The sequence below is a fragment of the Tiliqua scincoides genome, chromosome 2 (genome assembly GCF_035046505.1).
Source record: "Tiliqua scincoides isolate rTilSci1 chromosome 2, rTilSci1.hap2, whole genome shotgun sequence".
NCBI classification, from domain to species: Eukaryota; Metazoa; Chordata; class Lepidosauria; order Squamata; family Scincidae; genus Tiliqua; species Tiliqua scincoides.
The window spans coordinates 138,562,928-138,635,016 of record NC_089822.1 but is presented as its reverse complement, the minus strand read 5'-3'; the positions used below and the strand labels follow the sequence as shown (position 1 = coordinate 138,635,016).

At 45.1% G+C, this 72,089-nt stretch overlaps 1 long non-coding RNA gene and 1 pseudogene across 2 annotated transcripts; both read right to left on the bottom strand.

Moving 5' to 3' along the window:
• Positions 1–14,190: 14,190 nt before the first annotated feature.
• LOC136641661 (uncharacterized) lies at positions 14,191–57,055 on the bottom strand. 2 transcript variants are annotated; one of them, XR_010793900.1, is made up of 4 exons: positions 57,003–57,055; positions 55,564–55,720; positions 24,929–25,012; positions 14,191–16,031 (listed from the first exon to the last, which is right to left on the bottom strand). It is a non-coding gene; the product is annotated as an uncharacterized lncRNA (long non-coding RNA). The 2 variants fall into 2 exon arrangements; XR_010793901.1 differs by having other exon boundaries at positions 24,929–25,009.
• Positions 50,023–50,143, bottom strand: LOC136643474 (5S ribosomal RNA; annotated as a pseudogene).
• Positions 57,056–72,089: the final 15,034 nt, after the last annotated feature.

The following is a 72,089-nucleotide window of genomic DNA, read 5'->3' as shown; positions in this document are numbered from 1 at the left end:
TTCTTTCACTCACATGATACTTTTCTTATAAAAAATAGACTTGTTTATATGTGACTTGTTTATATGTGAATGGCTAGAAGCATGTTTAGTTTGGTCCAATTAAAAACAGGGCCACTTCACACTTCTTAGATATACTTACAAACACAATTGGTTGCAAGTCCCTACTAAGTGTACCCCAAGAACACCTTTTCCACAGTCCACCACAGGAAGCTGCCTTACTGATGAAATAATCCTAAGGTGCCTCTGCATCTGCAGAGTGTACACTCTGCCGGCGCACTCTGTTGCAATACTGCACTAAAGTACTTTGTGACAATTGATGGCTCTAGTGGGAAGACCTGAGCCAGACTGCAAGCACCAATGGAAGGAACACTGCATGCTGGAGCAGGTAAGGCCTACACTGGGCAGCAGGGGGCAGGGAAAGGTGGTGACAGGGACAGATCAGTCCCAGGAGGGGGGGCGGAATTGGTGGTGCTTTCACACCTCATATCCTATCACCCTTCCCATGCCCGATCCGCCAGCACAGATCTGCTTGGACTTGTAGTGGCGATTTAGCAAGCACAGGTCCTAATGGACCTGTTGTGCAGTCCGGGGCTTTCTGTGGGGCAAGGGGACAAATGTTCCCCACTTTGAGGCCTCCAGGCTGCAGGTTTCCTCCCAACAGGCAGTAGCACAAGCCATGCTGGTGCTGCTGCATTGGTGTGAGGCAATTTCGTTAGGATTGGGCAATAAGTCAGACAATTGATTCATCTAGGTTAGCGGTGCCTAAACTCCAGCCCAGAGGCCATTTGTGGCCCTCAGGGACCCCCATTGTTATATAGTGGGTCCATGCAAATAAAGGAAGGCATAGTGATAACAGCTCAGTACTTTTATTCCATCTTCGGAACAGGACCTGGCAATGAATCTGACACAAGGCAAACACACCTGGCTTTTATACCCTTTAGCTCCGCCCAGACTCCCCATGATTGGTGCAGTTGAAACATTCACTAGAGGGCCAATTGGATGGTAGGATTTCGATCCATCACCCGATTGGCCAGCCATAAGTCTGGGCCAATCAGTTATGCAGGATTTTGATCCTGCATAACTTGCATACATAACACCCCTCCCCACCAAAGTACAGTTCAAGGTTAACAAACATAGTCCTCAGAGTGGTGAGGCTGTACCCACATTCGCAAGGTGCGGCGAGGCTTCGGATTCGGAACCTCTGGTTCCTTAGTCCGCTCTGGGGTTGGCACAGCTATGGCAGAGGGATTCCCCATAGGTGCACTGACATCAGGTGGCTCAGATAAGTCCAGGGAGGTCTCTGGTTCCCATAGTAACACATCAGGAGTGATGGCCTCTCTGGACTGTGGCAAGACCTGATGCTGGTTACCAGGGACAGGAATCGGTGTGGTGGGTGCTGAGTCAGCCAGGCGGTGGCGCATCTGGTCCACATGGCGGTGGAGAGTCCTGCTGTCCTGGATGGCAACCTTGTATGAGACAGGACTGGTGACTCTAATGACAGTTGCTGGGATCCATCCTGGGCCATTTGCATAGTTCCGGACATAGACTAGGTCGCTCAGGCTGAACCCACAAATGGACTCTTGTATCTTGGAAGTCAGTGGTCTTTCCAAAGTTCTGTCTGGAGCAGGATGAATGCCGCCAGCATTAAAGTCTAATTTGCTCATACTCTGGACCCCAGTTATCTGGATGCCAAGAGGATCAAACCACACAAGGCCAAGGAGACTGGTGCGATGGCCCTCAATGACCACCAGATCCAGGAGCCCCTCAAAGTGTTTATAACAAACCTGAAACTTACCTGCACCCTGAACGGGGATGTGGTTGCCCTGAAAATCTGTAAGCAAAAGTCCAATCGGCTTGAGACTGGGGCCCTTTCTAGGGCAAAGGCGCTGAAAAGTCTCTGTAGAAATAATAGAGAGAGCTGATCTGGAGTCCACTTCCATTACGCAGAGAGGCCCTTGAATTTCTACAGTCACATGTACCTTTTCCTTGGTTGGCAAATGGCTGTACTGAAGTAGTGTAGAGCGCTTCCTGGCTGACAGACCCCTGAAGAACTTTCTGGCTCCCAGCCCAAGAAGGCTTACTATGACAAACACGGGCAATATGGCCCCTCTTTCCACAGGCCCAACAAGTCACATCACGGAACCGGCAACACCGACATTCATGTGTTCCCCCACAGCTGGCACAAGGGCCCAGGCTGGAGACCTTGCAAGCTTGCCGGGCCCCAGGTCTAGGTGCTTGTGGTTCCTGGCGATCACTGTGTCTCGACATACCTCGATTAATTTGTAGCACCTCCCCTTCTTCCAAACAGTCTAAGGCCGTGTCCTCATGGTGGACTGCCTCGGCTTTCCGAGTTGTGACTGGGCTGCAAGAGGCACGAATCTCCCTTGCTGCTTCTTCTGCTTTTTCCAACACCTGCGCCTCCTTGACAGCCTCTTGAAAGGTCAGCTCGTCCTTTGCGAAGAGCTTCCTCTGAATCCTTTCATCCCGGAGGCTGCATAAGAACCGGTCAAGAAGCATTTCTTCCAGGTCTCAGAATTCACATCTTCGTGCAAGATGACAAAGCGTGGACACATAAGCTGGAACAGACTCACTGGCAGCCTGATCTTGCTTGTAGAAGGCATGGAGGTGTGCAATACGGGACAGCTGGGGCAAGAAGTGATTCTTCAGGTGGGCCACGATGTTCTTATAATTGGTAGCCCTTAATTCTGCTGGTGCCACGAGATTCTGGGCAATTTCAAAAGTGGCAGAGCCACAGACACTGAGCAAGGTGGCCCGCTTTAGGGCAGCATCTTTGACTGTGTTAGCTTCAAGGAAGAACTCAAGACATTCTGCATAAGTGTCCCATAGCTCTGGGGACGCTGGATCAAATTTCTCAATGTGACCTCGGGTGGTCATCATGGCAGCTCAGCAGGCTTATGGAAGCAGGTCCTTCTTTCTTCGTCTGGGGCGACAATTCCCTGGTGATGAATCGGCTCTAAGCGAATCAGCTCTTGGTTCAAGCGTTGTTAAGCATGGAGGAATCAAATCCTACCCTCATCGCCAGTGTTATATAGTGGGTCCATGCAAATAAAGGAAGGCATAGTGATAACAGCTCAATACATTTATTCCATCTTCAGAACAGAACCTAGCAATGAATCTGAATAAATCTGACACAAGGCAAACACACCTGGCTTTTATACCCTTTAGCTCTGCCCAGGCTCCCCATGATTGGTGCAGTTGAAACATTAACTAGAGGGCCAATCAGATGATAGGATTTTGATCCATCACCTGATTGGCCAGCCAGAAGTCTGGGCCAATCAGTTATGCAGGATTTCGATCCTGCATAACTTGCATACATAACACCCATGCTGGCCTGCGGGGAGCCCCCAGTCTCCAATGAAACTCTGGCCCTCTGGAGACTTGTTGGAGCTCACGCTGGCCCAATGCAATTACTCTCAGCGCGAGGTCCAACTGTTTAACCTCTTGAGTGAACTGTGGGCTGAGGGCTCCCTTTGCTGCTTCCTGCCTCATGTCTGTGAAGCAGCAGCTGCAGCAAAGGAAAAGAACTTGCTTTGCGCAAGATCTTTTATAGGCCTTGAGCTATTGTGAGACCTTCATGCATTCAAGTAAGTTCCATCTATAATATATTCATTTATGTAAATTTATTCAAATTTTAAATGTAAATTAATTCTTTTTTTTCCTGGCCCCCAACACAGTGTCAGAAAGATGATGTGGCCCTCTTGCCAAAATGTTTGGGCACCCCTACCTAGAGATACTAGAAGTAGACCCTGGAACTTTCTGCATGCTCTACCACTCAGCTTGGCCTCCTTTTACAAAGCAAAAAATTATGGTAATTGGTTTTAATTGCTGCAGTTGTACATTATGTATGTTTTCAGTTGTTAATAGCCTTGGAAAATTTGATCTGAAAGACAGCATATGCATGTTTTAGATGAAAGAAAACAGTAAGTAAGAAATTCCACATTTTGCAATTTACATTCTTCTCTATAATATATGAAATGGTCCTTAAATTCGGGGAGGCATTACATGAGCAGCTATTATCAGTGCAATATTTACATGAGTCCTACTGATGAGTTTAAAAAAAAAAAAAAAAGATTGAGACCTCTACCTTCAAAACCTACTTCAAAAATAAGGCTTATTTGTGACATCTGTGCACAAGTACTTTCTTCAAGCTGAAGCTTTCAGGATCAGGCCCCTGGACTGTACTGATGGAAAATATTAAGGTGTGCCGGATCTAGCAACAAAGGGTCACAAGAGTGGATAACAATGATGTAATGGGAAGTTTTGTCATCTCCCTTGATCTAGATGAGAGAAGTGTTTGTTTTGGAGCATCCTTCCTATATATCTCTGGGTAAGGCAAAAAGAGTCATTCATTTTTTAATTTGCATACATGAGGCAGAATTCCCACGCCTGCTCCCTCTCCCTGTCTCGGCCTTATAGCATCTCCAAAACATCAGAAAAGAGAACAAGCAACAGTTTGTAGATTTAAGCTGGTCTTGAAAAACTGCAGGCATGTGGAAGGAGGATGTGACTGTGGGAGAGTGATGTGAACTTCTGAGGAAAGGCAAAAATATTGTTTCCTACGAACACTGTGTCAGTGAAGGGGGAGGGCTCAATTCTTTTTTCTTTGGAATAAAGTCCAAATTCACATGACCAGAGTGGCATTGGAGCAGATGTGAGCTGAGTTGTGCCCACGGTGAATGTGAAGGTTAATGTTTTACCAGGACACCACTTGTAACTCAACATAAACAGCAGTGGCATACCCAGGTCTTCTGGCACCCAGGGCAACGCCTGATGTCATGACGCCACACAGCATCATAATGTCATTAGTGTGCTCGCGTTGGAGTGTGAGCATGTGCTGGGCAATTTCACCCGACAGGCTGCTGAGAGGTGCATGTGCTTCAACTGAGTCCCAATGGTGAAGCAGTTGGAGTGCATGCTCTGGCGGCCCCCTTGATGGCACCCATGACATGAACTCTGTTACGCTGCAAGGGTGGTACACCTCTGGTATAGAGTATATACCATGCCATCGTTCAAATGCAGGACTTCTAGTTTGATGTGAAGGGACTGCATGAGTGAAGGAGCTTCTTTGTTCACACAGTCCCTGAATCAAACCAGAAGACCTGCACTTCTGTGTTTGGAGAAAGTGTGCAAGGGGTAAGGTATGGAGGAGGCAGATGATCCACTTTCTGTTTGCCTTTATCAGTGTGGGTTGCATCCGTGGCAGGCTGGAAGAAGGAAGTGGCGGTGGCAGACCCGGGGTAAAGGGCACCCCAAATCTGGCATCCTCTTGCTCCCCCAAAATTTGCTGCTGTTGCAACCTGCATCACTTCACCTAATGGATAGGGCTGCCCCTGAATGGACATTACTGTATACTTATGTCAAGCAGCAGTGCTAAATATGGTTATTACTAATATCATTAACACCGTTTAAATTTTCTAACAGTGTTCGTGCAACTGTTGTCCTCTATGTGCTGTCCAAGAATAAGGCTGCTTTTAGTATATATCACTCTTGCTCTCATATCTCTTTTTCCGAAGTATCTTAAATTCAGTGGCAGGCTGAAGCTATCCAACAAACTCTTCACTTGGTGCCCAGAGAAGAGAAAAAGCAAAAAAGATCAAGCACTCAATTCCCATCTCATCATAATGTATAAAGAAAATGACTGCACAAGTAATATTTCACTTAACCAAATCAGAATGCTTTAAAAAAGAAAAGAACGTAAAATGATCTATATAACATAATGACTACAGACAGATCAATTGCAATTCACATGCATGCTGGATTAATTTGCACGTGTTTCGCATATATAAACATCATACAGGTATATTCTTTATACCTTATTGTTCCAGAAATAAATCCAATTTTTCTCCCCAAAGAATGTGAATGGAATGGGTCTTTGGAGACATCATGGTGAAGTGAATTTATGAGTGCTTCTCTCAACATGTTACAATTCTCTCAACATGTTACAATTTCCTGGCTTGTTTGCCAGGAAAACAATAATGAATAAAAAAGAGATTAAAAAAATTACTTGAATTGCTAGCTTGGGTGTAAGGTGTAGTAATCCCATTACTTCTTCATCTTGTGTGCCAAACTCTGCAGAGAGCCACTAAAATAAAATATTAACATGTCAGCTCAAATTAGACTTAAGTCTGCTCTGAGTACCTTGATTATTTTTTATTCTGGGTCAGAGGGTGTGAGATTCAGCAAAAGGCTCAAAGTATGATGATCAAGGCAGAACTGGGGAAGTTAAATAAACGCAGCCTGGGGGCAAAAGGTCATTCAGCAGCACTGTGGATAGGCTGTGATTGTTAATGACCTCTGGCTACACCACAGTTGTAAAATGTCTCTCATTATGTCAGAAAGAAAGAAAGAAAGAAAGAAAGAAAGAAAGAAAAGGTTGCACTAAAGATGGGCTTGACTTAAAGTGGGAAAGGAAGGAAATTTTGTGTCAAAGATGCAACACTTGGACCCTAGCTAAAGGACTGCCCTATCTGTTAATGCTCTTGACCAGCTAAAAGTCTCTCCTACAGTTTCATTAAACTCTGCCTCAGATTCTTTGCATGAAAGGAGAGGAATCTTTTCAAAACCCAACCTCGTTTCAGAATGAATACAAGCAATCTACTTTGATTTACATCCAGATGTTAAACAAGCAATTTTCAGCCGTTGCTATCTCAGGGCGCATTGACAAGGTACTAAAATTGTCAAGGCACATCATCAGTTTTTTTGACAATTGACAAGGCATTCTATTCTTCCTGTCCCGTCGCATCCCCCAGTGGCCCTACTAACAAATGACCTTCCCCTAAACGTCTGTGGCACAACTGTGGACCCTTCACAGCATACCAATGTGCCACTGCACAGTGGTTGAAAATCATTGCACATAAGAGAAACCTTAATTTGGAGGGAGGGGTGACCAACAAATAGGCTCATTCCTGGAGCCTGAAAAAGCTGGAATTACCCTGAACAGTCAAAACAAGAGACAGGAATCACGATTTAGAAATGTAGGAGTCTTTGTCACCAGTATATCAGGTGACCACTTCTGCCTGTGAGGTGACTTTTGCCTTCTCTTCATGGTAAGATGCTTATGGACGTAGGAGCGATGAAGACAGAGGGAACAAAGGAGATGCTCTACTTCTTTGTAATTTAACCAGGTGGTTATATTCTCTTCTTTTCACTTTCTTTTTCCACTTGTTCAGGCCACGGTAAGCATGGACACTGTTCATGGTTCCGACATTGTTGAAGGCATGCCAGCAAGCTAGACCCTGCTGCTGATGTGCTAGAAGTGGGAGTTTGGCTTGCTGACGCATTCACAGACATTGTGAAACCATGGTGCCTCCCCAGAGATTAGCCAAATCGGGTATATGCCAAATAAGTATTTAGCAATTCATGTCAGGGGTGTGGTGGTATCCATTTAAGAAGCAGTGATAGTTAAAAGAAAATTCCCATCATTTGAAGAAGGTGAGTGAACCGCTAGCTAGGCAGCAGTAGAAGCAACCAGCCCAGAGAGAGGATGTAATAAAGAACTCAGTGCATGCAGTTCATTAGAACAACACACTGAATATATGTACATAAAATAAAATTCTGTTAAAGTTGCATTGATAAATTTAACTGAACTTATATTTGTGTAAGTGAGACCTAACCATGGTGATCCATGCACAGGTTACATTGAGACTGGATTATTCTGCCCTTGATGGTCATTCAGAAACTTCAGTATTACAATGGCAGTTGCCAAGTAGTTTGACTTTACCGTGATGCTGCTATATCAGCTGCATTGGCTGCTGGTCCGTTACCAGGTGAACTTCAAGGTGCTGGTGATTACTTTTAAAGTCCTACATGTTTTGAGTCTGGGGTATGTTACCACGTTGCACTTCATATGTGTATAAGAACATGCATGTTGTGCCAAAACCTGGAACCCATGGATGTCGCACACCCAGCGAAACATCAGATAAAAGAGTTTAAAAAGGTAACTTAAAAAGAGGAGGAGTTCAGAGTAAATGGCCCAAAGGGCACAATCCTAAGACAGAGGTTGAAAAATAGCAGCAGAGGTTGAAAAATAAGAAGCCATAACCATTTAATTCAAAAGAAACAACCTGTCCTTTGAGATGGCAATACTGGACATAACCTGGGGTGCCACTTGTTTTTATTGCATATCGATGAACAGAATAAGGCTGTAAACTGTGATTTTTCATCCCTGTGTCAAAATTGGAGGGAAAGATGGGAAGAAAATGAATTATCAGGCCAAGAAGAAGAAATTTAAAAATACACAACAATAAACACTGTAATACAGCTAAAATAAAACTTGATTATTCAGGAGCCAAAAGTTGTGGCTCAGGCTGGGAGAGAGAGGGAACAGGAGAGAAGGAGGGCACAGAGATGCATTCTGGAAGGAGAGGATTCAAGGACGTTAGCTGTATACAAACTGAAAAGGAGAAACAAACAGAGCTGGGAACAAAATTAAGTGAGGGAAAACATTTTGCATTCACACACATTCAGTCCAGCACTATGTCAGAATAATGGAAGAGGGGCGAACCTAAATAGAGAACTGTCAAAAGAAGAGGATGGAGAGAAGGTTCCTCAGGGAAAGCAGAGTTTTAAAAGGAAAATATACAGATTGGTTTGTTCACCCAGAAGACTGCAGTTTCAGGGGGCTGCCCCTCAAACGGACTAGCTGTCACTAGCAGCACCATCCTATGCATGTTTAGTCAGAAATCAGTCCCATTGTGGTCAATGGGGCTTACCCCCAGGAATAAGTGTATAGCAGTGGTTCTCACACATTTAGCACTGGAACCCACTTTTTAGAGTGAGAATCTGTCAGGACCCACCGGAAGTGATGTCATGACTGGAAGTGACATAATCAAGCAGGAAAATTTTTAACAATCCTAAGCTGAAATCCTACCCACACTTACCCAGGAGTAAGTACAATTTACTATCATTGTTAAAAGAACATACATAGTAGCTTGTTAAAAGTACAGGTCTGTAACATTTCCCCAAATGCAGTCGCATACCATGGTAGCATCAAGTCTAATATACTAAAAATAAAATATTGAAATGAATGGGGACCCACCTGAAATGGGCTTGCGACCCACCTAGTGGGTCCCAATCCACAGTTTGAGAAACACTGGTGTATAGGATTGAACTGTAAACTGTGACTATACAAGAGGAGGAGCAGTCACACATATACAAGAAAACAGGGTATGACAGGATGAAAATGACCAAGTTCTAGTGAAGAAAGAAAAAGCTAAGGCAATTGATATCTTTTCCCAGTGTGTGCTGAATCAAACGTTTACTGATGTATAAGCAGTTTTTGCTTTTAAAGCGGAGTTTTCACAGTCTCTCCTGGGCCCCAGATGTCCAAGAAAATGGGCGCAAAATCTGAATTTTTGCACAAAATAATTATACATTCCCTGCAGTGGGGGAAAGGGGGAAAGGAACACTGATTGGTCACCCAGTGCTTACTCAGCACTCCTGCAGGATTCCCCCTATCCTTTTGATTAACCAAGAAAAGAAGGGGAAATTGGGAAGTTATCATTTAGGCTAGAGAGTGGTCTTCTAGAGCAGTGCTTCTCAAACTTTCTGATGTGGTGGTCTGTCAATTTTTTTCCCAGTATGCCAGTGACCAGTACCATTTTTACCCCCAATATTTTACACACACACACATCCTAATTTGAGTACACATTTTGCAGAAGATTTCCTTCTGTAATTAGCCATATATTGATGAGTGACAGGTGAACCAAGGTCATCTTACTGACACTAGTATACTGAACATACTTTGCTTCCAAAGTATGCTGACACTGCTGAAGCTCCATGAATGTTGTGTTGATTTTTGTCATTAACTGTCATTAATTTAACCATTAATTGCTTCTGTTTCCCAGACCACAAGTACTTGAAGGACTGCTTCTTTCATACAGAAGTGGCTGTGCCTTGGAGTTAGCTGGAGGCTGTTTGAAGACCATTCTGTTCTCTTCCACTTTTGTTCATTTGAAGTAAGTTCCTCCTGATTCCTGAGTTGTTGGTTTTTTGGGGGGTGGGTGGGAATTTTTTCTGGATGTCTGCTATTCATTTTGGCATTATTCTGATTGTTTGCTATTAACTGGCCCACCTCACCCCAGCAGTGTCTTTTCTAGTGGCTGTCTGCTGGTGTTGCATCTTTTTAGATTGTGAGCCCTTTTGGGAAAGGGAGCCATTAGATATTTGATTTTCTCTGTAAACCGCTTTGTGAACTTTTTGTTGAAAAGCGGTATATAAATACTGTTGTTGTTGTTTGTATTTTAAATTGTGTGTGTGTGTGTGTGTGTGTGTGTGTGTGTGTGTTTTACAGTTGTAAGCTCCCTGGGATGATTCCATTTGACAGGACAAAGAGATTGATTGATTGATTGATTGATTGATTGATTGATTGATTGATTGATTGATTGATTGATTGATTGAAGTAAGCCTGTATTTGTGCTTACTTACTGGTAAATGAAGAAATGTCACAAGTGAATCTAGGTGTCACTAGGTTTTTTTGTTGTGTTTAGAAAACACTATCCTTAGGGATACTGATAGCAAGGAATGAAAATAAAGGCCTTTAAACATTCATAGAATGGTGTACAAATGAGTTCTGAGTTCTTCCTTCCCTGTCTTTATTAGCAAACATAAGTGTCCTTACGCAGATTACTACATCTTTACCTCAACCCATTTCACTTCCCAGGTCATTCCACTCCTCATCAAGGAAGTTTTTCAGCTTGTCACCTCAACTCTCAAAGTGTGTTATGGACCTAGCTTAATCTTTGCTTAAGAGGGTGAAGGGCGTTGTCAGTTTTGTTTTTCCCTCACAACCTTAACTTTTCAAGAATCTAGCCAGAGTCACCACACACACCATTAAAGCTACCTGAAAGGAACACCACTGACTATCTGCATGTCTTTTTTTTTTAATTTAAAATGACAGACAGGGTAATATGTAGGGACAGTTACAGCCCAATTCTATCCCCGGAAGCACCGCCAGGTGCAGTGGCATCAAAATTCATGCAACAGCACCACCAACAGTGCTGAAGGGCTCTGGAGGTTTCCCCCTTCCCCTGGGGAAAGTTCCAGGCCCTACAACAGAGTTTTTCAAGCCTGTGTCCGCTGTTTTGCCAGCGCAGACTTGAGAGCCTCCATGTCAGACTTTGTAGCTCAACACAGATTATAGGATACAGCAGAGCAGAGCTCTGCCAGTCCCACTTCCCTCCCAGGCCGGTTCCTCTCCCTGCCCCAACCTCTCCCACCCCATTCTGCACACGGCCTGAGACTCAGAGCCAACTGGCGCTGGGCCAGGGCAAGTGGCCCCTCCTCTCCGGTGCCATGGATATGTTACGAAGTTGGAGGTCAGTGCCAGCGCTGAAAGTCTATAGGATTGGGCTCTTATAGTGGCTACCCTACTGATAAAAAGCACACACAAAACCAAACCCTATCAGACAGAATGTTTTTTGTTTCTGATGTCATTGTTCAAATAACAGTCACAGAGGCTTTTGTGGGAAAGGTACAAACTTGTTTCAGCAAGAATTTTGTTTAAGAGGATATTGTCTTCCTTTTATACATAAGAACATAAGCAAAGCCCTGCTATGTTTTGTTCTGCTGAGTCAAACTAAAAGGCCCACCCAGTCTAGCACACTATTGTCAATTGTAGCCAAAGAGAATTTTCTGGAAAGTGTAAAAGCAAGGTGTTAAGGCAAGAGCTCTCTCCTGTTGTCCATTTCAGGGGGTGAAGTTATAGGTTTTATGCAGCTGGTTACCCTGCACATGCCTGATCTTGTCTGATCTCAGAAGCTAAGCAGCATCAGGCCTGGTTAGTACTTGGATGGGAGACCGCTTGGGAATACCAAGTGCTGTAGGCTTATACAGCAATTGTAGTGCTGTCGGCTTCAGTCTTTCGAGACTGAAGGTTGCCAACCATTTTTTTATGAATAGGGCTCTCACACACTGACTTCTTCAGCCATCGTATGTCCTGCAATCCTGGTTTTTTTAGATCTGATAATGTTGACACCAGGTTACTGTAGGTACTGAGGCAAGCCCTACTCCCAAGGCCCTTCGATGGCACCCTCAGTCACATTCATTGCAGGTTCAGGGGTCGGCTACACAAAGTGGCCCTGTGATGGCAGTGGGCCCAACATGGCCAACACCTGACACCACTCCTGCTTGATGGAGCCCCGGCAGTGACGGAGCCCAATGTAAACTGGACCCATTCACAAGATAACGCTCTACGTGGATTTCACTATGACGTGACTGCAGGAACAACCTCGTGACGGGAGGGGGGGAGATTGTGTCACAGGACTGCTCTTCCTATCCGCATGCCTTTGCCCCGCCTGGAAAAAGCTGTCCAACGAGAGCTACGAGCGCACCGGTTTTAGCAGCGGTCTTCTGAGCAACCAGAGGATTATACCCTAAAGCCCATCTACTATCCGAAGCTCGGTCAAGTGTTTGTTGTGGATGTTGCTAGTGGAGTCTGTAGTCAAAGGGAGTTTCTCAGGCATGCTGATGAGTCATCTGATATGCAGACAGAAACTTACGTATTGGCCCTGGTCGGAGAGAAGCTGAGGCTGGATGGTGGTTGCTATTTAAATCATCAGCAGAAGTGTCAATGTATCTGTGACATTTTTTAAAGATGGTTTGGGAAGCCAGAGGCTGATAAATGATTCTTCCATCCATCCCTGCTAATTTTGGATTTGCGGTGTTTACAAACAGGTGCTGTAACATCCCCTGGTTCCATGGAAAAATGCATGCGTGGAACCAGAGAAAGCTTGCATAGAACACTTCCAGGAATTTGACAGCCAGGACTTAAATTTGTTTAGTGGGAACCAGATAGGCCTAGTCACACTCAAACACTTATTATGCTCAGGTGAAATCTGCGTGCTTTATCTAGATGTAACCTTTGGACATATGGTACGCGTATTGGACTCCCCCCAGGTGACAATATACATGCCGTGTTGGATTTTATGTATAGTGTACAGTCTAACTTATTGAAATAATTTGGAGGAAGCATCTAAAACATTTGAACAAACAAAAGCTCCGAACATGTTTTTCTGTTTACAGAGGCTTAGATGGATGAAAAGTGGGGAAAGCAGCACATTTTGGGTAGAATAAAATGAGGCCTGTGGTTTAACTCACCTATTGAGCAGTCTGCCTGTTTGTAAGGGCCAAACTACAGATACATGTTATGGTGGCTATTAGCTACCCTTTTGGTCAGTTGTGGACCTGGCCCTTGATCTGCCCCAGGTTACAGGGTCGCATCATGCCATTCCCCCCCCCCCCCGGGAGACTTACTTGTGGTACGGAGCTTCGTGCAACATTCCTGGGTGCTGAGAAAGCCTTCTGAGGTCTCGAAAGCACCATTAAACAGTACTTCTGGTTTTTGTCGGAAAACCAGAAGTACTGTTTAAAGGCACTCTGGAGGCCTCAGAGCACCCGGGTACGCAGTGTGGGACCTCCCCGGCCCTTGGAAGGACTCCAGGGGGCAGGTGGAAGCAGCAGCGGCAGGTTCAGTGGTGCCACCCCCGCAGGCTCCACAGGTGTGGTGCCCCAGGGCTTTAGCCCCACTGAACCCTGCAGGACAGCCACTGCTTTTGGTCACTTTGGGACAGAATGACTGGGAGTGGAGAAGTATCAGTTCCCTTTCCCCTACTTCAAAATATGCCTCCTAAAGCCACTTTATTGGGCTCCTAACACAACATCATATAAAGCTGCCTTACTATCTTCTGAGTTAGACCATTGGCCCATCTGTGTTGTCTGACTGACAGAAAATGTCCCAGGCAGAGGTCTTTCTTAGCACCTGCTTCCCAGAATCCTTTTAACTGGAGATGCCAGGGATTGAATCTAGGACCTTCTGAATGCAAAGCATGTGATCAGCCACTGAGTTATGGCCCCATTCCACATACTGTCACACACATTCAGTTTGACCCTTTGTTTGTCTGTAACATAATATTGCTATTAAACACTGAGATATCCAAATGAAATTTGGCATGCATGCTCGAGATACAATTCTATGCTTTACATTCAAATAACATCACAACTCTTGCACCAATTTTCAAAAATGGGAGGAAAATGCATAATATATTGTAAAACAGTATTTGCCTTGAACAATGAAATATCGTTATCAAATGTAATATTGTAATAACATTTGATATACAGGTTCAGGGCATTACTGTGAATTTCAAGTTTGAAACACAGCTCAGTCCTCCCATTCACTTTCAAAGGGGCTAAGAAAAAATAAAAACGTATCTCTGTTGTTTCTCTTATGAACACTTATATTTAAGCATCGAATTAACACAGTGAAATTTGGTAGGTAGGTCTAATTGTTTACTTGAAATTCAGATACCATTCCCCACACCTGTTTTCAAGGGGTCCTGGAAAAATATTATTGCAATACAATATCTGACTTGCAATTTGAAATATCAAGATGAAAGATGACATGTACATTTATGACATAATTCTCCTTGCTTAACTGTTCTAAGGAACAGTGATGTATCATATCAGATATTTTGTCTCTCTGCTAAGACTGGAACATACATTTACCTAGACCAGTGGTTCTCACACATTTAGCACCGAGACCCACTTTTTAGAATGAGAATCTGTCAGGATCCACCGGAAGTGAGGTCATGAAAGGAAGTGACATCATCAAGCAGGAAAATTTTTAACAGTCCTAGGCTGCAATTTTTAACAATCCTAGGCTGCAAGTGTAAGTGCCACACTTACCAAGGAATAAGTCTCATTTACTATCATTGTTAAAAGAATATACATAGTAGCTTGTTGAAAGTACAGGTCTGTAACATTTTCCCAAATGCAGTCACATACCATGGTGGCATCAAGCCTAAAATATTGAAATGAATGGGAACCCACCTGAAATTGGCTTGCGACCTACCTAGTGGGCCCTGACCCACAGTTTGAGAAACACTGACCTAGACAATGTGCGGGTAATCACCCATTTTCAAAACACAATTTTTCCTTCTGCCTCTGTTGTGGCCTGATATTACCACCTAATTAATCCTGTGAGAAAGTTTGTTTCTCTTAATCTTTGTAGTTCACTAGTTCCCAAACTGGTGGGTTGCGACCCACTAGCCAGGGAAGCTACTTTAAGGGACCGGGGGTGGGGGGAGGCAGCAACACAATCCCCAAGACTGCCCTGCTGCCGGTTTCACGATGAAAACTGGAAGTGCCCATTTTTTTCTCTTTTTTCCACAATTACAGAGACATGGGAGCCCTGTGGAACCCCAGACCCCCCCCCCCAACCTCCCAAGACTGCAGTGCTAGCTGGAGGTAAGTAAAAAAAACAACCCGTACTGTCCCCGGCAGCGGCACAATCCTGGGGATCACGTTGCTGCAATCCTCCTGCCCCAGCAAATACTCACATGGTTCCCTCCTCCTAAGTAGGACGTTGGGAACTACTGTTCTAGTTCATTGATCTCTGTCATCTTATTATTATTTATTATTTATTATTAACAGTATTTATATACCACTTTTCAACAAAAAGTTCACAAAGCGGTTTACAGAGAAAAATCAAGTAACTGATGGCTTCCTGTCCCAATAGGGCTCACAATCTAAAAAGATGCAAAAAACATACAGTCAGTCTTCAACATACAGTCAGTTCTCTTTATCTGCGAGGGATAGACAGCATAGAGAAATTGCCATCATCATTGCCACAACCTTTAACACATCAAGGGATATCTGTGAGGGGCAGAATTGTCACCAACTTCCTGTTATCTGTGACTCTGTTCTTGTTATTTGTGCTGGTGCCACAACAAATTAGCATTAGTATTGGTCCATGGAGAATCTTTGGAAACATTTGTATCTGCTTCCAGACTTGCCTCACCATCTTGGGCACCATCTTGGGGACTCCAGCTGAACCTTCACCATCCTATTGATAATGAAAGGCTGATGATGAGAGGTCTCTGGAAGGCTACCTGAGAGCTGCTCTGGGGCTGTGGCAAGCCCACAGAAGGAGCCAAGAGACAGGTGGAGAAGGAGGACAGGTGAAGTAACCCCCTCCTCACTGAGGCCATGTTGTTGGGCCTTGTTGGGCCAGTAACCTGCAAAAAGTCGAGAGATAGCCAGCATGGAGAAATCGCCATCATCATTGTCACAACCTTAACACATCAAGGGATATCCTGCACAGAGGAGGAAGCATCAGATATTGGAGATATAGATGAACCTTTACTATCACCCAGCCCCATAGACCTCAGGTTAAGATTTAGGTTCATAAAGTTCATAGAGTGTATGGTGAAAAGAGTACCCTGCAACCTAACCCCATTTTTCCCATAGGCTCAATGATTCAGTATCTGCTAATTCGATATCCACTAGGCTTTCCAGGAACCTAACGGATAATAAGAACTGACTATATAAAGCAGCACCATCCCAGCATGTTCTTCCCTGTCCTTTCAATTGACGTTATATTCAGTGATAACCATATTGCACTGATTCTCATTGTTCCACCAAGTTTCTGAGATATCCATAATATCCGTGGTCCCTTTTAGTGCTGAGCACTCCACTTTCCCCATCTTGGCTCAGCATAGAAAAAACCCTGTACATTGCCTCCCTCTGCAAATGCTCCTTTTTGTGACAGAGATTTTTAATAACTCTTTGGTCTCTTTAAACAGCTATTGCTTGTATCTTTTATGCTCACAGTCAAGTTTCAGCCTATCTCCACACTGTGGATCTAACACTCATATAATCATCCCACAAGGGATGAGTCATTCTAAACCGGAAACTCTCCTAACTTCTGTGGGCTTTCTCTCAGAAGTCAGCTTAAAAACCGCTTCACAACCTTTTTGAAGTTAAGTACCAGCACAGCAGTCTGGTTTCACTGTAATTCAAGTAGGCCCATCTCTTTTGCATAGGCTTGGCTTGCCCCTAAATGTTCCCCTGTGCCTAACAAATCTAGATTCTTCCTCCAGACACTACCACTCATTCATGCATTGAGACTCTGCAGTTCTGCCTGTCTAGATGGCCCTGCACATGGAATAAGTAACATTTTCAGAAGGAACTAGGTCTTCACCAGCTTGCCTAATAACCTAAATTTAGCTTCTAGGTCCTCATGACTATCTCTCTTGGCATCACTGGTGCTGATCACAGCCACCGATTCCCTCCTTACCCTCTCAGCCAGTGGCGTATCCAAATGGTGCCCCTGTCCAAACAGAGAAAGGGAGATCATGGGGCAGGAAGCTAGACCTGTTCATTCCACCAAGTGAATTTATTCAGCAGGCTATACAGAGGAGGGGAGATGGGGAAGAAGCCAGCCCTGTTCCACCAACTGATTTACGGTATGCAAATATCTGCGGATGCTAAGCCCCCCCCCCCCCCCACCAAAAGAAATGAAACATAGTGTTTACCTCTTTTTGGAGGTCGCCTGAAACGGTTGCAAATACGCAACAATGGCTGTGGCGCAGAAACGCACCCTCAGTAGAATATAAGTTGTGCCCAGTGTCCCCTTTCAAGTGGGGGCAGATGTCCCCGCTTGCCACACCCAAGATACACCACTGCTCTCAGCCTATCTAAATTGCATGCAAAGTCTGCAACTTTTGCTCCAGGCAACTCTCTTTTTCTCAGTATTCTCTCTCCTCCCCAAACATCTTTGGTGCCAAAGATTATCAGTTTATTACCTGTGAAATATGTCAATTCAAAGGTTTCTTTCCCTCTTCCTCAGTACATAATGCAATGTCTGAATTGCAGTTTTAAGTATGAGAATGAAAGACGGTATGTATGTACAGGTGTACAACAGTGATTGCATGTGAGTGCAGCCATCCACCATATATAACACAGGCCTACAAAACTGAGGGTCAGAAAAGTTTTTTCCCCAAACTGGTTTGATATGGTGGTTTGATATGAATTTGGGGTGCTAATTCCAAAAATGTCATCCGTTTTGCCCCATCATGTCTAGTTTTGGAGATATAGTATAGCCTCATTAGTGAATGGTTCAAGCAGCTTCCTCATGAGGAAGCCATGGTGTAGGCTTTCTCATGAGGAAGCTGCTTGAACCATTCACCAAAGAGGCTATGCCGTGTCTCCAAAACTAGACGTGATAGGGCAAAACGGATGCCATTTTTGGAATTGGCACCCCAAATATACCCAGGAATTGGTGTAACGTTTAAGGAAGCAAAATGTGTGTTGGCCTGTGTAATCAGAAAGTGTGTACATGTTGGCCTCCACCAGTAGGGGGAGGCTGTTGCTTGTTTAAAGACATGTGGGTAGTTCTCTCCTCACATCTGATTAACTTCGGGGTTCTTCTCCTGTCTTTGCTGGCGTGCACCATGGCTACAGTTCTTTCTTTGTCCCAGTAAAGTTCTTAACTAAACTCAGTACTTTAGGTCCAAATCCTAACCAATTTTCCAACACTGACATAGTTGTGCCAATGGGGCATGCACTGCATCCTGTGGTGGAGGGACAGTCACGGAGTCCTCCTCAAGGAAAGGGAATGTTTGTTCCCTTGCCTTAGAGCTTCATTGTGGCTGCATCAGTGCTGGAAAGTTGGGTTGGATCGGGTCTTTAATCAGTTCCGCTAACAGTATATTCATGACATAATTCATTTATGACATAATTCTTCTATATAAAGGTTAAATACTAGTGCAATAGTTAGTAGTAGTAGTAGTACTAGTAGTAGTAGTAGTAAAAATAATAAAGACAAAGTCAATTATGAATCTAGAAAGCGAGTAGGATAAGAACATAAGACGAGCTGGATGAAGCCAAAGGCCCATCTAAGCTTCCTGAATCTCACAGTGTCCCACCAGATGCCTCAGGGAGCACACAAGACCTGCATCCTGGTGCCACTCCCTTACATCTGGCATTCTGAGGTAGTCTCTTCCTAAAACCAGAAGGTTGCGTATATCCATCATGGCTTTAAACTTGTGACTGACTTTTCGTCCATTGATCTGCCCAATTCCCTTGTGAAGCCATCTAGGCCAGGTACCATCATCACATATGGTGGCAAGACATTCCACAGATTAATTACATGCTGGGTAAAGAAACATATATCCTTTTTGAGATGTGGCAGCCACAATTGTATGCAATACTCCAGGTGTGGCCTTACCATTGATTTGTACAATGGCATTATAATATTGGCTATTTTATTTTCAATCCCTTTTGTAATTATCCTGAGTGTGGAATTGGCTTTCTTCATAGCCACCACACAGTGAGTCAACACTTTCATCAAGCTGTCCACCACCACACCAAGATCTCTCTCCTGATTCATTACAGACAGCTCTGAACCCATTGGCATGTATGTGATGCTTTGATTTCTTGCCCCAATGTGCGTTACTTTACACTTACTTACATTGAAGCCACTTTGCTGCCCCACTCTTTTTGAAATTAAGGCTGCAATCCTAACCACACTTTCCTGAGAGTAAGCCCCATTGAACAAAATAGGACTTCTGAGTAGACCTGGTTAGGCTTGTGCCCTACTTTCAACTAAAGACACAAAGAACTGCATTCTGAAGGTGGGGCCTCCTGCTTGGAAACTATGTATTCTATCATTGAGGTATGATCCCTCCCAAAGTTTCTCTCCACTACTTAACTAATGTGTATACTGATATGCCTCACCTGAATAAAGCCCAGCCTTCTGTGGTTAATTAGCTCCAGAAGATACTTGCTTCCAAGAAGTCTAGCCAGCTGTAAGGTATTTCGCTGTTTGCAGAAACGAGCATGCAGCATCGTTTCTGAAGTGCACATGTTAAGATGTTGTTCCTACAATAATTCCTTAAAACAACACGTTTATCTTTGAGGCATTTCCAAAGAAAAGAGAAGGTTTAATTTCCCTTGATTTTTACTGGCGTGGTTTACTGGAAAAGGACAATGAAAAACAAACACTGCCCTCCTTTTAAGAGAACTGCAGTTCTAGCCGCTATAGTGTCCCTCAAAGTTTCCTGTGCGCTGTGCTACAGATTTTAATTAAAGCACTATTTGAGTATTAAATTCTAACACCACCTAGAAACTGCTGGAATGTATTATATACTGCTGGCGCCTCAGTATCCGTGAGGGATCTGTTCTTGGATCCCCCATGAATACCGAAAAACACAGATAACCAAATCTGTAGTTTTGGCACCTTTAAACCTTCAGAAGGGAGCTGTGCTCCTGTTGCCTCCGGAAGGCTTTTGGCCCTTATGGGCCAAAAAAGTGACTTCCGGTTTCCCTCAGGAAACCAGAAGTGACATTTTAATGCCTTTTAAGGTATTCTGAGACCCTTCTCTGCCTCCACTGCTGCCTTACCTGCTGAGGCAGGTGTAGACAGCTCTGATGACAGACTGGGAGTGCTTCCACCTTGCTGCTGGAAAGCTTCCACTGGCCTCAGAATGCCTTAAAAGGCATTAAAACATCACTTTGGGTTTCCATTGTAGCTTTCTTTGCCCATAAGAACCATTCTGAAGCCCATAGAGGCCATGGGCAGACACTTGTGGCCTTTGCGGGCTTCAGAAAGACCTTGTAAGGGTTGGGGTTGGGCCAATGCAGATCTGGGAGATCTGGGAGACCCACGTTAAGCCAGATCCATGGATATAAAATCCGTGGATAGACAGGCTCAACTGGTACATAAAAAAGAAATTACTGTATGCAACTTACATGCCAGAGTTTGACAGACAAAAGTGTTACTCCTTCATCAGGACAAAGTATTTGAGTCCAAATAGCTCTTTGTTGTTAGATTTCAGGCATGTCATAGATTAAGAGCCCAGTCTTACTGTGGATTGGGCTGTCGTGCACAGCCTTTTTCGATAGCAGAAGTGAGTTCCACTGTCGCAAAATGGCTGCTGACGGAGCACACAGGAAGGCAGACGCACTCTCAGTCCATTGTCTGAGCTGCCTACACCTGCCAGAGCAAGTTAGGCACTGGCAGGTGTGTGTGTGTGTGTGTGTGTGTGTGTGTGTGTGAAACAGCAGGGAGGGGGCGTGAGGCAAGGAAGCTGTGGAAGGGGATGGATCCAGTGGTGATGGCATGCCTGCCCCCTTTTCTGTGACCACCCTGCCCCCTTTCTTTCCTTGGACCTGCATTTTAGCTGGCACAGGTCTGAGGAGACCATTGTGGAATGGGAGGCTGCCAGAGGTATAAAGGGATTAAATTCCCTTTCACCTCTGAAACCTCCCTATCAGCTCCCTATCTGTACCAGTGGGGGAGGGAAAAAGATAGGATTGGGCTCTAAATGCATGGATTCAGCCTCCAAGAAAACTGTTTTCTTTATTGTATAGATTGACTTATCTGTGGGATGAGAAATCTTTTTAGTTTAATCTCACAAGTGGAAAAGACCTCCCCATTTTCTAAGTCTTCTTAAGTATTTTGAGAGAATTTTTGAATCCCTAGAAATAGTCTACTTTATGCAAGAACTGCATATAAAATTGATCTCAGGTTAGAACGAGATTCATCTTCTCAATGAGATCATTGAACTTCCATTAACAAGGCACACTGCATGTAATGTTTGATTTACTTCACTAGCATCTCATCTGGGTCCTCCAGGAATGCATCTATGGAATGTCATTCAAGTATATGTTAATTTAATATACAGTATTTATTAGTTGCTAATTAGATTGAGAGTCAACTCTCAAAGTGACTTAAAAAAAAAGGAAATTGCATTTTCTGTGCCATTTCTGAACTATGATACGTTTCCAAACAACAAAGGGCTTTGATTGTGTAAACTGGCATCACATCATGGCTAAGTGACTGACCTGTGACTCAGAATGTCCCTGGTTTGATTTTCACCTCTACCATGAACTTGTTATGTTGCCTTAGGCAAGTCTCTCAGACTCAGCTGCAATATAGGAATCATAATACCTGCTTGCTTGACAGGCATGAGTAGGTCAGTCAGGTTGGGCAAAACTGACTGAGGGGCAGGCTGATTCTGAGCCTTAGAATTAGTGGTTGTGCACAGTGGTGGGGGCAAAGTAAGGTTTTGTCCCAGGGCACCTAGCAATTTTGTGCTGGCACTGCTTATAGGTTGTTGTGAGGATAATACCAAGGTGATATATGTGAAACTCTTTGCAAATACAGGACATGCTGTACAAATCATTACATGCTCAATATTCTATTTATGTGTCATTCAAGGTGTGCAGCAGACACACATTTAAATATGTGTGCTTGGTGCTAGATGCCTGCCTGGAGAGCAAAGGCCAGACTGGTTTCATGGCTGTTAGTAGGACTGCTGCAAAGGCCTCAGGTTCACAGGGAAAGGGCACATTTCTGATCTCTCATTTGAACCACGTAATAACCCCCAAGTTCCTTGGGGTAATAACCCCATGGGGTGAAGTTCAGATGAGCTGGCACAAGTCCCTTGCACTGACCCAGGAGTCTCTTTGTGACTCTCTCCTTGAACTCTCTGAGAGTTGGGCAACCCAGCACACGGACGTGCGCTGGTTCACAGAGGCCGAATCCAGCCACCACAGCACGAAGAAAGGTACGTTCCAAGGGTGGCTTGCACAAGGGTTGAAGAAGGTGGCAGGAGGGCAGAATGTGGGCGTTTTGGGGCAGTGGGAGATCGGACCTGTGGGCAGACCGGGCCTGAGAAGGGAGTGAGACCAGATTGAGCAACTTAGGCTGAATCCTAACTCCCCCCTTTCCCGGTCAGCCTGGCATTACACCTGGTTGCTCAGATCTGTGCCAGTGATTTTGCTGGTGCAGATCTGAGTAGCCCCATAGAGATGGCTCCGGCATGACATAGGGTAAGAGGAAATATATCCCCTTACTCCAAGTTGCACAACAGCCACCTTCTACCCTGTGCTGACACAGCACAGGCCAGTTGGCCTTCCTGTTTCAGTGCAGGTTAGGATTGGGCTGTTAATTAATCCATAGAATCCAACACTCCAAATTTGAACAGAGCCTGTTCAAATTAAATGTTAATGCAGTTTTCACATCTCCAAAATGGAAAAAGCTTTCCAGCTCTGCGGGAACAGATTATTTAATGGTTTATGATCCTAGCTACCTCCCTGGTCTCCTGAGTTTGGGAAGAAGAAATTTTTGTGAAACAAAGGAAAAGGTTTCACAATTCCAGCAGTCCTCCTTGCCAACTTCTTGACTGAACTCAATCTAGGAAATAACCCAGTAGCCATCCAATCAGCTACTGGGCAGAGTCCATCAGGGATCTCTGTCCAACAATAAAGGACCTCCTGATTGAGGCCCCAATACTGAAGAGTGTGTGCCGGCTCAACACTGATGTGCACTGTTGCAAATGTGCCATAAGGCACGTTTGCAGGAGTTAGTGCCAGCCCAGCGCTGGAGCAGGCTTGGCATGAGCCAGCATTGTGCTGGCGCCTATTGGGGGACGGTGGAGCACCATGCAGCGAAGAGGTAAGTGGGGCTGTGGAGGGACGTGGGGGAGAGGCATTCCAGGGTGGGAGAGGCATGGCAAGGGGAGGGAGCAGGGCATGACTGTTGGAGCTCAACTCTGCTGGATCCATAGTCCCATGTCAGGCCTCCCGGCCTAACACAGGACTTCTTTACTCTGTGGCAGCTAAATAGCCGGTGCAGAGTCAGTTAGGCCATTTCAGGGCTACTTTCCCTACCCAGGGGAAGGTGATTAATGTCCCCTTCCCCCAAGGAGCCTCTGACAGCTGCCTGGTGTGCTCAGGATGTTGCGACAGCCATTTTGGCGCCGCAGCAGCGCTGCACACCAGACAGCTCAGAATTGGGCTGTGAATCACCCCACCTAAGCATCCCCTAGGATTCTATGGGTTGAAAACCTATGTTGTATAAAGTCTTGGATTTAGAGCCTCATATGGTTCATCCTCCATTCCACCAGCTGTACCCCGTCTTGCTGAGTGTAGATTGTTAACCTGCTGCTGCTGCTATGACATACAAAACACAGACACACACAGCCCTCTGTTGAAATTGGCAAATGAGGTTCTTTCTTTTAGACCTTAAATTGTCATCTAATAGGAATAGGGATTTTTGAAGGTGGTTACAGAACTTGGCAATGCCCTTTTCCTGGAGGCTTGCATGTCCTTGTAGTCTTTTGGAGCAAAGTGAACACATCGTTATTCTGCCAACATTTAGGAAGCAACCCTTCTCTTGCAGATTTTTGCTGCTGGGTTTTCCCCTTTTGTCCTTAAGGTTTGTTGACAGGTTTGCTGTCATTTTGTGGATCATTTTTTAGACTCTGTAAACCACTGCAAAGTCTTTTTGCTGAAAGGTAGCAAATAAATACAGGGAAGTAACTGAACTGAATAAAGATTCAGTAAACTTTAGAAGGCATATATTGTTGGTCAGGCCTTCTGAAGAATCCATCTATGAGGACATTCTGGATTATTCTGAATGGGTGAATAATCTGAATGATTATTCTTACCTCTTTGTGAAATTTACAATTAATTTGTCTGTGATGGGTTTTGAAATTGTTCATTGATCACCTGTTCCTGGTTATCTCTGCCTGGTTATCTGAGGCTGTTATTCAATCATAAAAACACATAACCCATTATGAGAGCAAATAGTTTGCTGAATTCCCTCCAAATCTTGTTGTTAGGTAATACTCAAGGGCCATATGAGAAAGGAGGGCAGGACATCTGTTAGTGATGTGGCTAAAATGTGTCTAGCTACACTTCAGAACGACCTCAGGTTTTGGATGCAAAGAACGGACTAATTAGAAACAGGGATATTGTAGTTATGCAGAAGAAAATAAACTTGATTAAACTCAGATAGAGCAGAATCTCAGTGGATAAATTGAGAGTGAAACAGCACAATGTCTGGAAAGAGCATGGGCATGAATTTACCTGCAGGCTGGTTTCCAGGCATATATACACATTTCAATAACACATCAAAAATTTTAAAAAGCCTACTGTAATGCAGTTGTTTAAATGGGTCAAAGATTACCCCTCCTGCTAAAGTACTAGTAGGTACTGGTAAAGTAGACTAAGAGCCCAATCCTAGCCTGGGTTAGTATGCTGGATGCCAGGCCACCAGCATGCTGGCTGCTGTATCCTATGGGGATGAGGCCATCCAGGAAAGGTAAGAATGAAAAGCACTTACCTTTGTGTTGGCTGCAGAAGGGTCCCCAGTGGGTCTCCTCAGATCTGTGCCGGCTGTTTTGCAGGTGTAGCCCTTAGGAGCCTGCTGGGGGTAGATCAGGGCTGAGTGGGGTTTGGGATACAATAGCTGCTGTCACAATCCACCCCATCCTACCTCAAACCATCCCCACCCAGATCCACACCCCCCCCCCCCCCGCAGGCAAAATCTCTCTGGTGGCTGGTCTGTGACTCACGGCTGCAGAGCACAGCCTTCTGGTCCTTGCACCAGTAGGAGCGCTCCACAGACTGGAAGAGCGGCTGCTGCAATGGCGCATCCTGCAGTGTGGTGCCACACCTCATGGTATGCCAGTATACCGCAAAGACACAACTTGGCTTTAAGGCTGTGATCCTGTACTTAGTTTCTCGAGAGTAAGCCCTATTGAACACAAGGGAACCTACTTCTGAGTTGACATGCCGCGGGTGGTTCTGTGACTGAACTAATGGCTGCAAATCCAGCCTCAGTTCAAATACCAGCATTATGAAAAATTCAACCTTTAGAGGTGTAAGAGGTTGTCATAGGAACTGTGTGTGTAGAAGAAGCCAGAAGTGTTGACCTGAATAGAAATGGGGCCACTTGAGCAGCAAGAATGTGTGTGATTCTGAAAAATAAGTCAGCTCAAGAGGAACTCATAGGAATAAGTCAGCATTTTGCTTGACCGAAATCCGACAGCAGGGGCAGTTAACAGCATTTCACAGCTTGCTTTCACTCACTGATATGAAGTTCTTACACAGTCCCAGAGGGACCATTCTTAATCCTTACGTATTATGTCTTACAACAATAGCACGAATGTCTAAGGAAGGCACCCATTGCCAGCAAACCGGGTTACATTCTTTTCAAAGAGAGAAGTGAATTCACATGGGCAACATCCAAAACTTTCCAACGTGTCTCTGATGGATCCAAGGAGCCACCTCCATTCAATTCTTTCCGCAACACTGTACACAGAAACATGGCAATGACCCTCAATCCTAGACAGAGATATTTCCACAGGCCCGCCAACCTAAATATGTATATATGCTATGATTAGAGGTGGGAGAAAACAGAGATAACAATATAAAAATGCATAACGCCACTTTATGCACTTTCATTTTTGTAAAACAAACAAAACTTAAATTGCAAAAATAAAATACAAAAAAACCATTTTATTTGGTTTTTATTTATTAGTTAATAGGGGGTTGCATGGGTAATGACTGTGGCTGCATTTGCTGACACTATACCACCTATATTACCTACCTAGTACACTTTGGACGCAATCCTCTCCTGTGCTGGAACAGGCAAGCCAAGAGGCTTGCGCTGTATCCAGCGCAGGATAGTGGCCAGAAGTGGCATAGCCAGAGACAAGGGGAAACTTTTCCCCTTGCTCCTGGGTAAGGGTCGCTGGCCCCTATGAGTCTCCTCAGACTTGCACCACCTCTGGAGGAGAGTGGAGCGGCTTGAAGCTGTTCCATTCTCCCTGGGAATGGGGGTTGGGATCCGGCATAACTGCTGGATCCCAGCCCCGCCTCCCTCTTCCTGCCTGCCCCTGGGGCCGCCGACCACCCACCCACCCTGCCCCTGCCCAGGAACATCTCCCTCCCGCCACCTCCCCGCCTCCCCCTGCCTACCTTTTCTGCTTGCGTTGGCCCAGCCAGGCTGATGCAAGCGTCCAAGGGAAGCCGGAGCAGAGGCTTATGCCAGCCTCTGCAGGCTGGCTCTTCACAGAGCGCTGGAGCGGAGCTTCCTCTTGAAGAGGCGCAAACGTACTCACATCAGTGAGCAAAGGGACTTGTGCTGGCCGAAGTGGTTTCTAGGACTGCGCCCTTTTAAATTTATAATTTTTAATGAATGTATATAATATATAATAAATTTGTAATTTATCAGTATAATTTATAATTATAATGTAAATTTTGAATAAAAACATCTAACACTGCTTTCTGCACATCTATCTTTGGAAAACACCAAAATCTGTGAAAAAATGAAACCGTTTTCTCCCACCTCTTGCTGTGAATACGTGCTGTGATGTGCAGCCTGCTCTTCTCCATCAATATGAGCCCTTTCCGTTTCTTTGGTTCCAAGACTTCATTACGACATTCATGAATCTCTTTTTTGAGATCAAACCGTGTACTTTGGAGGATACTTTGCTCATACATTCACAATCAGTCTTTCTGGCAAACTGAGCAACTCAGAGGTGAAAATGTGGTTTGGTGAGAGTGGCAGCAGAAAGAAAGCACTTTGGAGCAGGGGGGGGCAAATTTCGTCCTACGTGTTAGGATTTCTGAAGGAAAAATTATGATGTTGTTCACATGAATTCTCCAAGTAAGCTGAAATGAAAGGGAGCTGTTGGGGAATGGCTCCTTAGATATAAAGATGCTTTTTCTATATGTTGACTGATGGTAAATAAAAGCATACAGGGCAGCTGAAAACCGACTTTCTGGCAAGTTACTGGAGGGATCCAGGAATGCATGATGGCAAAGGGGGTGAGCTCTGTGGGACATTTGCTCCACCCACCTTCCCCTGGCACCACCTGTGTTTGCCTACTAGGGGTTAGTCAGAAGGTATGAAAGAAATAAAGGAATGAAAGAAATAAAGAAATAGAGCGTGCTCCTTGAAGCCCTGGAGCTCTCGGGCAGCCCAATCCTGAGCTGCCCTGGGCACCTAGGCTGGGTGGCACTGAGAAGGGCTGCTAGTGGATCCTGCGCATCCCGGGCTACTGCGGGAGGCGCCTCGGGATTTTTGTCCCCTTCTCCCAGGTAAGGTAAGCAGCACTGCAATGGGGCTACTCACTTTACCTCTGACCTAAAGGTCGACAGTAAAGTAAAGGCGCTCGTTTAGGGCGCGGAGCCCTCCATGAGCACCTTGGATCCTGCAGAGTGGAGCTCCACGGACCCACCTCCCTCCCTCCCCCTGGCACATCTCCCTCCGCCCTCTCTCCACACCCTGCCGGCCTCCCCCCTCCCCAGAACGCCTCCTCCCCGCCCTTGTCCCCACCCCCGCTTACCGTACCGCTGCTCAGCGGTCTCGGAGACCACCAAGCCGTGGAAGCTGGGCGACCGCCCCGTGCTAGCCCAGCACCGGCTGGCACTGGGCTAGCATGGGCAGGAGCCCGGCGGAGAGGCTAGCAAATGTGCCTTATGGCACGTTTGCGATAGTGCTCGGCGGCAGGGATCTGTGCTGCCGAGCACAGGACTGGGCTCTGAGACTCCTTCAGGGGCTCCCATACGTAGCCACCATCTATCCCCTACCTGGTTTGCTTGTCCATCTCTCCTGCCCCCCTCTTTGTGGCTCTCCTCCTTGTTCCTCTCCTGTTCTGGGTGTTTGCAGGTATTTGGTGTTGGGCTTGGCGCTGTGCCACTCCACACATGCACTGAAGCTCTGGGGCTCCCTGAGACTCCACACATGTGCCAGCAGGGCTCCCCAAGACTCCTTTTAGGAGTGTGAAGGGCTCCAGAGACTAAAAGACTTGACAATCTCTGCAGTAAAGAAAACCTTCCACACCACCCATGGCTAGTTTTCTGCATACATGGTAGGACAGAGCAGGACAGATCTTCCCCCAAAGTAGTGGCACTACATGGTTGTGTAGGGGTGTAGCCCAAAATCTGCTGCATATAATCGCAACATAGCATCTTCTGTGGCACTGCAAGTGATCCCCTGAGCTGATGCAGCTGATGTTCATCATGATGAACAAATATCAACCCCACAGACACAGAAGAGCCTAACAAAACCCCTCTAAAAATGATACTGCAACATTATGCTTAATACAGGTGGGGCCTTTTTAATCGCGGATCTGGCATCCATGGATATACCTTACCCCAGATTCTGGATCTCCAGATTGCCCCCCTGCAGACCTCCCAGATGTGACCGGAACCTCACTGAAAATTGGAAGTCGCATTAGAAAGGTTCTGGGCGGTGGTGCGCAGCCTGTCCAAGGCTGAGAAAGTGCCCCATATGCAGCTGGAAGTAACGTTTGGGAAGTCTGCAGGGGCGGGCGGATCCATGGGTCCAGCATCCACCATAAGACAAATTTGCCAATGCTGGATCTGCAAATAAAGATGTATTTTTTACTCTCTGAGTATCTTGGCCAGAACCTTGGTAGTTTAGTCATAGCTACCAGGGTTATACAAATAGAAGGTAGTTGTGCCTGACTGAAGAAAGCTAAAGGAGGTACTTTTCAGATTGTTTTCATATAATCTAAGACTTTCATGGCCGGTACAATTAGTGTTGCAGTAAGAACTCTTTGGGCTTATTGTCCATGGTCTATGAAGATTTTCATTTTCTAACATTTCGCCTACAACTATGGTGGGTGTTTTGCCAAATCCCAATCCACTGGGCCTTGTAAACCAGTCCAATCAATCAGAGTTGCCAATAAGCCAAGTTACAGTCCAAAGTCAGGTTCCAGGTAGGTCAGTCCAATCCGTCAGGGTGTCCAAATCAAAGTCCAAAGCCAAAGTCCAGTCACAATCCACAGTCTGATTCCCAATTTAATAAGCCAAGTTAGTCTCCTCTCCAACCTGCACTCCTTCTATCACCCCCCCTTCCTGCCTCAGGTGCTCCCTATATACCTGAGGGATCTCCTTATGCTCTAGTGGCTGCAGCTGTGCAACACACCTCCAGCTACCACCTGGGCTTTAATCCTGCATTTACTCAGAGCAAAGGGCACTGTGGACACCACACCCTATCTCCTCGGTAATATCTTCCGCAATTCCAATACAGTGGGCATTTTCAAAGGACTAGAGATGAGAACCACAGGTCGTTCATCTCACCCCAGAGCAATTGCAATAACTGTCCACTGATCTTGTTCACCCCTGATCTTGTGTGTGGCTCTCACCGCTAGTACTTTGAAAATGCCCACCATAGTTGTGGGCAAAACATTAGGAAATGAAAATCTTCATAGACTATGGCCAATAAGCCTGAACAGTTCTTACGGCAACACAGATCATTTTCATTCACAAAATTCTAGGATGATGTACCAACATCAATGTATTCTTAACCATTGCTGAATGCTACCCTCCACTCTCTGTGCTTTTTGGCACAGGTCTGAGCCAGACATGTATACTGGTGTGGTGGTGCAATACAGAGGAGCAACTGGGTTTATTTAACTACCCAACTCTCCCATCTCCAGGCCAGATAGTGCTCAATATGTTGAACATTATGCTTGCATTGGGACTACACACATACTGTCCAATGCTCGTCATCTCCATGCATGCAGTTGTTGTGTACTAACTATGTTATTGTTTGTTAAGGCCCATGTTCCATGAGGTGTAGGTGGTGCAATTCCACTCCCATACCATGTGCCGTCTCTACACACACATATAAATTAGCCTGAACTGAACCATACTGCTTCTCCTTTCTAGAGCCATATTTGGTAACAACAATAACAAACCACAGGGGCTTCTCTTGGTAGGGTGGGACAGCTTAAAAAATCAGGCCTACAATTCCATACTTATGTGAAGCGGTGTTCTTTCCAGGTCAGGGAGGAAAAGACTGGCAAAAAGCCAACAGCTGCATTTTGTAGGAACAGAAAATAAATCACAACTCTGCAGGAAGTCCTGTGGGAAAGGGGATTACAATAATTGACCCTGGGTTTAATAAAACCAGGAATTAATTTCTCCAGATCTTCTCATCCTTATAGCACTTCTTTTAGGCTTGATGAGGTCCCCAGTTGGAAGGAGTCTTCCAATGTCTGTGCGTGTGAAGATGTGGCAGTAACATCTCTCCAGTACTACTGTCAATCAAGCAAGCCCAAATTCTGCTGCCTGGATAAACTGCATATTTGCATACATTTATTTTTTAGCTTTTTGGATGTATTCTGAATGTAAACACAGGGATTTTGAACAATTTTAACAGGAGCTAAATGTCAAGGAGTGAATGGAGAATTAGAAGCAATACACATAGAAGAGGAATTGGGAAGAAGAAAGTGAAGGCATCAAGGGCAGAGGTAAAGAGAATGTAAATGTTCTCTCTATTTAACACTGAGCAGCAGCCATCTTGGTACAAGTTCCAAGATTTGGAAGGATCCTCGGGCAAGACACCCACAGTAAGTTCCCTCAGCCTAAAGAGGTGGCATGTACAAACCAAGAATCCTTTCACAAGACCTCTGATTTGCTTGGGTGCTCCATGCAAAGTGAGATGACTGGGCCTTTGCCAGTGAAGGTCGGACTTTGCCTCTGCCACCAGCCTTGTTCCTTGTCTCATATCAATGCATTAAAAATATTTTATTTTTCTCATTTTTAAACCACCCTTCCTTCAAGGCTCCGGGTGTTGTACATGGTTCCTTCCCTCCTTTGTTCTCACAACCACACTGTGTGGTAGGTGATGCTGAGAGATAGTGACTGGCCCAAGATCACCCAGGAAGCTTTATGGCTAGGTGGGGTTTTGAACCTGGATCTTTCAGGTCTAAGTCTAATGCCAGAACCACTACATAATCCTGGCTATAAAAATAACACTGCCTTTCCTCTTTGTTACAAGGAGCCCTAGGTGGCTAACAATATCCTTTAAAATAATAAAATACAGTAAATATCAAAACATATCTGTGCGTTTAAGCATGTGTTTGAGCTGGTCTCCACCGTCACACCAAGATCCAGGTATGTGGCTTTTTTTTCTTTTTTACAATGAGAGTCAATGGCTTTCTCGTGATTACTCATACTATAGGCACCTTCATTCCTCCCTTCCCTCCCAGTGGAGAGAAAATAATGAATGCAATGAGAGGCATTTTGCTCATGACACAGTCACATGAACTTATCCATTCATTCCACTAGGTGCTCACCATGAGTGCCAAGTGTAATACGCTAAATGTCAAACACTTGTAATTATGTCACAGCTGAACAAATCTAAGAGGAAGCAAGAGGAAGGGCATGGTCGCGCTTCTTGTTTACGGCAGATCAGAGCCAATTTGAGGCATTGGAAGACACGTATCTGACCTGCCTTCTCTGCGCTGGATAGCATGATGGGCTTGGAGGATCTATGTTGTTTACACAGAGAGCAAGAGACCTACAACCCAGCATTGACAAGTTATTTCTAAGCAATAAGCGAACCTCAGCCTCCCTACATGCTTGCAACTCTATGTCATGTGTGCTTCTTTCCTTCAGCCTCTGCATTCTCCCAGTTTACTTTTGAACTCCTCTCTCTGACCTTTCTCCCTCATGAGACTACCAGGTCTCCCTAGGTCTCCCTAGTTTGTACCCTGCTGCCTTCTCAGGACTCCAGCTACCTTATCCCTAGGCCTCTGAATCTGTGCCTGACTTTCCCTGTCTCCTTTGCCTGGTCCCTCTTTTCAGAATCTGAGCAGCTCAGTCAATGGCAGTCAGAGTAGTGGCATACCCAGCATATTTGACATTGGGGCAAGCCCTCCAAGTCACAGGTAGACCAGGCCAGCACATTGCCTCCTACTGGCTTCTCAAAATGAGGGGAAGACTTGGCCATTTCCTCAAAATCCCTTGGTGAAGGCCAGAGCTGCTTGAAAAGTAGACCTGGCCTTCACCTTAAGATCTCTGGGGTAAGCCAGTTCTACTGGCTGTACAGTGACATATTAGACACCCCGAGTGCATCTGATGTCCAGTAAACTGCCCCCCCACCTCACCCTTGGTACACCACTGAGTAAGAGGCCCTTTCTGTCTCCTTAAGGCAACTTAGGACCAAATCCTAACCAACTTTCCAGCGCTTGCATAGCTGTGCCAATGGGATGTATGCTACAACCTGCAGCAAGTAAAGTAAGGGAATAATTGTTCCCTTACCTCGGAGCTGCATTGCCCTAATGCTGGTGCTGGAAAGTGGGTTAGGATTGCACCCTTAGCCAATCACTACAAGAGTCTTTATAGTGAGATGGTCCTCCCTCTGCCCATATGAAGCTGCCTTAGGCAGAGTCAGGCCTTTGCTTTACCTAGTCCGTATTGTCTACACTCCAGGGTTTCATACAGGGGCTTTTCGCAGCCCCACCTGGAGATTTCAGGAAACCAAACCTGGAACTTTCTGCATGTAAAGCATGCATTTTACTGATAGGAAGCCCCACTATGTGCTTTGATTGGACCTGGAGGCACTGGCAGAGTGCAACCTCACAGCTCCTAATCAGAGCAGTGTCCATTTTGCAGATTTGGCCAGATTTGGCAAAGGTACTGAAACTAAGTTCATAAACATAAGTGGATCGAATTAGCTATGGCTGAAACCGCAGTCCTTACTTAGAAATAAGTTGAAATGAATGAAGTGAGGCTTACTTTGGAGCAAATGTGTATAGGATCAGATCACAGTTTAAGGGTACAATCCTATGCATGTCTACTCAGAAGTAAGTCCCATTGTGTGTTTAGAATTGCAGGAAAGTGGGTTTAGGATTGCCGCCTCTGTAACATTCAATGGGGGACTATGGACCTAATTAGATGTACATGTGGTGTACCACCATCATGTTCAACATGTTCAGCAATCCCTATAAGCTGCACCTGATGAATTGAGAGAGAAGTGGGGAAAGACTGAACATAACAATGTTGCATAAGATCAACCCCACTGGATCAGGCCACAGGCCCATCTAGTCCAGCTTCCTGTATCTCACAGTGGCCCACCAAATGCCCAGGGAGCACACCAGATAACAAGAGACCTGCAAGGCATTCTGGGAATTGTAGTTAAGAACATAAGAACAGCCCCACTGGATCAGGCCACAGGCCCATCTAGTCCAGCTTCCTGTATCTAACAGTGACCCACCAAATGCCTCAGGGAGCACACAACAAGAAACCTGCATCCTGGTGCCCTCCCTTGCATCTGGCATTCTGACGTAGCCCATTTCTAAAATCAGGAGGTTGCACATACCCATTATGGCGTAAGGGTTTTTTCCTCCAGAAACTTGTCCAATCCCCTTTTAAAGACATCTAGGTTAGATGCCATCACCACATCCTGTGGCAAGGAGTTCCATCATGGGCTCTTAGTCATGACTACATTTAACTGGATTGGGGCTCTGGAGCTAATAGTCACTGCTGGCAGAGGCTGTTGGGGAAACAGTCTTTTCTCTCAGCTCTGTTGATACAGCAGTCTGGAGAGCGTGGTTTGTGTCAAAATAATTCCGTAAGGAAATGAGGCAGAATATGAAAAGAGAAAGTCTGTTGTGCTATGTAAATTGGCATCTCCTCAACCAGATTAAAAGTAAAGGAGCCAAAGTAAATATATACAATCGAGGCTGTTACGCTATGTGACTTGTTGCTCATTAGCTGCAATGGAAAAAAAAAGATACAGAACGGTATACAAATACAAAAGAAACATCTCACCAGTTTGGTTGGGATCCACATGGTTATCAACTGACCTGGCTAAATTAGCTATTTGGGATTAATATTTGGTCTCATCATGCAATGGGATGAAATGGAAAGAATCCTTTGGAGGGAAAGTGAACGGTACCATTTTAGGTTACAGGTAAAAATAACAGTGGATTCTTCTCCCATGTAAAAACAGCTTCCTGCAAGTCAAGAAATGACACTATGGGAGTGTAATCCTTTTCCTCTCACACATTCTCCCTGATGCAAATCTCTTCCTCACCACCCCAGCTGCTATAAGCTCTGTTAAAGGGAAACAGGCCAAATTCAAGACCTCCTGATGCCTGAGATGGCATGCCAGATGCTGCACCCTTACCCAATGTTGTGCCAGCTTCTGCTCCTCCAATGCTTTAGCTCAGCATTCTTCTCCCTTCCACATCTCCCCTTCCTCTTTGTCCCCCTCTTCCTTTTCCAATCCAAGGAATGGGAAGTGTAGTGGAGGCAAGTAGGGAGACAGAGATGGGCGCACCCCATCAATCTGCTGCCTGACGTGACTACTTCAGTTGGCCTTATGAATGGGCTGACCCTGGTGGGGAGACAGTAACAGGGTTTGTACCAATCCATTTTTCCTCCATAAAGCTAAGAACACCTTCAGAGTGGGGAGATTTACAGTGGATAAAGGGCATGGAAAGGTTTGAACAGCAGAATGCCACTACCTCCCCCAAATGCTGATTATTTGCTTATATCCCACCTTTCTTCCATCAAGGAACTCAGGGGAGTGTAAAGGAGGAGTTCCAAGGTGGACTTCCAAGCAGTGTTCACAGCCAGGCCTGCTGAGTGACAGCAAGGAGGCTGTATCATGTCCCCTCAAAGTGGCCTGCGTATGGGTTACAGTGGATTTATGATAATTAAGGACCCCGCTTCAGTATCTCAGATATGCCATTATTTTTCAGCCTTGGTCCTGAATGCTATTACAATCTGGGCCCCCTTGGACTTAGAAATAATACTATCCTACCTTACAGAGTTGTTGTGTGAATTATGGATATAATGTATGTAAAGTGCCTGTCACACTTTAGGGACAATTGCTACATAAATTTTATCATGCTAGCTCTGTCCCCACCTCTACTGTAACACAATCCTGATGCCTCGCTCCTCTCCCATGACCTCCGTTCATTCAGGGTTTGTCTTCAGCAACACATTCAGAATGCGGAGAGAGTTTCTCCTGATGAGCCCCATCCAGTCTGTTAAATTGACATCCAATGCCAGCGGCAGGAACTGCACATAAATCGAAATAAGATACAGATTTTGACCTCTTTAAGCTCCAAATTAAAATACCAGGCATGCAAAGGGAGGGGGCTGGAAACAAAAGGCAGAGGAGGGAGACCAGTTTGATCATGCCAGAACTACAGGGAGTGAGTTGTTTAGAGCAGTGTTTCTCAAACTGTGGGTCGGGACCCACTAGGTGGGTCGCGAGCCAATTTCAAGTGGGTCCTCATTCATTTCAATATTTTATTTTTAATATCTTAGACTTGATGCTCCCATGGTATGTGACTGCATTGGAGGAAATGTCACAAACCTGTACTTTTAACAAGCTATTATGTATATTCTTTTAACAATGTTAGTAAATGGGAACTTACTCCTGGGTAATTTTGGGTAGGATTGCAACTGTTACCCTGCACATGCCCGATCTTGTCTGATCTTGGAAGCTAAGCAGGGTCAGGCCTGGTTAGTACTTAGATGGGAGACCGACTGGGAATACCGGGTGCTGTAAGGCTTATACCATAGTCTTTCGAGACTGAAGGTTGCCAACCACATTTGCAGCCTAGGATTGTTAAACATTTTCTTGCTTGATGATGTCACTTCCGGTCATGACATCACTTCCGGTGAGTCCTGATAGATTCTCATTCTAAAAAGTGGGTTCCGGTGCTAAATGAGTGAGAACCACTGGTTTAGAGGTTTTTGCCTCCAGCAGGACCAGGATGATCTTCTCTTGTTTGGTGTTCTTACTGGGATGGAGGTGATGCAATGATGAAATGGCTCTGAGTCCTCTGGCTGGTGACAGAGGACAGAATTCCCTTCTCCTGGCTTCCTCAGACGCGAGGCACTCATTGAAGCAAATGGGAACATTGATAAGAAACGTCTGTGTTTTGTATAACAAAACCTTTCACAGATTAAAAAAATAATAATTAAAAAAAAGATTTTCCACATTAAGATCTTGATCTTTGGATAACCTCAGAGGAAAAGTTTGCAATGGCTTTGGGGAGAGATTTCTAATGCTGGAAGTCATTACCAAATGAAGCCATGAGTTATTGCCCTCTTTTGAGATGCTGAATCAAGCTGGAAGATGGAAACTTAGCATCACTGCCTGTGACTTTTCAGCTGCGTTAGATTTACGCCAGCATAACACAGCAGGATCTGGTTGAGTCACGTAATATAGTGATATAATGAAAGACATGAAAACTCAGCTCTGAATTCACAGGCATCGTTCCAGGTTTACACTGGCATAACTGAGGCCAGAATCCAGGCCATCGTGAGTCATGTGCGATAAACACTGTGTTCAGAACAAGGACAGGACATGGGGCATCAGACGATTTCCTGCACAAGCCCCTTTGAAATGATCTGTGCATGGGCTGATCTCAATGGTTATGACTGGCCACATAGAAGGCCACAGTTCAGATAAAAAAATAATAAATATCCTAGAAGACCACCACAATCCAGTGCAGTTGCACATGTATATCAACAAAATCAGGCATGTATATCCTGTAGCAATTCTGCTACATGAACAAATCTAGGGCTGGTCTTAGGACAATTTGTCCAAATTGGGCCCTATGCCTGGAAGGGCCCTGCATTGGGGCAGTGAGTGGAGAGCCTGCAGCCGGCACTTCGCTCTATTGCAGACGCTCCTGCATAGAAGTGTCGCGAGGAGAGTCTCAAAGCAGAGCATTGCTGCAGGACGACGCTCCCTCCCACCCCTGGGTCGAGGCCAGAACTGCTACAAATCCGCTCCCCCACTACCCCCAGGTTAGCATTCTCTCTGGTCTATTATTTTGTTCCACTCAAATACATAATTATGCTTCCATTCTTTATGCCAGTTATGGATGTTTATATAGGACACCCAGAATTATATTTTAATAAAAAGGCTTTCTGACTGGCTTGCTGGGGAAGGCATATCCAAGCACCAACTTTCAGGGTGTGGTGCACTATTTGTTGTCAGCAGCTGGGTCAGGATGTTTAAGGAGGGAAGGCTCTCCGTGGAGCTGACCAATGATATCATTGTAAAAACAAACAAACAAAAGTTTTTTAAAAAAAAGATAACGAAAAAGGCTCTTGCACTCTTATTGCACTTTTTTCTTTGCTTGCTTATTTGCACAAAGGTAAATACGATATTTTCTCAGTGTGGAGTCCGTAATCAGTTTCTGAAAGCACAGTGGGGAGGGGGGCACAGCGCCTTCATGGGTATTGTCTTGAAAGGGGCTTAAAACAAGGAAATTGGGAGTTGGGTCAACAATTGTAAATATCCTCTGGGTAATTCCTTGTGTTTGTTCTGAAGTGTACTTCCATCGGCCAAGGAGTGATCGGACACCCTGGCACCAGAGGTTTTGGTGGGAAAGATCAGCTCTTCAGATAACGCTGGGAGCCAAGCACAACCTACGGAGCGACTGACCAAACAGCAAAAACAAAACATAGAAAAAGAACCCTGATGGGTTCATTAATTGTGTTAAAGAGAGTGGAGAATGAGGATACAATGGGATACAGGCAATAAAAATGCCTTTGTTGTCAAGAGGAAGACTCTCCCTTCACTTTCTTATTATAATAAAATCTTTCTTGGAAAGGCTTGCAGAAAGTGCAGTACTTACTTGTTCAGATGCATGAGTGGATCTTTGGAAATGGCATTTCCATTTTATATTTAGTGTTTGAGAAAAAATTCCTGGCCTGGGCAGATCATTTAATGTCTGGACACAAAAATGGCAAGGAGTCTTGGGGCACCTAACACACAAACAACCATGTTTATTGTAATAATACTTTGCATTTGTAGAGCTTCTTGAGTGTGCAAAATGCTTCACGTGTATTATCTTGTTGTAATCCTTACAACAACCGCATATGGTAAATTTGTATTATCCCCATATTGTAGAATGTAGATAGGGGACTGAGGGCCCAATCCTATCCAGCTTTCCAGTGCTGATGCAGCTGTGTCAACATGGCACCCATCTTGCGGTGGGGGCGGCCATCACAGAGGCCTCCTATAGGGAAAGAAACGTTTGTTCCCTTATCTCAGGGTTGCATTGTGGTTGCATCAGCACTGGAAAGTTGGATAGAATTGGGGCTGAGACTGAGACGCTTGCCTAAGGCTATGTGGTAAATTTACGATAGTGGTGACATTTGAACCTGAGAACTCCTGATTTGCAGGTCAGTCTATGAGCCACGGCCACCATGTCAGTAACAGAAGTTAAACAATGAGAGAAGTGTTGTGAATCTTCAATATGCCACGTGGCTTTGTTGTTTTCTGCTACAGAGTAACATGGCTACCCCTCTGGAAGTATCTACCAGGGGTGGGAAAATCAGCAGGTCTCGACTTGAGTCAAGTCTAGAGTCACTGCCCCCAGCGACTCAGCTCGAGAAAGAGTCATAACGGGAGCACTTTCCAAGTCACTGCTTTGCAACTTTAATGAACTTGAGTCGAGTCACTCTCCCTTTAAAAAGCCAGCTATGGAAAAAATGGGGATTCTGCCAGGCTCTGTGTGTGTGTGTGTGTGTGTGTGTGTGTGTGTGTGTGAGAGAGAGAGAGAGAGAGAGAGAGAGAGAGAGAGAGAGAGAGAGAGAGAGTTCACTTTAAAGACTCTCCTGCTGTCCTGTCCCATCTGTAAAGAGGGCAGGAATGGGTGGGAGAGACTGCAAAAGAGTGAGGACAGAAGCGGCAAGAGGAAAGAGGGTCACAGCAGCAGCTGCAAAGCTTATCAATCCTTTACAGCTCTACTCAGAAGTATGGAAGTCCCACTGTAGCCGGTCATTCAGTGAGGCTTCCTCCACCCAAGTATCAGCTATGTGGAGGAAAGCGTGATTGCTACAAACTGCCTCCCCCTCCAACTTCCATGCCTCCTTTCTCTCAGGGGGGAAGACTCATGTCAGGGGGGCCCTGACTCAAGTGTTTTTCAGAGTCTTCCATGTGCACAACTCACAAGGCAATGAGTCACCAAAAATGCATATTTTGGCGACTTGAGTTTGAGTCACTGACTCAAGTTCAAATCCCTGGTATCTACAAACAGTTTTGTTTTAAAATGGACACTTAAATAGATTGCACTTACCTAGATATTTTCCAATGGATAACAATATGGGTCGTAAACACATCCATGTGATGTTTTGGAGGCCACCATGTTTAATAGCTTCAAGCTTGAGATTGAAATGGAAAAATATATGCTACCAGAGTGTGCTGGGAGAAGCTTTACCTACACCTCTTGATTGCTACTCTCTCTGCTAGCTGAAAAACATGCAGTCGTTATCATGCCATTAATCAGATCAATAATTATCAGTTATGATGTAGTGAAGCCAAATCAGAGAACTGTGCTTCCTGCCCTCAGTGGCATAGCTAGTGAGGGGTGGGGGCGGTTTGCCCCAGGTACCAGCCTTGGGGGGGTGACATCACAAATTACCCAACATCGCTAATATCACGAAGGTTATGTGTAACCCCATCATGCTATAAACCGTTGGAGCGGAATGCAATGCAAAATACCAGAGGAAATTATCTCCTTTCCATCAAAAGTTATAGCCAAAAAACCAGAAACCAAAAGAATGCATGGAGTCCTATGGAAAGTGAAACCAAGCCATATCACACGTTTACTCGTGAGTAGGCGAACGTGCCTTAGTCCATCAGAAAAGGCAGGCTGAGAGGAATCTAACGACACCAGAATGGTTCCTATCCAATGAAAACTGCCCCCAAAAAACAGCCAAGAAGGAAGTCCCTCCCTCCAAGCAGGCGAATGTATTGAGCCCTATGGAAAGCGAAAGTAAGCCACATGGTCACATTTACTAGCGAGTAAGCAAACGTGCCTTGGCTGCTGGTCAAGTCAGGCAAAGGGGAATGCAAGGCTGGCTGCATGGTCCCAATCTGATGGAAGTGGTGCCCAACAACTGCGCCAGCACACACACACACACCCCAAGAATAAAACAGACTTGCGCTGGTAAGATGGGCACTGGGGAGGGCTGAAAATCTCACTGATTTTTTGTGGAGGGGGGGTATTGCAGGCAGGCTACACAGAAAATTCACTTGGTGAAACAGGATTAGCTTCTCCTTATTTAATTATCTGTTTTCCTTTAATTTAATTATTTATAATTATTTTATTTTGCTTGATGATGTCACTTCCAGCCATGACATCACTTCTGGTGGGTCCTGGACAGATTGTCATTCTAAAATGTGGGTCCCAGTGTTAAAAGTTTGAGAACCGCTGCCTTTGCTCAAAACAGGCCAATGAGACATCCGGGGGGGGGGGGGGGTTGACACCCTAGTGACCAAAATTCTGGAAATCGTGGCTTTTAGGAATAATACCATCATGTTATATACCATTTGATGCAGAATTTCATCCATTGCTTGTGGGCAAATATTGACTGCATTTATTTTCTGGCCATTATTATTAATTTCATGTCATGACTATTATTATCTCTCAGTCTCAACTACCTCACAGGGTTGTTGTGGGGACAAAATAAGGGGAGGAACCATGTACACCACCCTGAGCTGCTTAGAGGAAGGGTGGTATAAAAATATGAATAAATTAATTAATTGTGTGGGGTGACAAAAATTTATGGGCCCTGGGTGTCAACTGACCTAGCTACGCCTCTGCCTGCCCTCACTCAGAATGGGCAAACATTTTCATCCTCTCAATTACCAAAGCAATGTGCAATTTTCAGGCAGTGAGATTTTTCAGACTGCACTCCAAACTTTAAATTATGGACAGTTCAACTACTCACCATGTTGGTAGGGCAAACAAATACCTGATCAAGGCATTTACTACAGACAAATACAATAGTGAGTTGTCTAGTATCTTTTTTTATTCTCATGATGGAATATGGAGTTGGGAGAATATAGAGCTGCATAAAGACCATTATTGTTCCTTTTTTTCTTAATCCACTTTTGATTTCAGACTGCAGGTGACAAACAAAATAATAATGTGTCATATATTTCTGCAAAGCAATTTACCATTATTTGTCCTTTAAAGTAAGCGCCTGTATGCTGTTGCATCTGCAGAAGTCCTTTATTTCACCAACATCTTTTTAAATCACTGAACTTAGTGAAGCTTATTAAGATAAATACCCTGCCTTCATGGAAAAGGTGAACAAACATTGTTATGGACAATTCTTCTGAAATATAAACAACCCATAAAATTATGAAAAGGTGGCGGCACTACTTTTAACCAATTGAGTAGCAAAGGCCTCAATGCCTACCCATAAAGTTTCTTTACTACCCTAAAAGAATTGTTTCCCCTTATATCTAGGCAAAACCCCTAAGTCCCTCAACTGTAAGAGAATTAGGGGCCCAATCCTAAGCTTTGTGCACTGGCTTACTGCTGGTGCACATTGTCACAAACGTGCCATAAGGCATGTTTGCGGGCCCTAGCACCGGTGCTCCGCTGATGCTAGCCCAATACTGGCTGGCGTTGGACTAGTGCTGGGTGAGCACCGGAGGTCCACCGCTTGGCTGTCGTGTGGACCACCAAGCAGCAGAGAGGTAGGTGGGGGCATCATGGGGGGAGGCAGAGAGAAGGCATTCTGGGGTGGGGGGAGGCAGAGATAGGGCAGGGAGGGGGTGGGGAGGGGGCTTGCCAGGGGGAGGGAGCAGGGCCGGAGGGAGGTGGGACAGCTCCACCAGATCCAGAGCCTCTGTGTTGGGCTGGCTGCCAACACGGAGACTCTTGATTCTACGGCAACCTTTGGGTCTCTGTAGAATTCAGTAGCTCCATTGTGGGGCTACTCGCTTTACCTGGAGGAAGGGGACGAAAGTACTCTTCTCCCGAGGAGCTGCTGGTTGCTGTCTGGAGTGTGCGTTGGCAGCCATTTTAGGCACCACTGCAGCCCTGTGCACCTGGCAGCTCAGGATTGAGCTTTAGGTTGCTAAGCTTCATGCTCAAGCAGGAATTGAGCTGGAGTTTCCTAAGTTGCTTTGACAATTACTTTGTGTGATCTGCTACTCCCTCTTCACATAAAGTGGTCAAGAGGACTCTTGGAAACCTTGACTTGAGGTTTCAAGTATGATATCACTGAACATCTACAAGTAACATAACACCAAATACATAATTCAGTAGTTCTTGGCACGTGAAGTAGGATGAATGTTCTAGGAGAGTTTATGTGGGAAAACAAACTTTGTTGTTCTTTAATCAGTCTGTGAAAGGGAGAAGACGATGACGTATAGCATAGTGGCTAAGGGTCCAATACTAACATTTTGTAGTGGATGTTCTGTGATGGCACATGTGATGAGGCCACCAGAGCACATGGCTAGCAGTCGCATATGTGTACCAATGGAGGAGCTGATGCCAGAACCAGTAAATTGGTGGTGGGGGCAGGCAGTGGGAGGAATGGGGCAGAGGCGGGGGCAGGGAGGGGAGAGGGAGTTTCTGGGCTAAGGAGAGGGGCAGGTGGGAGATAAAATGGGACAGAGGTGGATCCCATTGGTACCAGGATCATGTCCCCATTTCTTCTCCCATTCCCACTACTCAGTTCTTTGCCAATAAAATGGCTGGTACAGGTGGGGGGCAGCTTAGGTTCAGTGTCTTGTCCTACCCACCTTCGTAAATTCATGCTAAGAGGAGATTTGAATCAGGGACTTCCTGGTTCATCATTCAATAACAGAGAAGCAGAGCAATAGTCATCATCTAGGAAGGGGTGGAGTTTAATGGCAGCCTAGCAACTGGACATCTGCATTCTATTTAGGAATGGGGCCAGCCAATTATATAAAAAACAACAGCTGTCAAAGAAAAGGCAGTGGTCTGTTGACCAGTCTGGAAGACCTGGGTTGACTCCTTCACTGGGATTGCAACAGAATTAAAATGTGAATGTTAGAAGTCTATTGGTTGGGCTCCCAATGAGGTGTTTAGATGCATGAGACTAACGTGTAGATTTAACGAGATGAAAGACTGAACAACCTGTTCTTACTGGAGAGAACTGGCAAATCTTAGTCCAGTTTAGTGGCCAGGAAGATATTTTCAGTGAGTACTTCCTGGCAGGGCTCTAATATCATACCATGGGATGCCCAGTCTGACTTTCCTGCTCAAGTAAAAAGTTGCAAAGCAAATCCAGAGTCCTTGATATTATTTGAGGTTCAAGTCCTATCCTATTACCCCTAATTGCAGTAGGATAATGTGAGCACATAATGGAAGAGGTAACAAGCACATTCAACCCATTTCTGCCCTGCACAGATGTGTACAAATTTGATCCCTGTTACATATATGCAACGTTGGGCAGAAATGGCTTAAAGGAACTCTGGACCATCCTGTTTCCTTTTCTTGCCATGCCCACAACTTGCTGGCATACCAAACTCTTCAGCCTAGGATGGCTGAAGAATTCATACTCTATCCTTCTACAGACAGAGGTGCCTTTCCCATGAGGCAAGCTGAGGTGGCCACAGCTGACAGATTAGGGGTATCATTAAAAGGCAGAAGAGTCTGAGGAAGACTCAGAGGAAGGCTGAGGAAGATTCTGGCCCTCGAGCACAAGCCACTTGGAAGTCCCTTGGCACAGGCCGCTTGGCTCTGTGCATCTAACAGCCAATCCTCTTGTGTGTGTGTGGTAGGGGTCTTGTGTTGCCCAGATGTGTGTGCCAGATTGCTGCACGATATAGTTAATTTGTAGCACTTTGGTGGACACCTGGGATTGGTTGAGGCATCCTACTGAGTATGCCTCACAGCTGTAGCCCTGCCACCTGAGGTAGCAATTTGCTTTTACAGCCCCCCTGTTCTTCTTACCTCATGCATGCACCTTGCCCTCTCCATTGGTAACCAGTAGTGCTAACTGGCTGCTAACTGGGTAAGAGGCACTTTTTAAGTGGGTGCTCTTCTTTTATTTAGCGGGGGGAGAGTAACTGGCCCTCCTCACCCTAGTAATGTCTTTTCTAGTGGCTGTCTGCTGGTGCTGTTCTGCATCTTTTTAGATTGTGAGCCCTTTTGGGACAAGGAGCCATTTAGTTATTTGATTTTTCTCTGTAAACCGCTTTGGGAACTTTTAGTTGAAAAGCGGTATATAAATACTACTACTACTACTACTACTACTACTACTACTACTACTACTACTACTACTAGTGCTCATCTTTCTTTTTTTCCTTCATGTGTCCCATCGCAGAGCCCAGGGAATGGAGGAGGAGGAAAGGAGAAGAGAGGGGCAACTGCCTCACTGTAGGTTTTCACATGGAGCGGAGACTGGTATTGAACAGTTTTGGGCCATGCAGGCAGGTACATGGCTTGGGGAGATACCTGCTGCCTCCTCTAATTCAATTCAATGCAGTGGTTCCCAATCTTTAGGAGCCCATGGACCACTGAGGCAAAAATTGGAATCGCTGAGGACCACATGTGACTCCGGGTGGTCCACCCTCCACCCTCTCTGATGGTCTGTCTCTCAAGCACTACCCTACAGATTATCAGAGAAGATAGAGAATGGACCACCCACAGCCACAGCTAACACTTAAGTAGTTGTGACTGCTGGTGGTCTCCACCCTCTTTGGTGGTCTGTGGGAGATTGCTTGCTTGACAAGGCACAGGAAGTGATCAAGGGCATTTTCCTGAAACCTCGCGGACCACTTCACAGGGTCTCACAGACCACAGGTTGGGAACCTGTGACTTAAAGCATTCAACTGGTTTCATCAGTAAACTGGTGGCAAATATTGCCTATGTAACCTGCAAAATGCTTTTTGAACTGCTGAGATAAAGAATGGAATGAGTCTTCTCTTAAGTCCCCTGTTCTGCCAAGACTTTAAAATCTCCATGAACAAGATGAGAAACTCTGGAAGACCCTGTCACTCTTGTTTCTTTTATATGACAATAGGATGAGTATACTCTTTTACAAGGCAATATGCTTCCTTAAGAGATAAACTTAGGCTGAAGTTCGAGTCGTTTCTCTCAAGGAGGCAACCAGATTATTGCCTAGATAAGCAGCGTGTCCACCCCATTGTTATGGCCCAGCTATATGTGAAAAGGAGGAAGTCTCAACAATGTAGTATTTACTGTGGATTGTTTTTGGAGGAGACTCAGTGGTCAAAAGTAGGTCTGTTCAATCAGTTAGCTGCCTTATTTTGTACACTTAGCTGATTTACACATTTGTTTCCCACCTTAAGGGTCTCAGGGTGCTGGCACGCTCCTGGTTTAGAATCTGCTGTCTGCCTGAGAAACAGGCTTTCTGATTGCAAGGTGATGTTGCAACGTGATGTATGCCAGTCAGTGGCGTAGCTAATGATCGTGTAACCCAGTGCCAAGCTCAAAATGATGCCCCAGAAGTGATGTCATGCCCAGGCTTTTCAAAAAGTGAAAATGAGGGAAAAATCCACCTCTTCCCTCCAGTAGCTTGCTGCACACTTGCTATGCCGCTTCCCCCCAGGCTCCCCCTACATTGGTTCCCTGCTCTATCATAATAACACCTAATTGGCTCTTGGAACAACCACTCTCACTGGTCAGTTTTGCGTTAAGAAAAATCTAGTTTTTGTGTTCTACATAAAGCAGTTGTGTTTTTATTTTCTGGTTATTTGGCTATAACTTTTGATAGAATAGAGATATTTTGACACGGTTTGTTCTGCATTAAATTCCTCATTGAATGGTATATAACATGATGGTATAAATCAAAAATATCAAGGTTTTCACAATTTTGGCCACTAGTGACAAGCTCTGCTTGTTACCCCCCTAAAGCTTGTTGCCCAGTGCAATTGCTATCCCCTGCACCTGTGGCTTAGTTACACCACAACAACCAGTACAGTCTGCTTATGTTCTTGCTGCTGTACACCTGTAAAATAGATTATATGACAACACTTGGTTTCTAATGCCTTCTCTTCCAAAGCCTCTGCAAATCACTTCTCACCACCAAGGGAAGCAGAAGTGCAAAACCGTTAATCAGGTTTCTGATGGGAATCAGAGCACAATGCTGAACTTCAGATGGGCCACGGCAACTTGCACCAACCCAGGTGTGTCACAAATGTGCCATAAAGCTCATTTGCAGCTCCTTGAGAGTTGACTGAGCCAGCGCATGGAGGTTGAATCCTTCACAGAGAGAGAGAGAGAGAGAGAGAGAGAGAGAGAGAGAGATGTGCTTAATTCAGTCCTGTGCAATATAATGGGAAGTCAGGGGGCAAACAAGGACATTGGCCTATCAGGAAAATGAAATGCATTTCAGAAGCGCTAAGGAAAGTTTGTGCTGGGTGAGGGCAGATGGCATGGGGGTGTGGCAGGGTGGCAGGAGAGCGGAACAGGGGTGTTTTGAGGTGAGAGAAGGTATGGACTGGTGGTCAGTTTGGACCTGGGAGGGGAGTGGGACTGGCCTGGGCAACTTAGGCCAGATCTTAACACACACACCCCGGCCAGCCCACCGTTGGGCTGCTTTGAATCTGCACCAGCAATTTTGCTGACACAGATCCAAGTGGTCCCAAAGCAGTGACTGCCATGTGATATGGAGTAAGGGGAAATATATCCCCTTACTCTGAGTTGTGTGGCAGTCACACAGCTTTGTCTTTGCTGTGTGACAGCCACTCCTAGCCTTTGCTGGCCTGCCTGTTCTAGCACAGGTGAAGACTGGGCTGTCCGTTACTCATTGGATGGTTATCATAAAGGAGAGTATTCCAAAGGCCATAATGGTTGCACAAATCAGCAGTTCAGAGGGAATTGGCCATGAGTCTATTATGTGTTAAAGCTTATTGTTGTTTTGATCTCTAGAACAGTGGTTCCCAAAGTTCTACTCAGACTTTGGGACCACAGGTGAGTATTTGCGGGGGTGGGGTCTGGGGCGCTGGGGTGTCCCAATGGTGTCGCAGTAATTGTGGTGCGGGGACCCTGAGGTTTCTCCCCTTACCTGGAAGGTCCCACTGGCCTTGTAGAGGGTCCAGGAGGCCCAAAGCCCCCCTCTAGGGACTTCCCCAATGCTAAAAATCATTCCGTTTGGGAATTGGAATGCACTTCCAGTTTTTGTGTGAAAACTGGAAGTGTGCTCCAATCCCCAAACAGAGTTATTTTTAGCATCCGGGAGCCCATGGAGGAGGCTGTAGGCCACCCAGACCTTCCCCAAGGCCAGAGGGACCCCCCCCCCCAGTAAGAGGAAAAACCCCTGGGACCCTGCAGTGCCATGATCACTGCGACACCATTGGGATACCCATTACTGGGCCACTCCCCTTAAGGGGGAATGGCCCGGTTCTGGTTCCCAATGGTGAGTTGTAACCCACCACTTTGGGAACCACTACTCTGTAGTGCTTTGTGGTCTTCTTCAGGTGTTATTTTCACATCAGGAAGGTGGGAAATATATTTTCATAACGAGTCACGATTCCTGATGTAAAACTCCACTATTGATGCAGTATGAGGAAAAGAAACTTTTGAATTTGAGCCCTAGCCAGTGACTTAACCATTGTAAACTTATGTTCCTTTCCATCTGTAGGATAAACCTATCCTAGGGAAACGGCAACAAAGTAGTCTCCATAGGCTTGCAGCCAAGAATTGGGAAGTTTTATATCAGCATTTGGAATTCTGCCCTCCTCATTTTTCCTTTCCCTTCCTACTGCAGCATAGGCCCATCCTGTGTGCGCTCTTTCCCAGTCATTCCAATCAATCCCTTCTTTAACAGTAACTGCGCTTACTGTCAACATTCCATCTCTGAGAGAGAGAGAGAGAGAGAGAGAGAGAGAGAGAGAGAGAGAGAGAGAGATGTGCTTAATTCAGTCCTGTGCAATATAATGGGAAATTAGGGGGCAAACAAGGACATTGGCCTATCAGAGAAATGAAATGTACGTATTTCAGAAGGATTATGACCAGGAAATCTCAGGCCAGATAGGCAGGAACAGACAGACAGAGTTTAGCAGGAATCATAACAGGCTTAGGAAAGGATCAAACTGGAAGGGATAAGGCAGATCAACAAATACAAGGAAAGAAAACAGGTCGATTCAGTAGTTCTGGCACAAAAGGTGACTCCAGAGAGCTCTAAACACAGGCTGTTGACCAGCCAAGCTGCAGCCTCCTCCTGCTTCCTTCTATAGGGACTGCTGGAAGTCTGGAGCCAAAGAAAGCAGGAAAGTTCAAGTGGTTTCAGGTATGCTTGCATTCCAAGATAGAGCAGGGCTAAAGAGCAATTAGCTCTTTGGTTGTTAAGAACATAAGAACATAAGAACAGCCCACTGGATCAGGCCATAGGCCCATCTAGTCCAGCTTCCTGTATCTCATAGCGGCCCACCAAATGCCCCAGGGAGCACACCAGATAACAAGAGACCTCATCCTGGTGCCCTCCCTTGCATCTGGCATTCTGACATAACCCATTTCTAAAATCAGGAGGTTGCGCATACACATCATGGCTTGTACCCCGTAATGGATTTTTCTTCCAGAAACTTGTTCTGGTACTCCACAATGGTGTTGCTCATTGCAGAGAATCCCGTGGCAATTAAACAACAGACTAAGGAGAAGCAGTCACAATAATTTCAAAAGGAGTTTTCACTAGACCCATCTACACATTATTGTAATATGGTGTGTGTGTGTGTGTGTGTGTGTGTGTGTGTGTGTGTGTGTGTGTGTGTGTGTGTTGTGTCTCTGAAAATGAAATCTTGTACAAGTGAAGATTCTGTGAAGGATGGGAATGTTGAGAAATATTGCTCTCTGCTGAAGAGCTGAAAATGATTTCAGTTGATATTGAAAACCAAATATTGTGTAACTTGGACAAGGTCTCTCTAGAAACTGTTTCTTCCCATGCAAACCTTCTGAAGGGCCATGCTCTAGCTGATTTGCTTTGCAGAGCTTGAATTCTTTCTTTCTTCTTTATTCCTTTAGCTAGCGTTAGGGACGACAGGTTGTCTTCTTAGCCAATACATTGTGTAGGTGTCGCGGGTTTCTTGAATTAAGCTGATGAGTCCAATCCCATCCAACATTCCAGCTTAGATGCAGCTGCAATGCAGTCTCAAGGTAAGGGAACAAACATTCCCTTAGCTTGAGGAGTCCACTGTGATGGCCCCTCCCCCACTTCTAAATGCCGTTCACACCCTATTGGCATGGCTTCATCAGTGCTGGAAAGTTGGATAGCACTGGGTCCTAAGACTGGGTCTTCCTGGCAGTCACACCTTTTGTATAGAATTCTCTCCCCTATTAATTCTGCAGCACCTGCTACTTGCTTGTTTATGGAAAACAAGCAAAAGTGTTTTTAAATGTCATCTGGACCAATTATCTTTGTACATTTTTTCTGTTTTTATTATTGATCTGATATGTTTTACATTTTTATACTCTGTTTTAGTGAATGCAAAGGCTTTGTTTTTTAAAAAAATGCTTTTCACTATTATAAGTTGCCTCAGAGTCTCTCTGGGCCAAAAGATGGGGTGAAGAAAGAAAAAAACAAGGCACCGTTCTGTGAAGTCAACTTTGACAGTACTGCCCGTCACCTCCCAGAATCTTACAGACAGTCACTGGAAATATCTTTTCATGGGTCTTTGATGCTAAAACTTGGGTGCTTGATTATTATCCTTGAGATACTTTCAGTTGATTGTAGGAACCAAGAGAAGAGGAAACAGAATAAGTAACCTTAAAGAATAATGGGTTGCAGAAGGTTGTGACTTTACTCATTTACAAAAACACTAGGGCAGTGTTTCTCTAACTGTAGGTCAGGACCCATTAGGTGGTTGGTTGGCAACCTTAAGTCTCAAAAGACTATGGTATAAGCCTATAGCACCTGGTATTCCCAGGCGGTCTCCCATCCAAGTACTAACCAGGCCTGACCCTGCTTAGCTTCCAAGATCAGATGAGATCAAGCATGTGCAGGGTAACAATGGATTACAAGCCAGTTTCAGGTGCCATAAAGTAGAGACTTGCCATAAGGAAAGTGTGTCACCCAAAAGACCTTGCACAGTAATAAAAGTGTACTCATAAAAACAAATGTAAAATGTGCAAGTAGTTGAACTCAGCCTTGTTGCAAGGGACAGGGAGAAAGTGGAGGAGCCCGTGCTCACCAGCTGATCGTATTTGCAGGAATCTTGTTCCCCATCCCAAATATCGCTGTTCATACCCCAAGTACTAAGTGTATCCTGAGCTGGGAATTTGAATTGTACCTTTTTGCCAAAAATGAGAATGTGATTACATTACCATCTTGATATCAGGATCCAGGATTTCCTGCTACAAAAAGCGTTTGCGTTAATGGGCTGTCTCTCAACCTGTGACAACAAGCAGGGGACTGCTGTCCCTTCCAGTACAAGCGTCTGTTGAAATTGGCATGATTCTTGGCACCATTTGACTTTCTGTGTTCATTCAGAAGCTGACCCAACACAATACGGCCAAGGCTTACATGCTTATCTCTAGCGTAGAGTTAAAAATCACTGCCTTAAAAATACTGCTGAACTCCCTGGTGAATCAACCTGTGTTTATTATTGCAGTAGTGGGCCAATTGCTGCTTTATGATTTTTCCCTCAATCAGTCTAGGCAGGTTATTATTTATCTCTGTCACTTTAGTGGTGGGAGACTGTCAAGCTGAGAGAGCTGTCTAGACTCTTGGTCAAGGCCACCCAAGAAGTGCATCTCAGAGGAGGGAGTTGCCCCCCAGTTTCCAAGTTTAAAAACTTGCATGTACTGCAAACCATGCTGTTGTCAGCACCAGATTCAGCTCATCCTTGATTTTTTTTTATTAGTTCTGTGATGAAGAACAATATAGCAGTGCTGGGATGGATGGCAGTGCACAAGTAGTGAGTGTGGCTCTGCTTGCGTTCACAGACTAGGCTATTGCACCTTCTGTTAATTCCATCACAACCTGTGTGTCAATCTATGTGCGCTTTTTTTTACAAGCCAGCCTGAGGTCTAGAGGCTGCCAGGTTGCAACCCAGAGATTCTCCTTTGAATCTGCTGCTCAGTCAGAGAGGAGAAGAGAAAGGAGCCAGAAGAAATGGCTGTGAGAAGCTGTGGCAGCCTCATCTCCGATCCAGCAGCAGTTTTAAAAGGAGACATTTCTGGGTGGTCATTGGCAAGTCAGCTAAGCGTTCTCTTTCAAAGGAAGATCAGTGTAGAGTGGTGGAGAATGACTTGAACAAGAGAGACATGAGCTCAACTCTCAGCTATTAAACTTATAGCATGTTCTTGGGAAAACTCACCAACTTTCAGCCAAACTCATTTTGCAGGGTTGAAATAAATCAAATGGGCAGTGTTGGGAACTCGAGTCAGTGACTTGGACTTGAATCGTGATTTTTGGTGACCCGGTGACTCACGAGTCGCACGCATGGAAGACTCTGAAAAAGACTTGAGTCAGGGCCCTCTGACTCGGTACTCATCCCCATGCATGCTTACTCAAGTCTTCCTGTGTCTGGGGGTGCTTGCTTACTGTTTTTGCCACATGGAAAACCTTTGGGGCAAGCATTCTGATTGGGGAGCATCAGGGAGCTCCAGGCGGGAGGCAGGAAACTGTTAATGTTTGCGATGAATGGGGGGAGGTGGGACTGGGGTCCCTTTTCCTGTCTCTGATAGGAAGGAAGGAACGGATGATCATTGGACAAAGGATGGGCATTCTCATATTTGTATTGGCTGAGGGAGGGTAGGAGGAGCAGGGGAGGGGGAAGCATCATTGAATGACCTGCAGAGGGTCTACTTCTGAGTAGAGCTGCAAGGATCTGGTCATCCTGGTAGGCCTCAAGCTGCTGCTTGTGACCCTACTCCTCTCTGCTTCTGTCCCTGCTCTCTTGCAGTCCCTCCCACTCCTCCCACCCTGTTTACAGATGAAAGGGGGCAGCAGGGGAGTAAGTAAAGAAAACTCCGACACAAACACAAACACACACGCGCGCGCGCACACGCAGCAGCAGCCGCCCTGTTTTTCCCACGACTGGCTTTTTTAAGGGAGCAATTCAGCCCGGGGAGAGAGAAGGGGCAGGGAAGGAAGGAGTTCATATTGATCACACTTTCCAACTTCATGGCTCTGTTGTTACTTGGGAGGGAGGGGGACCCTCACAATGAGCGGCTCTAGAGGAACTACTTCTGAGTAGAGCTGCAAGGATTGGGTAATCGTAGTAAGCCTCCCAGCTGCTGCTTGTGACCCTCCTCCCTCTTGCTGTTTCTGTCCCACTTATCTTGCTGTCCCTTCCCACTCCTCCTGCCCTCTTTACAGATAGGCTGGGACAACATGGGAGTGAGTAAAGGGAACTCCGAAACACTCTCTCTCTCTCTCTCTCTCTCTCTCTCTCTCTCTTTCTCCCTGGCAGCAGTCCCATTTTTTCCACGGCTGGTTTTTTAAAGGTGGGGCAACTCGAATTGAGTCCGTTAGAGTCACTAAAGGGTGACTCAGAAAGTGCCCCCATTGGGACTCTTTTTCAAGTTGAGTCATGGGGGGCAGTGATTCAGCGACTCAACTCGAGTCAAGCCATGCTGGGTTTTCCCATCCCTGCAAATGGGCCCTGCAAAGTCTACCCCATATTTCACATTGCTTGAGGCATTAGAAGGGGAACAACCCAAAGCTTTTGTACCTGCTATTCGCTTGGTCATGATTGTGTTCTGCAAGTCTGCTGTGTCCATGTGGGTGGATGGAAGGTTTCAGTGTCTCTCTGCCTAATGCATACCATATGGGAAAGGGCTGATTTCTTCTTGGGGAGGATGCCATGGATTTTGGCTGAGAGAATGAAGCGTTCCTTGATCTTCTATAATGATTATATAGGACAGCTTTAATCATAGTACTGGCAGTAACAGCTCTGCAATGTCAGTTTCCAAGTTGCAAAACAGCTGACCTCTACACTTTTGAAAGTTAACCTGCTGCATTTTTATTATTTAGATTAATGAATATCACATGTATTGGGAATTCTATCTTATTCACACATTACATAGATTCTTTTTTCTGCTTAACACAAACTGCTGATATTTTCTTTCCAGATCATCAGTGTGATAAGAAATGGCTACCATTATATGCATAGACTGGTAGAGGAGCTGATAATGTGTTTTGTAGGCTAATAATTTGGCAGGCGTGCTTGCAGGGTTGCTCTTGGCAATCTCATTTTACAGATAGGGAACTGAAGTTGAGGCAGAGTGACTTTGCCTCTTGGGTCAACAACCCTTAATTAAGCTGCAACCCAAGATCACAAGCATAAGAAAATCGGGATAAGCTGCAATGTACACAGCTATCAACAGCTGCAACTCCACTCAACTGAAATAAAAACAAAACAAGTTAACAGCACACCAGACTGACCTCATAGGCCTCAACCAATAGGACACACCCAAATCATACAACAGAGCCCCTTCACTTCGACACTGCCATACAAAAGGCACATTAACGCCCTTCAGCAACTCCACAAAATAAAGCCCAGCTAGAATAAAACAAGCCCAACACCTCTACCAACCAAAAGCAAATAAAGAAAGGAGGGAAATCAAAATGAGTGCATGTTTCTTTTGCTCCCAATTAAACCTTTTCCACAGTCATCAACCCACCCGGCCCCCTTACATTCAGTGAATGCATGACTGCAGAACAAGACTATACCCATTAGCCAGATCCTAGATTCCCCAGCTGGCCATGCCTTGCTTGGTGGCTGTGCATTTGGTATATGTCTGAACTGAAACTGAGTTCTACCTGGGTCTCCCCAGACTTAGTCTGACAGTTTTAACACCCACTCTTGATCCAGATGTTGTTTGTATCATTTCTTTCCACCTTCAAGGCTATCATCCAGCAATTGGGTGCTGTTGCGCAATCCAGAGTGCCCCTTGGGCCATTGCAAGTTCCTTGCACTGGCCCAGTACTGTTGTAAAAGTGCTGTAAGGCACTATTGTACTAACTTGGGAGTTGGGGAGGCTGGCGTGAGAATGCTCCATGCTAGAGCAGACCCTGGGCCTGGTAAGTTTGCACCAGCCTTCCAAGCCGGCATGGAAAACTGGGGAGGTGTGGAGAGGGCAGGGGGAGGGAGGGCAGGACCATGAATGGGCAGCAGGGCAGTGGGGGGTGGGCCTGTCCCCGTTACTGGGCAGCCTAGGCCAGCCTCGGGCTGCTCGGATCTGCACCACCTCTTTAGGCTGCTGCAGCGTGACATGCAGTAAGGGAAAGCATTTCCCCTTGCCCCAGTCTCCACCGCTTTTGGAGCCAAACCCTGCTCTGGATGTGGGGCAGGCCCACTGGCCTACCTGCTCCAGGGCAGGTTAGAATTGCACTGTAAATCTGTCATCATCTTATACAAGGCTGGTAAATACAAAGTTTGTCACCACTGCAAACCCCTCTTAGAAATGAACAACGTGTGTGTGATGTGCCAGAAAAGGAAGCTGTGTACCATACATTTCCCTAACCAAAGGACTCCAGCAAAGTGGTTATCAAAGCTGTGTTTTCTTCTGGGAAATCCTGAGGTTCCTTGGGGGAAGACAGATGTAAGAACATAAGAACAGCCCCACTGGATCAGGCCATAGGCCCATCTAGTCCAGCTTCCTGTATCTCACAGCGGCCCACCAAATGCCCCAGGGAGCACACCAGATAACAAGAGACCTCATCCTGGTGCTCTCCCCTACATCTGGCATTCTGACTTAACCCATTCCTAAAATCAGGAGGTTGCGCATACACATCATGGCTTGTACCCCATAATGGATTTTTCCTCCAGAAACTCGTCCAATCCCCTTTTAAAGGCGTCTAGGCTAGACGCCAGCACCACATCCTGTGGCAAGGAGTTCCACAGACCGACCACGCGCTGAGTAAAGAAATATTTTCTTTTGTCTGTCCTAACCCGCCCAACACTCAATTTTAGTGGATGTCCCCTGGTTCTGGTATTATGTGAGAGTGTAAAGAGCATCTCCCTATCCACTCTGTCCATCCCCTGCATAATTTTGTATGTCTCAATCATGTCCCCCCTCAAGCGTCTCTTTTCTAGGCTGAAGAGGCCCAAACGCCGTAGCCTTTCCTCATAAGGAAGGTGCCCCAGCCCCGTAATCATCTTAGTCGCTCTCTTTTGCACCTTTTCCATTTCCACTATGTCTTTTTTGAGATGCGGCGACCAGAACTGGACACAATACTCCAGGTGTGGCCTTACCATAGATTTGTACAATGGCATTATAATACTAACTGTTTTGTTCTCAATACCCTTCCTAATGATCCCAAGCATAGAATTGGCCTTCTTCACTGCCGCCGCACATTGGGTCTACACTTTCATCGACCTGTCCACCACCACCCCAAGATCTCTCTCCTGATCTGTCACAGACAGCTCAGAACCCATCAGCCTATATCTAAAGTTTTGATTTTTTGCCCCAATGTGCATGACTTTACACTTACCGACATTGAAGCGCATCTGCCATTTTGCTGCCCATTCTGCCAGTCTGGAGAGATCCTTCTGGAGCTCCTCACAATCACTTCTGGTCTTTACCACTCGGAAAAGTTTGGTGTCAGTTTGGTGTCATGTAACAACACAAGTGTAGTGAAAGTGGTTTGCCTGGAAAAAAAAAATAGGAAAGTGAAAACATGTTCTAAAATCTTTGTTCAAATTGATTTCACCATTCATAAAACGTAACATCGGTTCATCTTTTGGAAGCTTAGTAGGATTTCCTCTCCGAGATGGCCCGTCATGGAGGAGAGACCACTTGTTTACCCACTCTTGCTCTTTCCCAACTCCATGAAGCTCCAGAAGCAGGCTGGGCATGAACACACTCTAATGTTGCATGGAGTCCATGAAGTCTGACCCTAGTGAACTGAGTTTGCACTCTAGAACATGGTACAGAATCACGGGTGGATTTGCTGCCTGAATCTGCAAAGATTCACTGCTGCTTCATGCCCCCTCCTTTTAAAATCTTCTGTGCACTTTAGCTGCTGCCCCTTCTGCTGCCCCCTACTCCTGTTTGCCTGCTTGGGTGCTTAGGGAAGTAAATGGGCAAGCAAGGAGAGGGGAGAGGAGCAGAGCACAGCAAAGCAATGCAGGGCCCCTCCTTTCTCTCGCCTAGGCTGTGTATCTGTCCATCCACCTGGCCTGTTCAAATAAATTTGTCAAATAGACAAATAAGATAGACAGAATGGGCTCGGAGCACACTCCACCCACCCACCCAGCTTGCATGAAGAGGCCAGATGGAGAGCAAGTGGGAAGAGGTGACAGCAGACAAATGGCCTGAAAGGTAAGGAGTTGGGGGACGGACGGATGGACGGACTCTGCCTCCTTCTCCTTGCCTGCCTGGCCTTCTTGCTGAGCAGGCAAGGGGGAGAAGAAGGCAGAGCTGACTAGCCCTGCTCTGATCATTTGTGGAAGCGAGCAATCAAACAGGACTGCCCGACACTTCTAACTGCAGTCCCACTGCTACAATGACTTGCAGTGGCAGCGCTGGAGGAAGAGGTGGGCTGCCGGTGTCCCAATCCTCTTCTCCACTCTCAGTGAGCCAGAAGAGGGTCGGAGTGCTGACTGAAGCAGCTGGGTAAGTGGTGGCTCAGAGGGGACGGTGGGAGACAGACAGGAGGATGAAGCACCTCTCACCAGTTTCTGATCCTCCTCCAGCCCCTGCTTAGAAGCAGCCACTTCAGTCAGAGTCATGGCTGGGCCAGTCCTGCACAGAATCATGTCCTGAATCACAGAATCAGAATCACAGGCAGATGTTTCGTGGCTGCAGCAGAGGAGGTCCTCGTGCTCACTGAATGAATGTGGAAGAAGTGTTTCCTGAGGAAAATGTGCAACCACTTGCTCTAAGCCTCACACGTAAACACTAGGCAGAATTTGCTGGAAGAATTTGTACCTCTTCTGTTGGCTGCTGACATCTCTGAAGGGAGGCCTGCCTCACTGTGAAGTGAATCCTGGAACGTGAGTGACAGCAGAGCAGAAAACCTTTCTAGCCACATCACAGCAGGGTGGAGAGAACTCTTAGAACAAAAAAGCTTTTGTCAGAGGGGTGTTTTCCATTTCACTGCAGATTTTTGAAAGCCTCCCACATGCAGCTCTCTAGGCACGCACACACACACACACACGCACACACACAATGCGTGGAACATCTGGTAGAGGTTTAGGGTCAAACATATAAATGAGGGAAGCACATTTCAGCAAAACGCTCTGAATCCGTGACGTCAATTGAACCGATCAAGCTCTTCTGCATGGCAGTTAAGGGAGCCATTAACTTGAGCCAGTGGTGGGAGTGTTTATATGGAAAACATGAAGTCAGGAAGTTTCTCCTGATTGTGATATTGAGGCTATCAAGTAGCTGGTGCTCCTAAGTGTTTTTCTTGTGTGTATCGCCCTTTTTGCAAAATCTCCCTCCTGTCAGCTCCTTCGCTGCAGCTTAAGTCCCAGCCGTTCAGGAATTGTTTGCTTCTCTGTCAGGGGAACTACTGGTTGCTCCTTGGTTTGCCTCTTTAATCTCACAGAAACCTACAGGTTCTTAAATTTTTCAGAGAGCCCTACAAATAGCAGGAGTGCTATTTCAGACTCAGGGGAGAGTGGGGTGGAAGGGATTTCAAATAGCAGGAGTGCTATTTCAGACTACAGGGGGGAGTGGGGTGGAAGGGATTTCCGTAGGAGAAGCAAGATTCAGCATGGCCCCAAGACCAGGCTGAAGGTCAGATTGGACATACTGTTACTTGTATTTTTAAGAGACATGCTATACAGTACTTAAACCTTTTCTACATAAAACAACCTGGGGAGAGCACTGACTGAGGTCATGGCACAATCAGGAGGCTAATTCATCCCCTTACGCTGTTCCCTTGCCAAAAATCACTTCGGAAGTTGCCAATTGCCCCCGAAAGTGGCTGATTGGAGCAATCTGCCCTGTTCTAGACCATGGCTAATTGTCCAAAATCAGTCCTATTACATAGGCTTCTTCTGTACTTTATCAGGTGGATAAGCCTCCCTGAGGAAATCCCTAAATTCTGCCAGCCTCAATGAGGCACTACGTCAAAAGGAAGTTTGAGCTGCCAGTCCTAGTTTATCCATGGGTGACTCCTCTATATGGCAACAGTCATGATTTTCTTTCCCCCCACTGTGATACCTTCTGCCATTTGTGCCTGCTTCCGGATTTCATGAGCACAGACATACATCACTCACAGATTTTGCACTCACCTGATTCTCTCCTCCTTTGGCAAAACCACAGCAACAACACCAATCAGTTAACCTTAAGCTCTCAGCTCCCACTGCTCTGGGAATGTCTGGGGAATGTCTGTCTGGGGAATGTTTCAGTTTCTTTTCTTCAACAGCCAGGGTAGGGGTCTGCGGCATAGGACTCACTTCCTTTCTCTTACAAGTAGCCTAGCCAGCTTTCTTTAAAAGTACTCTGAATATTAGGAGTGCTTCTGAATATTTGGAATGATTGAATTTGGATTCCAAAATATTTGTAACTATTCTAAAGAGAGCATTATTCAGTTACTTCCAAATATATCCAAATCTGAATGCATATCCTCATTCAACTGCTGCTCCGATTCAAGGGGAAGCATGTCGTTGTTCAGATGATGTGCTAAACACTTTTAGGTATCAACAATATACAGTTCAATATTAATTGTCAAGTAGCAACCACTGGCATCAAATATAGAACAAATAGGCAGACCAAAGTGGATATTTGAATATGCAGTGGATATCTGGAGAATATTTGGTATTAACAATCTTTGTGGGGAATTGGAGAGTGAGGGAGGCAAATCATATTAAGAATGGATATCTCTGCATATGCCTCCTTGCCAAAATGGTTTCTTCCCCTGCTGCTTGTAACAAGACCCCTTGTTAGGCCTGCTCTTACTCCAGAGAGCTTTTGTTTTGTTTTCTAAAACCTTTCTTGGCTTTTAGCGAACTCATTTCAGGCACCAAAAGCAGCTGGGAAAACAAGGGCGTTTTGAAAGCAGCAGCTGCCTAAGGCCAGGCTGGAAGATTGTACGAACTGTGAGGGAAATGGGTTTCACGCCTTGAGACTGGGTGGTCCATGGACAATTTTGGATACCACAAGAAGGTGCTTGTGAAACTGAACATACCCTTCAAAACCAATGGCTCCCAGGGAGATGTTGGCACTTATTTATCTCCAGCTTTGCATGATTTAACACACGTACAGGGCACCACATATCATTGAATATTTACATCATTGCTTGAATTTACATTCAGGGAGGGATATGGATTTTGTTAGCACAGGCACAGTAACCTGCACCACAACCAACAAAATTCATGTTCCTGAAGTGCTGATGGAAGCGTTCTCCCAAGGTCAAAAGTAACTTTGGGGACATGAATTTCATTAGGACTGTAGCACAGTGGGAAAGGGTTAAATACCCCTCCTTGTGTACCAGGGTCCCAGTCCTGATCCCTGTGGCTATTTGAGTGGACAATTGTTTATAACACAAGGCCAAACTGTGCATTTAATGTAACTCATAGTTCCACCAGCTGCTCAGAGCAGCAAGAGCAGGAGAGAGCTATTGTGCTTGACTGGTGGGCTTCCTAGAGCTATCTGGTTAGCCAGTAAGGGAAACATGATGCTGGAGTAGATGGACCTTTGGTCTGATCCAGCAGGGCTCTGCTTGTGTTTATGAAACAAGAAATTACATGTGATGGGGGCTGCCACATTGATTCATCACTCAGTTCTAGCCAATTCTCCATACTGACCTACCATTGTTATGAAATAGGCCTACTACAGCTTAAATGCATATAGATGTTACGGAAGCATAATAAATCAACCAAAATAAATGTTTTCTTTTTTTAATCTGGAATGTATCCGAGAGCAGACTTCCTTCCAGACCTTACTGAGAATCTCCCCTCCCTCTACTGAAATATCTTTCCTGTCATTGTAACCACCCCCACAATGAAATCTGAAATTGTTTCTATGCAGCTTAGCTTGTGGCCAAAAAAAAAAAAAAAAGCTAGTGGTAGCTCATGATAAAAAAAGAGAGCGAATATAATGCAAAAACCACTGGTCAAAATGGTCATGTGTAGAGGTGTTTGAGAACGGTGTTATTTATTTTACTCAGAAGTAAGCCCATTGCATTCAGTAAGATTTAGGTTGTAATACCATCTTACTCACCAGAAACAAACACCTTTAGTGATGTGGAAAGGCCCTGAGGTGAGGGCAAGATGAAAATACAGAGCTGCCTTGTGCCAAGTCTGCCAATGGGTCCATCTAGCTCTGCATTATATATTATATAACCAGCTCTGCTGGTTGGCAGTGGCTCTCCATGGTTTCAGACCAGGGTCTTTCCCATTCAGATCCATCTGGAAATGCCAGTTGTTGAAACTGGGACCTTGTACAGGCAGAAGTCTGTGGTTGCTTTTCAAAATACATAGTACACTGGAAATCTTGGATAGATCTTTATTTTAAAAAATAAACTGTGAGGGGCTCTGAATTTTATTGAAGTAGAGGCTCTGGGGGAGGATCTGTACTCCTGCAGTCTTAGTCCTGCACCAAATTCCCATTTTAAATGCCCCCCCCGCTCCCATTAGCCTTGTGTTGGGAAGGTAGCTGCCTTTTCTGAGAAAGCATTTCTCAGAGGGTTTCAGTGTTCTCTCCTGAAAGGCAATCAAGAAAACATTAAATCCTACAGCCAAAATGTGACTTCATTGATGTCATGAAGCAATTGCTCCACCCCACTGTACCCAGCTGCCTCCAGATGAAATCCTCTTGAACCTTCCAGAGGGAATTAGCTCCAGTTTATGATGATAAGGCAGTTGGCCAACTTTAAAAAACTGTATCTATCCTTTTACAAATTGACCCTTGTCAGTTGTTTTAAGATTTTTTTTGTGTGTTCTCTGAATTTCTCCTTTAACAGAAGGACGTTTTTGGTTTTTTCTCATGCTAGGCTCCATTTATATTTTTAGGAAATCAATTTTCATTTTTTTAAGATTATCAAGATTATGGATTGATTTTCAAAGATCTGCCTCACTTACCCATTCCAATTATGGGATGGCTAAAATGGATAGCAATAGTCAAAATTAAAACTATATTGTCATAAGCACGAAATAATTTTAGGGCAGGTGCTCCTTCAAAGACATGAATTGACAAATCTTATAATAGTCAAGAACCTGCAGTACTGTACATAGTTCAAATGTAAGATATTAAACCATGGTTTAGGTATATGAACAAGCTAAGGAAACTGGGAGCTTACAGTCTAAATTTTGCTAGAGGGGAAGGAAACTGGAGTGGAAGAAAGAGAAAATGAGCAGGCAATTCATGGATTTTATGCTAGTTTTGATTATTGTGGTCTGTTGTCTAAAGCTGCAGTTCTGTGCACACCTACCTGGAAGTAAGTCCCATTGAAATAAATAGGACTTCCTTCTGAGTAGATATGCATAAGATTGTGCTGTTAATGTTGTTCTTTTTTCTTTTTGAGTCTAGCTACACGTATACTAAATCATTTGATGGGGCCAAACCTCTAAATATAAAAAGCAAGTGGGAGGGCAGCAAATTTGTGGTAGGGGGAGAGAGTGGTATTGACAGCAGCAGCTCCTTGGTTATCCTATCCCCCTTTCCACCCTCAATCTGCTTTCCCAGCAAAATTGCTGGCACAGTCTGAGTAGACCCATTGCACCAGCAAAGGCTTGCACCTGGGCAAGAGAACAAATATTCCCTTTTCCCAGATATTCCCTATCTCTGGGATTCTCCCCCCCCCCCCAGGATGGAGTTTGTGTTCCAGTGGCACAGCTGTATTTGGGGAGGGGGGGTGCGGTTTGAACAGAATGTTCAAATGGGTCCTATCAAGTGCTTAAAAAAAACCCACATTCCTCCAAGGATTTTGTTTTGTTGCTTGAATGGTTTTTGGGGTGAAGTGGGGGGGGGGGGTCAGGTCTGCATGTCACTAATGGAGTTATGCTAAAGTTTCATTTCATCTGGGAAAGCCACAGGCTTCCTGGACAAGATGGGTATTTTGAAGATGATTTGCATGAATAAAAAATGATGCAGATATCTTGTTGTCTTGTATGCTCCCTGAGACATCTGGTGGGCCACTGTGAGAGGCAGGAAGCTGGTCTAGAGAGGCCTTTGGCCTGATCCAGCGGGGCTCTTCTAATGTTTGTAAGTTCTTAAAACAAAAGTTCATTAACTGAAGATGATACACTATTACATCTTTGCTGAGGTTTTAATTCTGTTTACTGAAAATATGTTTTAAAGAAGCAATTATAAATGTACCTCCTATACAAAGTACTCTGCTGGGGAACAAAAAAAAATAGCCTTAATTTGGACTGTTAAGAATGAGCAGATGCTGCATTAACAAAATGAACCTCAGTAATACCAAACAGATGTTTAAAAATTATAATCCAAGTGGTTTCTACTTATCCTGTTCCTCCAGGGTAGGAAAGTTGGAGAAGGCCAGCTATTGAGTGAATGTGTTCAGAGAAATGCCAGGTCAATAAGGCCTCCAGGCGGCCTTCTCTCTACAGCAACACTTAGGTCCATTTAGTGCAATTCAAGTCATATATCGACTCAAACAATTTTTAAAGTTCTTTTTTTCCTTAGAAACCAATGGCTAGTTTCAAGCCATGTGGACCAGGTTTCTCTTACATCAGCCTCTGAGCATGAGGCCCTTTTTACTAAACAAACTGAAGAGTTCATTTAAACATGGTATAGAGCAGTAATGGTTTCAGTGGAATCTCTTTTCAGTAATTGTGACTGGGCTATGTGTATTTGAATTGGCAAGGGAGAGGTAGGAAATCCCTTAATGCCATCCATAAGCTTCACCTTTTGACCCCCCTCCCATTTTTCTCAAATTGTGACTTCCCCACAGATTTCTCAAAACGGTAGACAAAGACCGTCACAAAAGTTGGGGGGGGGGGGCTGAGCCCTCTGGCCACATATACTATAACTTGAGCACAGAATGTTAATTCCAGTAAAAGTACAGTACTCATATCAAAGGCTGGCAGAAGACAGAGATATACTGGTAGACTGCTGGATGATTTGCACTAGATCAGAAAGAGTTTATGAGTCCCATTTGTTTACAAGAGCAACATCAAAAAAACTGGTTCTATAAACTGAGCCTGAACTGTAGTTACTTCCATGTGGCTTTCTCCTTTTTGATACAGGAAGGCAAGGGGCAACTTGCCTGGGACAAGTCATGCCCTCAGCAGCCCTTCCTTTCTCTGAACCCAATTTGTCACAAGCACCCCATCCCAGCACCTTTTGAAGTTCAAAGGGAAGGAGGCCTTTGCAATTGAAAGGACCAATATGGGAGGAAATTGTCCACAGAGAATTGTGGTCTCCAGGGCCATGTCCCTCTCTTCAACTGATTGTTTTCAGGGGTCTAAAACTTGTGTTTGGCAACAGTCAACTTTCTTGATGCTTAATCGTAAAGCTGAATAATGACAGCCATCTGGAGGAGTTACCACTTCAATAAAATTGGTGCAGGAGGAGTGCCAGAACTTAACTTTATGGCTATACAACAGATTTCTAGAGACCCCAGCAAACAAAATGCCATAACTATAGCAAGACACATTTCTGGAGTCCTGTTTTCTTTCCATTATGAGTCTTACCCACAAACACTTTGCAATCCCATGTGATTATGCAACAGCTTTAAAATGGTGCACAGGGCAGGCTTTTAGTGTTGCTCAAGGAAAGCTTCGTCAGGGTGTCATGTATGAGCCAACAGTACCCACCATAAATAGTAAATACCATTTGCAGAGCATGCCAACAAAAAGCTTAGCATTTTGGATGTTCAAAGGCAGAATTGAGTAACAGTTTCTTGCAGAAGTTGTTAGTGAAGGAAGGCTTTTATTTTTTTTCCTCATGATGGGCTAAGGAGAACTATATAAATCAGTGACCCCCAAACTAAAGCTGGGTCTAGGGTTGCTAACTCCTAAAAACAAAATTTTGGTACCCATGTAGGGCCTCAGGGCAGAGTCCAGAGGGCCTAAGAGGCAAGACCCTGTGAGTTTTGAGACAAAGCATAGGTAATTTGGGGCCAGAGTCTGATGGTAAAGTGATGTAGCTGTGCAGAAAAGGGGTACTTCGCTTGTCTTGTGTGTGTAGGTAGGCCTGGTGCTTACTGGTCCCTGACACTAAGCAATACATAGATGCGTAGTATCAGGCCACACATATACTGTACTCCTAACACAGTCCAGACCTGAAAAGGAAACAAGACCTGAACTGGAAAAAGCATGAGTTCCTGTCTTGGCTACTACTAGAAGGGAGGGGAGATACCACTGCCCAATCACACTTATGCTAAAATCTTTTATTTCTCAACTGCAGACACTTCTCTGATCCAGGAGGGGTAGGGGGAAGGTTTCCAAATAATCTGGGAAATGACTGAAGTCAAGTTATTACAATCTATAGATTGTAATGACCTGCTTTTGCACCCACCTGAGCTTTATTTTGCTTCTCTAAAAGACCTTAAAGAGAGGAAGCAGCAGTCATAATAATAATAACTGGTATTCATATACCGACTTTCTGGCCATTGGATTACTCCTTTGGCTTCATTCAAGGCGGTTTACAAAGGCAGGCTTTTTTTTAAAACTCCTGAGGGTTTACAATCACAAATAAGTTCTGTCTTTCAAGTACAATCTACATTGCAGGTGGATCTCATCATGGTCTGGTAAACGTTCTGGCTGCACTGTCTCCCATGCCAACAGAAGCTTTCTTTCCCTCTCACAGAAAGAGCTAGAGCCAGCTTTTTGGCTCTCACCCAAAAGGGCTCAGCTCTTCATAAATGACCTGGAGACAGAGGTGAGCAGTGAGGTGGCAAAGTTTGCAGACGACACCAATCTTTTCTGAGCGGTGAAGACCAGAAGTGATTGTGAGGAGCTCCAGAAGGATCTCTCCAAACTGGCAGAATGGGCAGCAAAATGGCAGATGCGTTTCAATGTAAGTAAGCGTAAAGTCATGCACATTGGGGCAAAAAATCAAAACTTCACATATAGGCTGATGGGTTCTGAGCTGTCTGTGACAGATCAGGAGAGAGATCTTGGGGTGCGGTGGACAGGTCGATGAAAGTGTTGACCCAATGTGCAGCGGCAGTAAAGAAGGCCAATTCTATGCTTGGGATCATTAGAAAAGATATTGAGAACAAAACAGCTAATATTATAATGTTGTTGTACAAATCTATGGTAAGGCCACACCTGGAGTATTGTGTCCAGTTCTGGTCACCGCATCTCAAAAAAGACATAGTGGAAATGGAAAAGGTGCAAAAGAGAGCGACTAAGATGATTACTGGGCTGGGGCACCTTCCTTATGAGGAAAGGCTATGGCGTTTGGGCCTCTTCAGCCTAGAAAAGAGATGCCTGAGGGGGGACATGATTGAGACGTACAAAATTATGCATGGGAAGGATAAAGTGGATAGAGAGATGCTCTTTACACTCTCACATAACACCAGAACCAGAGGACATCCACTAAAATTGAGTGTTGGAAGGGTTCGGACAGGCAAAAGAAAATATTTCTTTAGTCAACGTGTGGTCGGTCTGTGGAACTCCTTGCCCCAGGATGTGGTGACGGCATCTGGCCTGGATGCCTTTAAAAGGGGATTGGACATGTTTCAGGAGGAAAAATCCATTATGGGTTACAAGCCATGATGTGTATGTGCAACCTCCTGATTTTAGAAATGGGCTATGTCAGAAGGCCAATGCAAGGGAGGGCACCAGGATGAGGTCTCTTGTTATCTGGTGTGCTCCTTGGGGCATTTGGTGGGCTGCTGTGAGATACAGAAAGCTGGATTAGATGGGCCTATGGCCTGATCCAGTGGGGCTGTTCTTATGTCACCTCTCTAGGTCTCACAACTCATGGAGGCTTCTGGTGGTTTTGAACTGGTGACCTTCAGATGTTAAATCTTTGGGCTTAATGGATCACTTGTATACCCTGCCTTAAGCATAGCTTTCTGTTAGCTTTTAAAACAAAGTAATTTTAAAACAGAAATATCATATGCCCTAGTCTCCAAATTAGTTCAGTTTTACGGCTTGCCTAAGGAATACAAACCCCAAAATTTCCTTCTCCCTTTCAACCTGAGCTCTTAATGCTGCCATGATTCTGACCTCAATACCACTCTTTCCCACTATCCCCCAGTCCCAAAACTGAATGTCTGAGGAAGAACAAACATTGATGTTCTAGAAATGAGTAGAAAAAGTTTGCAGGAAGTTTAGTAACTTAGGGTTGCTGCTTAAAAAAAAATTAATAGTATCAGAGCATATATCTGCAGTTTTCAAACTCTCAGGAAGTTTGCAAACTGCAGTAAGTCCTTGCAGGGGAGGGGAGGGAGGCAGCCAGGGAAAGGGGCAAGGCAGCAACCCGATCCCCAGAACCACATCACAAAGGGGGGCTACCGTTTTTGCAGAAGTGGAGCGTGATTGCTCCACCTTCACTTTTGGAACATCGGAGAGCCCTGCAGATCTTATGCAGGGCGCCCTGCATCTCCGACAGGCTGCTGCAGGGACTGGTGAGTGCATCCCAGTCCCCACAGCCCCCCTTAGCAATGCGATTCTGGGGATTGCATTGCTGCCTGTTCTGCCAAATTCCCAATCCAGTCTCTACCTGGAGAATTATGCCCACTTTAAGCAAATTAGCTCCCCTTCTTTCCCCAACAAATGACCCTGCTTCTGCCCTGTAGTCCTGCTAGACTCCACCACCAGGGTAGCTTGCCTGTTTAAACTGCAGGGACCCAGTTCCTAAGGCAGCAGTCCTTCCTGGTATAGCAGCACACCTCAGCTCTCCAGCTCTCTACAGCCTGTTCAAGTAGTCCATTAGTCAGTCCGTTAGTCACAAAGTCGGTCAGAGTATCCAGGGCAAAGTCCAAAGTCAATAAACCAAGTCAGTCAGCCTCCTCTCCAGCCTGCACTCCTACAACCCACACCAAACTCTCCCTTCAGCAGGTGCTTTTACACCAGAACCAGGGGACATCCACTAAAATTGAGTGTTGGGAGAGTTAGAACAGACAAGAGAAAATATTTCTTTACTCAGCGTGTGGTTGGTCTGTGGAACTCCTTGCCACAGGATGTGGTAACAGCATCTGGCCTGGATGCCTTTAAAAGGGGATTGGACAAGTTTCTGGAGGAAAAATCCATTACGGGTTACAAGCCATGATGTGTATGTACAACCTCCTGATTTTAGAAATGGGCTATGTCAGAAGGCCAGATGCAAGGAAGGGCACCAGGATGAGGTCGCTTGTTATCTGGTGTGCTCCCTGGGGCATTTGGTGGGCCGCTGTGAGATACAGGAAGCTGGACTAGGTGGGCCTATGGCCTGATACAGTGGGGCTGTTCTTATGTTCTTATGCCTGAGAGCCTTATTGCCTTCAATGGCTGCAGCTGTGCAGCACACCCTTTGCTGAAAGCCCAGGCCTTAATTCTTAAAGGGGCCACTGCAGACACCACATTCTACCTCCTCGCCAGATCTTCCGCAATTCCACTACACTACCTACCCCCTGCCCTCACCCCTTAAGGGGGCAGTGGCCAGGGCTGTCAGGCTGGGGCGTTGCGACGCCCCAGTTTCAGTAGCTCTGGCATATATCCAACTGCCCCTATTTATGAGAGACAGGGACTATTTCTAGTTCTTGTTCCTGTTTTTGCCTTTAACAAGGTTGCCTTGTTAAAATTTTGTTTCTGTGTTGCATGGTGTGGTGTTGTGCCAGGCTCAGCTCCCAACTCCAGGATGCTGGAAGTAAAACATCTGACAATAAAATCCTATGCATTGTTACTCAGAAGTAGGTGATAATGAGAGTTACTCTATGTAAAGGTTTATTGGATGGCTGCCTGAGTGGGGAATCAATGCATACAGGCAGGTCAATACAAGAGTATGATCAACTAGTCACCATACAATGCACATGCTGCTATTGCACACATGGCAGCTGCTGCTGTAGAATATTTTGAACGGTCAGTAAGATATGATGTTGATAACATATGCAGTGATTGTGTCATTGGACTTGGACATGGACAATACAGGATCAAACCTCCACTCACCCCATGAAGCTGCATGGGGGATCTTGGGCCAGCTGTTGTCTCTCAGCCTAACCTACCTTACAGGATTGTTGTGAGGATAAACAGGAGGGAGCGAACTATCTACACTACCCTGAGTTCATTGGAGGAAGGGAGGTATAAAAATCTGAAAAAAAAATGAATAAATATTGCACAGGCCTAAAAAAAAACACCTTTTTTTTAGTTGCCAAGGAAGTTTGAACAATTTTGGGAGTGTTGAATCCAAAAATGGCATTAATTTTGCCCAGTTAGCTGTAGTTTGGGGGGGTTCAGCATGACCACCTTATGTGCAGATTCAAGCAGCTTCCTCATGAAGAAGCCAATGTCATGGCTTCCTCATGAGGAAGTTGCTTGAATCAGCAGATAAGGTGGCCATACCATACCCCCAAAACTAGAGCCAATTGGACAAAACTGATGCCATTTTTGGATTCAACACTCCCAAAACAAAGGCGGGGGGAAGGCAGCCTAGGTGCAAAACTGGGCATAAGGAGGGAGGCCAGGAGGGCAGTTCAGGCCCAGGAGGGGGCAGGGATGGCGATGAGGTGGTGGACTCTCCCTCACGAGAGATATTCAAACAGAGGCTCGACAAACACCTGTAGATGTAGATTGTAGATGCTCTAAGAGGATTTCCTGCCTAGGGCAAGGGGTTGGACTAGATGACCCTTCCAGCTCTATGATTCTATGAAGGAGGCTGCCACTGGATCCTATCCCCTCTCCCTGTTCCTGAAAGCCCTACACAGGTCTACTCGAATCTGCACCAGCTATTGCGCTGGTCTGGATCAAAGTAGACCCTTAGCAGCTGTTGAGGCTTGATATAAAATAAGGGAACAACTATTCCCTTGCCATGAGGAGATCTCCAACTGCTTCCCTGGCCCCACAGGATACAGTGGCAGCCACTCTGGTGCCAGTGTACCACAGCACAGGCAGTCCCATTAGAATTACATTAGATCAGGTTTCTTAAACACTCTTGAGAATGAGTTCAGTTTAAATCAGTAGTTTTAGGATTAGCTGTTTAAGAAACAGACACTGCTGGATCTCCAATAAGCAATGAAATTTTATGGGCAGCTATCTTTGGGTCATGTTGCTTAGGCTGCTTTACAGCAATACTGAGAGAATGACTCTTTTTTCCCACACCAAAAGTGCTTCATATATTCTTAATGTGAATAATGGCACTTGGGAAGATCTGTTCCTTATAACTTTAAGAACTGGCATAGAGAGAATTCTGCATTCTACAAACTAAAACATAATTATTTTAATTCCTCCTTCAACATGATGAAATCTTTGTTCTGCAGTGTCTGCAGCCAAATGCTTGACGTCTATGTTTCTGCCTTTTTCATTGATGTAATTTTTCAATTTCCTGTTTGCGTCCAGGCTTGATTTATTTTCCATTGATTTTGGTTTCAGCGAGAATGTTAAAAAGCTTGGCACTTGGGGCTCTTTTTTAATTTATTTTGTCTGCACAAGTCTATTTTGCTTTTTGATCGCCTCATTGTTTTCTGAAAACAATGAAGCAAATGAGATTGAAAGAACAGCTGTGAACAGCTGGTCTTGTTGACCAGGTGTCTGTGGAGCTGCATTTAAAAACCTTTCAGGAGTTAGTAATATTTGGGATACTCCATAGAATTCAATCCAGATGGACATAGATTTGCCTATTTGCATGAACTGGATTGATTCTAGACATCAGAGAAATATCTGTATCTGTTCACAAAAAGTCAAATTATTTTTGTAGAACCACTTCAGATTACCTTATGTTGGTCATTCATTGCTCTTAATCACCAGGTATTAATACTTCAAATGTTGTCCATATATTATGGCAGTGTTTCTCAAACTGTGGGTTGGGACCCACTAGGTGGTTCGCGAGCCAATTTCAGTTGGGTCCCCATTCATTCCAATATTTTATTTTTAATATATTAGACTTGATGCTATCATGGTACGTGACTACATTTGGGGAAATGTTACAGACCTGTACTTTTAACCTTTTAACAAGGTACTATGTATATTATTTTAACAATGATAGTAAATGGGACTTACTCCTGGGTAAGCGTGAGAAAGATTGCAGCCTAGGATTGTTAAAAATTTTCCTGCTTGATGACGTCACTTCTGGTCATGATATCACTTCTGGTGGGTCCTAACAGATTCTGACAGATAAAAAATGGGTACTAAATGTGTGAGAACCACAGTATTATGGAATTAGCAGTATACCATGTAGATACTGTTTGTTCATGTGGTGTATACTGTAACACTAGAGAGAAGTATGAGAATGAACATATTTAAAATCACATATACACAGGAAACTGTGGTTGGTCCTGTGTCCACGTATGCCCTTCAAGGAATAGCAGTGATATATAGTATTTTTTTTGAATATATGTATGTTTTGAATGTATGTACATCGTATATACACCAAGGCCCCAATCCTATCAGGAGCTTGAACTGCCAGAACTCACATTCCAGCAGCACAGGGCTCTTTAAGGCGGTGCAGAAGCTGAGTCGCTATAGCGTGCTTCCAGACCACTGCCACAAGTGGCAAGAGGTGTAGCACATGTGGTAGTAGCTCCCAGACGGTCTGCTGATGTGGGTAATTTGGCTGGGAGGGGGAGGGGAGGGAAGGGGGAGAGAGAAGGTAAATCTCGGATCCTATCCCCTCTTTTTGAACTGGTCCAATCCCTGTTTCTCTCCTTTGACTTATACTAGCTATATAGCTGGCATAAGTCCTAGACGACCCGTAAGCCTCCTTATGGCCTATGCAGAGATAAGCAGATCATATTTTTAATTGACTCTGGCAGATCTCCTGATCGTCCCAGGTGAATGCAGCATGCACTCTGTCTGCACAGCTGCATCATTGGTAATGGTGAGGGATAGGATTGGGCAGTAAAGTTCCTACTCACATGGATGCTGTGCCTATACTACAGAGAAAGAGAGGTCACAGCAAGTTTACCTCCTGCTGCCCTCTCATCTACACTACTGCCTTTTCTGCTATGGGATGTAATAGAATCTGGGTGGTCACAACAGATGGGGAAGGAGGTGAGTGGTTGCAGAACAGGACAGGAAGTGTAAAAGCTAGGACTGTGATTTTCGGTTTTTTCCATCTTGCGGCACACTGACAAGGCACTAAAATGGTCAAGCCACAATTGTCGGTCAGAATGGAAGTGTTGGGCAAGATAGGCCACCGAGATGACAGTGTAAGGCAGCTTCATAGGTTGTGAGGTACAGTGGGATAACCCTGTATATACAGTCTGCTCTCCTGGAAGAAAGGGCAGAGTACAGAGGCAATAAGTACTTTGCTTGCTTCAGAGATGAGCTCTGGCACTGAAAACAGCTTTGGGGGCTAATTCTGAATACAAGTACTGGGGGTACCCCCACCAGCTCAGTACAAGCCCCATAGACACAAGGAAGCTTCTGTTGTGAACATCTTCTCCCAGTAGCCAATAGCACCCATGTTAGAACTTGAACTTCTGAAGATGGTTGACTTGTGTGTGTGTGTTTTCTTTTTCTCCTCTGCATTGCTAACCGTATGCTTTCAGGCTAAATAGGCCTTGAATGGCCTCTGGCTCTTTAAATACTACAATATGTTCAGGAAATAGTAGCATGAGAATAATTGCCTATAAAAATGCACTGGAGTCTCTCAGGGTAACTAAACTCTGCCAATTGTCCTAAAGGTATTAGCCTCTTGAAGTCTGATCCAAAACAAATAGCCTGTGGATTTTGGAAGCCAGAACATGCGCCAGCCATGGATACCATAAGAAAATCACAGTGGATTACAATAGAAATAGGCACATGAGGAATTGTGGACATGTTACAGGTGCTTCACAAGTGGTAGTTTTGTTACATGGTGATAACCTCTATGACCCTGGAGGGAGCATACACTTGGATAGCATGAAAAATCATAGGTGTTTATACCCCTCTGTTATATCTCTCTCCCCCTGTTCAAAATGGTAATGCGAAAAATAATTCTTTAAAACGATGAAGTGTGTAACAAATGAATTTAGAA